The 72,089-nt window shown below is 39.1% G+C and overlaps 1 protein-coding gene and 1 non-coding gene across 3 annotated transcripts; one reads left to right on the top strand and one right to left on the bottom strand.

The window, feature by feature from the left end:
* Nucleotides 1–36,535: 36,535 nt before the first annotated feature.
* On the top strand, nt 36,536–36,666 carry LOC120099493 (small nucleolar RNA SNORA17). Its single transcript, XR_005498663.1, has one exon. It is a non-coding gene; the product is annotated as a small nucleolar RNA SNORA17 (small nucleolar RNA).
* An 8,241-nt stretch (nt 36,667–44,907) lies between these two features.
* Agtr2 (angiotensin II receptor, type 2) lies at nt 44,908–49,092 on the bottom strand. 2 transcript variants are annotated; one of them, NM_012494.4, is made up of 3 exons: nt 49,033–49,092; nt 48,815–48,875; nt 44,908–47,647 (listed from the first exon to the last, which is right to left on the bottom strand). In NM_012494.4, exon 3 carries the CDS (start codon nt 47,608–47,610, stop codon nt 46,519–46,521), a length of 1,092 nt encoding a protein of 363 aa, NP_036626.1. In that variant the 5' UTR covers nt 47,611–47,647; nt 48,815–48,875; nt 49,033–49,092; the 3' UTR covers nt 44,908–46,518. The 2 variants fall into 2 exon arrangements, with proteins under 2 accessions (NP_036626.1, XP_063135845.1); XM_063279775.1 differs by lacking the exon at nt 49,033–49,092 and adding an exon at nt 48,973–49,028.
* Nucleotides 49,093–72,089: the final 22,997 nt, after the last annotated feature.

The raw sequence follows: 72,089 nt of genomic DNA, 5'->3' as shown, positions 1-72,089 counted from the left end.
GCTCCTTTTCTTCTTGATTTGTAAGAATATTTTATATAGTCCAGATACAAGACACTTGTCATATTAATGTGGAAGGAGAAAACAAACTCCTTAAGATTGTCCCTCTGATCTCCACACATATACTATGACACCCATGCTCACTTATACACATCACACACACACACCCACACCAACTAATCAACCAACTATAAACATCAATCAAATCATATGTTAATGATTATCTATAAATTTGCTATATAATTACAAATTAGTGATGAATTAATTTTCGTTAATAAATAATTTAATTAAATAGCTAATTGGTTAGCTTTTAAAAGAAAACCCTCTAAGGAGATTCAGAAACCAGGAGTGAGGAAATCACCAGAAGCAATGATGAAGTAAGGATGGATTCATCAGGATGGCTGTAGTGAGCAAACTACTCTTTTTGCCTTCTACTTCATACTTTAACACAAGGTCAGGGCCATAAACTGCTGTCATTGTTTTAGATGAACATGGTGTCTCAGCTGCCCTGTCTGACAGAACATCTACCTCCCCAGTACAGTTTCTACCCTTTACGGTTTTCTGTACACCTCTTTCTTATTTTGTGGCCTTATTAACCTATTTTTTAAACTCCAGAAATGAAGCATTTCTAAAAGAGTTTCAAAATGCCCACGACTTTCAAAAAAAAAAGTTTCTCCTGCCAGACATCTTCAAGTTTCAGGACTTTCCCTGAGGAGCTCCTTATTTGAAGGGATAATGTGCATTTTTCTTAATGGACACTTTCCAGATCCCTAGAGAAAAGACAACACAGCAGCTGGCATTGCCTAGGAGAAGAAATTCCAGTTTAGATATGTAAGCTTTTCACTTATGCTCTTCTGTGGGAAAAAACAAACAAGTGTCAGGGAAGACAGTAAGCAAAGTAAAGAAATACCAGAAACGTGATTCCAGTCATTCGGGAAAAACGGTTATGTCACCCTCAAAAAATTATTTTTACTAATGAAAAGTTAAAGTGTATACACAGTTTTCCTTGTTGGTGAAGACCCAAAATGCAATATTTGTGATGTTCAAATTTCCCAAATCTACATAAAACATAAAAAATGTAAATTTAAACACCGACTTCTTGCCACCAACCACCAAACAGAGACATCTCTTGTGGCTAATAATAGAAAGCAATTGCTTCCTGATGACCTAGAAACACTAAATAACCTGACCTCTACTAATCTGTTCACAGCATCTGCCACCATCCAGCTCTTAGTTCACGGTTCAGCCTTCAGTGGTGACTAGGAGCCTCAGGCTGTTTCTCAAACTACTAAATAAAGCAGGGTTTAGGATCATCAAATACAAATCCTTTCTACAAGTAAAACCTCTAAGAAGGATATACTGGAATGAACTCTTCTTGATAACATACAATGAATAGGACTAAACACATAAAACTTAACTCCAGAGAAACAAACAACAACAAAACCACTAAGATGCCAAGTGCCTTTTCTTGGCTTTGTTTCATTTGTTTGGATTTTTCGTTAGATTTTGTTTGTTTGTTTGTTTGTTTGGTTGGTTGGTTGGTTGGTTGGTTGGTTGGTTGGTTGGTTGATTGGTTAGTTGGTTGGTTGGTTGGTTGGTTGTTCTTTGTTGTTGTTCCTGGTAGTTGAACATGGTAGAAAAACCCTCGACCACTGAGCAGTATTTTTCCATCTAAAACTTATTTTACTTAGTATCTCCAGAGCATACTTTTGCATGTCATGTCACATCTGAGCTAATATATCTTGCTACAGATGTATTAAAAAATGATCTGTATGTCTGCTTTTCATGATGAACCTCTAAAAATCTAGCAGTAACCCTGAATATGAACACTGTTTTCACAGGTGTCTAAAACACCTTCATTCTGACTGATTTTTATTTTCCTCTGAAAAATAGAGACACTTTGAGAGTAGCTTCACTATTTTCACAATAGGCTAGATAATGACAAGTAAGTTCAGTGGTTACCATTTGGAAATGGTATATTTCAACTCGAGAAGTACTGAACATAAAGGCCAAGAGCTCATTATACAAAATGGGAAATAGAAAGGACAGGTATCCAAGTGGGAATGTATAACTACATTAGTAATAATTCCATTAGGCAAAGTGCCATCCCTCCCTGTAGTCTGATTCTTTTTTTAGTAAAATTAGCATATTTGAATAAAGTGGCATTTAAAAGAACTTAAAAGGCATTAAAATGCTACACAAGGAACATTAATATAAATAGTAGGTAACATTAACTAGATGCCTTTCTGTTCTCTGCCCTATGCTAAACATTTCATCAACGTTATCGTAATCTCTCAGTAATCTTCACAGTAGGTGCCATTATCTTGATTTTATGATTGAGGTTAGGCAATTTGCCCTAGGCCATATAATTAATAAACAGCACAGGTGAAAAGTGAGCTTAAGATCTGTCTTATTTCAAAGCCCATGCTGCCAACTATTGTATTTATCGACACAGTATCACTTTCACTCTCTCTATAACTATCTGCCCGTGGGTTTATTTGGAAAACATTCAGATACAGCACACTGATATTTAAGCAAGAAAGATGTACTTGAAAAAATGAAAGTCAACTATGCTGGTATAGACCTGCAGCCCCAGCTACTCTGGAGTCTAAGGCAGAAGAATTGAAGATTAAGACATGCATGGTTGCAGAGTGAGTTCAAGGCCATCCTGAGCTTAGTAAGAACTTGTTCATTTTGGTTTTTTGAAAATTGCTTTCAAGGAAAGAATGAAAAAAGGCCTGGAGATGCAGCTTGGTCAACACTTGGCTAGAATGTACAAGACCATCAGTTCAACCCTCAATGACAGAGGAAGGGAAACAGAATAAATACCCCTTAACTGTGATTCAACTGCAACCTTACTTTTACTTCCATTTAAAGTTAGCATGATTTGTGTTTTATTTTTTCCCATAGCAAGAAGTGCCTTCCTATTGAAGGTCAAGCAGAAATATTCTGAAAATATCTACTTTAGTAAGTCACACCGAAAAATAGGCATATCTTAATGATAATAAATGAAGTAGTTCTTTCATATATCTTAAATATGGTTCAATGAAGTACTTAGAAGAGGGAACAAAAATATTCATAGGACGAAATAAGAAGAAAAAGTATGGAGCAGAGACTGAAGGAATGGCCATTCAGAGCCTGCCCCACCTGGGGATCCAGCCCATATACATAGAGCCACAAAACCCAGACAAGAAGTGCTTACTGACAGGAGCCTGATATAGCTATCTCCTGAGAGGCTTTGCAAGAGCATGACAAATACAGAGGTGAATGCTAGCAGCCAACCATTGAACTGAGAGCAGGGTCCCTATTGGAGGAGTTAGAGAAAGAATTGAAGGAGCTGAAGGGGTTTGCTATACCATAAGAACAATACCAACCAACTAGAGCTCCCAGGGACTAAACCACTACCCAAAGGTTACACATGTACAGACCCATGGCTCCAGCTTCGTATGTAGCAGAGGATGGCCTTGGTGGACATCAATGGGGGGAGAAGCCCTTGGTCCTGCCAAGGCTGGACCCCCTCCAGTGTAAGGGAATGTCAGGGCAGGGAGGTGAGAAGAGATGGGTGGATGGATGGGGGAACACCCTCAAAGAAGGAAGGGGAGGGGGATGGAATAGGGGGGTTATGGATGGGAAACTGGGAAAGGGGATAACATTTGCAATGTAAATAAAAATATACAATAATAAAAAATAGAAGTACAACTCCTATTTAAAGCCAATATGAGAGCTAATAATATGACCCTACCAGGTCTGGTAGCACAAACCTGTAATCTGAAGGCATAGGCAAGAGCAAGATCAGCCAGACCTCCATAGTGAGTTCCAAGACATCCAGGGCTTCAGGATGAGACAGTCTCACAAAAACAGAAGAAGGGAAGGTAGGGACTATCCATGTACTTTCAAAACAACTGCTTTAGTTAGTAGTGTCACGTATGCAAACACAGCTCAGGAGTTTCCTTCTCATTCAGTCAGGAATCTCTTCTGTTAACTTTGTCACAAAAGATGTTCACCCATAAGGAAGGGGGGGGAGGGGGATGTTTGCCTGGAAACCGGGAAAGGGAATAACACTCGAAATGTATATAAGAAATACTCAAGTTAATAAAAAAAAAAAAAAGATGTTCACCAGAAACTTAGCAATTCATCCAGATTTGCTTCATGTTCAGCAAGCAGTTGTATTTACTTGACAATTTTTTGGAAATGGAACATTTTTAATTGTAGAAAAAACTTGAACCTACAGTTGTTTTTAATGAGTATTTATTTACTCCTAAATTAGAGAAGTCCTACTTTTTCTCCAAGAATCACACATCAATCTGACAAATCCATTTCCATACCATTGACCCCAGGGCCTGGGCCCATGGAAGAAATTATTGCCTCATCCTCCCCATGTTTGTGTATAGTTCTTATGCAACAAGGTACAAATGGACTTGTTGGCATTTAATTGTTCTGTGATTACTTTCCCTGTAAACTAGAGACAAGAGAGAGTATGTTGCCAATATCAACATGCTACTCCAACCAACAAAATGTGTTATAGTAAATTACTGCCTTGGCTCACAAATGCTAGAACCTACGCATTCACTCTTAACACTCAACTTCAGCGGTTGGCTTCCTGAAAGGTTTCCCCTAACTCCAAATACTCCAAATTATTCAGAACTGCATGACCCAGGTTGGTCCCTCTGTGTCCAGGAGTAACAGGGCCCTAAGCTTGACTGCCTACATATTCATCGGTCCTCGTTACTTGATATTATAGCACTTGAGCTGTTCTATATCATGATAGAGAGACACAGAACCAGAATCCTAGATTAAAACTCACTCGCTTGAGTAGTATCAGGAAAATTAGAAACAGTCAAATCATAACAACATTCCTACAGATACTTGAGATGGAATAGATTTTCTAGAACAGATAAAGTGAGTTTTAATTTGGGGATGAGGTTCATTAAAGGGGAAAACAAGTACAGGTAAGTGTCTGAAGAAGGAAAAGGAAAGGCTTTTGTGTTTTGTGTTTTCCTTGTGCTTTGGCTTTGGCTTTGGTTTTTTTTTTTTTTTTTTTTTTTTTTTGGTGTAGAGGGACTATAGATAGGAGTCAGGCATATGCTTTTACCATTTTGGAAGACATACACTTCCTTGGGTGCTGCAAAAATCGCTAGCTCTATCTTGAAGAGAAAAAGCAGACACAAACAATTATTGAGATTAAACTATGTATACATGTGCAATGTGTTAAAATACAGTGGGTGAAACAAAGTATAATTGCACATAAATATTAAAGCGTAAACTTTGAATCTTAAAAAAAAGTCACATACACAAAAGGTAAGGCTAAATAGAACAGAGATGGCATCAGAGATGGCATTCAGTTGTACCAGCTTCTCCAAATAGAAGGGAAATTTTCAAGCAAAATAAGACTTTCCCAACCACTTTTAAGAGCTTATAGAGTGGGGATAATGGAAGTTGTATAAATTGCATGTGAATCCTAACTGCTACTATTTGTATGTATGTAAATAGTGTGGTGAGGTGAGAGTCAGCATAGCTCATGAAAAATTCATAGATCAGAGAAAAACAACAAGAAGCATTAGAGAAGCAGGAAAGGGCAAAGGTATGTATGTGACATGAAAACAAAGAAGGGGGCTGGAGAGATGGCTCAGCGGTTAAGAGCACCCGACTGCTCTTCCAGAGGTCATGAGTTCAATTCCCAGCAACCACATGGTGGCTCACAACCATCTGTAAAGAGATCCGATGCCCTCTTCTGGTGTATCTGAAGACAGCTACAGTGTATATATATATATATATATATATATATATATATATATATATATATAATAAAATAAATCTTTAAAAAAAAGAAAACAAAGAAGGGGACACTGAGTAAGGGGATGCAAGAAAAAAAGTGGGAGAAGAGAGGAAGGAAGAAAGGAACAAAACAAATTTTGTTTGAAATTGCCAAGTATTTGATACGCTAGTGAATAAATGAATAATATTAATAGAACCCCAATCAGGGACTTCAGGGGAGCCTACTTATCAAGATTGTGGGGGGTGGGGGGAACATCTTCTGTGTTCAAATAGTGGCTTTTCTGTGAGTACCTGCCACAATTTTATCTTTTATGTGAACCATACTACAAAGCCAGACTGAAGTGAAGAAAATCCCAATGTCTGTGGTTAGGAAATTGGCAGTGGATGGTGTCTTGAGAAGGTAAAAATGTCTCAACTACTATCTCCGGCTACAATCAGATAAGAGGAGGAAAAGGGGAACAGATACCTTGTTTCAAGCACATAACTTTAGTTATACCCAGGACAAAGCTAGAAGGGTGTCTCATCAATACCACAAACAAAAAGACTTCTGAGTGAACAGGGACTCCATTGTTCACCATTACACTAGACTTGGCTGCTTGCCGACACTAGCAATATGAATTACAGATGTGTTCAGTTAAAACAGAGAGGCCTAGGAGGTAGAGCAAAACAGCAGTGGTAGATGGATGAACATGTGTTCCACTACTGAAATACTGAATTCCATGCAGAAAGTAAGACACTAAGCAGCCACATTCTATTAAGTTTGTGGTTTGGAGTAAGAATTTTATCCCCTGAGCCTTTATCAGGTCTGCAAAAGAATGGATCTCAGCTCAAATGTACTGTTAGAAGAATCAGTTATGGTCCTCTGTGAAAACATTGCAAATAGAAATGTAATGTGCTTCTGTTTCTTCTAGAACCCAAGAAGTTGTACGCTCACCTCTTTCTAGAATAATAAAAGAAAAGGTATTTCTGATATGTCTTCTATTTCTTCTTCCCGCTCCTTACACACAACTCAGTATGTTCATGAAGACACACACACACACAGAGAGAGAGAGAGAGAGAGAGAGACAGAGAGACAGAGAGAGACAGAGAGAGACAGAGAGAGACAGAGACAGAGAGACAGAGAGACAGAGAGAGAGGCAGAGAGAGACAGACAGCAGACAGACGACAGACAGACAGAGACAGAAACTAAGAGAGAGTCATACAAAATACACCTACAGTGGAATTGTGGCTATACATACAAGCCACAATGTGCTTAAGTTTCGGTCTAGCCCTCTCTATTTACCTAGTGTCTTTTACTTGGCACTCTGTGTTCACACCATGACATGAAAGATAATTGGAGGCTTTTTACTCACTTAACTGGAGAACATGAATGCAAGAAAGAAATATGAAAATGTGTGAATACACTCTCTGGAGAAAGGCACATTTCCACAAAGAGATAGGCAAGAAGACATAGATCTCCCCCTGGTTTGGTCCCTTACTCTGTTTCTACTCTCCTAATTCCTTACATACTCCACATCCATGTATCACCTGGACAGAGGATCCAGAAGGTCCACCTGCACAGTGGATACATTCCTCCTCTCTCCAAAACACAGAAATAATTGCAAATATCAGGGGCAGTAGTATAAACAAAATTACATTTCATGTACATTACTTATAATGGTGTAAAATATTATTTTTAAATAACCATAATATCACAAACACAGTATGTTAACAAATAATCACTGAAAATTATAACCAGTTTGTATCTCTCCTATGTGTACTGTGCATTTTAACATGATATCATATGTTTTAAGTCACATACATCATTCATGTACCCAGTAGTGTGGTGTACAGAAACTAGCTGGTCAGTCAGTATTTGGTTCGTCCTCTCTTCCACAGGTAAGTGAGCACTAGTGTTATGGAGATTGTTCTCACTACATTGCATTGTATTTCCTTATATCCTCTGAGGTAGACTAGAAAACACTTGCTACCCAAAAACCAACTGTCAGTGTGTTGTAGATAAAATTTTTCTTTGAAATAAATACTTTTTATTTGGCGTTTTCTCCAATTTGTATGGATAGAGGCAGGCATGTCTTTATAAACATCAGAACTATAGCACACTATAATTACACGTTCCACATTGGGTAGGTGACTTTTTTTATTCTACCCTGAAGAGGGAGTATTAAATTAGAAGCTTTAAACGGGAATTCTTAGTTTTGTTAAGAGTTATATGACTGCAAAATGCTGTACAGATTAGCTAATTTTGTCTTGAAGAAAACTCAGTGTAGCTCCACAGAGAAACTCATCTCTAGGTATTCAGCAGAACATCTATTACAGGCAATGCCTATTTAATATGCTTTTTACCAATAGAAGTATAAATTTATTTCACAATTATTGGTTGAAGTTGCTAATGTATAATTGCAATGTTGAAGAAAAAAGAAAACTATTTTTAAAATCATTTTGTGTTTTCTGTTTTAGAAATTATTCTAGGAGTAGCCACCATCATGATTCAGGAAGGGGCCACTTTTAGAAGTACTTAGTTGAATGTAAATATCATATATATATATGAACTTTTTCATTATTTTAACACTAATTATTTACAATGAGTGGAATTTCATGGGCAAAAGCAGATAAAGAAAATTCTCGTGGTATATTTAATGTATATTTCAGTTAGTCTGGACTCTTGGATGAGACTAACATACAAAATACTTTTTTCAACATTGAGTATCAATGTCTTAGGCCCTGGGGATGTCAGATTTAAGTGAGGAGACTATAGTGGGAACAAGTCAGGAAAAGAAAAGCAGAAAACATTATGATGAATTTAAAATTTAGGATACAATAAAAAATAGGATCCCTAATAAACACTGAATTTCAGATAAATTATGAGTACCAATGTGAGTGAGTCATCATACAGGATTTGGGACATATATGTACTTTTATTTGCTATATCTGGCAATCCTAAGATTCATATATCTAATTTCTTCAATAGAAACATAGGAAAATTCAAAGAGAACAGTAAGAAGAGAGAAAAAACTTCCTATGTGTAGACTGATATGTTATCTATTGGTGGTGATTTAACTACTTTTTTTTGCAAGTAGGACCACAAAAAATGGAGGAGAACCATTGAGGTTAGAGACAAGAACTTCAGAAAAGAAAACAAAAAGCATTGCAGCTAAGAATTCAATATGATAGTTCCAGAAATAAAAAATGAAAAAGAGATAGATACCTGAAAATAGATACACAAATCTCACTACTTGTGTGGATAGTCAGGAGGAATTTATCACAACCTGGCAAGATTAGCCTCCAATAAACACTTCCTTGATATCTGCAATTGTTTTGAAGTAAAATCAGAGTTGCTGGCATGTTTTACTAGAGCAGAGTGGAGCTACAGATCCTTGCTAAGTTAACATACAAGGTGCTGCTGTAGTTTGGATCTGATGTGTCCTCAAAAGGTTGCTGCATTTAAAAGCTTGATCACCGTTTCTATTGTTAGTAGAAGGTGGTAGAACGTTTAAGATATGGGACCTGATGGAAGAAAATCCGGTCAGTGAGGAAGTATCCTGGAAGAAGACATTGCAACACTTTCATGTCTGTCCTTGTTTCCCAGCCACCATAAGGTGAACAGCCTCCTGCCCTGCCCTTGCCATCCACTCCCTGTGATCTACTGTGTCTTTACAAATCAAAGGCAACAAGGCCAGGTGGTCGTTGACTACCCAAAAATAAACACTTCCTGATGTAAGTCAATTTCTCTCAGATACTTATTACAACAGAAACCTTACAAATGCAGGTATTTAAGAAGAATTACATATGTCTTTGTGAAAGACTTAGATTAAAATACTAATTCCACTATCATACAATATACATTATGAGATGATGTTAAATGATAAAACAGTAAGAAGTTATAGATCTCTTAAATCCTAGATTCCTTAGTAGTCATATTTAATTAGTAATCCCAATGATTATATATGAGGCTGTACATGAAAGTACTTTTCGATAGCTGAGTAGTATTCCATTGTGTAGATGTACCACAATGGAATACTACTCAGCTATCAAAAACAACGAGTTTATGAAATTCGTAGGCAAATGGTTGGAACTGGAAAATATCATCCTGAGTGAACTAACCCAATCACAGAAAGACATACATGGTATGCACTCATTGATAAGTGGCTATTAGCCCAAATGCTTGAATTACCCTAGATCCCTAGAACAAACGAAACTCAAGACGGATGATCAAAATGTGAATGCTTCACTCCTTCTTTAAATGAGGAAAAAGAATACCCTTGGCAGGGAAGGGAGAGGCAAAGATTAAAACAGAGACTGAAGGAACACCCATTCAGAGCCTGTCCCACATTTGGCCCATACATATACAGCCACCCAATTGGACTAGATGGATGAAGCAAAGAAGTGCAGACCGACAGGAGCCGGATGTAGATCGCTCCTGAGAGACACAGCCAGAATACAGCAAATACAGAGGCGAATGCCAGCAGCAAACCACTGAACTGAGAATAGGTCCCCTATTGAAGGAATCAGAGAAAGAACTGGAAGAGCTTGAAGGGGCTCGAGACCCCAAAAGTACAACAATGCCAAGCAACCAGAGCTTCCAGGGACTAAGCCACTACCTAAAGACTATACATGGACTGACCCTGGACTCTGACCCCATAGGTAGCAATGAATATCCTAGTAAGAGCACCAGTGGAAGGGGAAGCCCTGGGTCCTGCTAAGACTGAACCCCCAGTGAACTAGTCTATGGGGGGAGGGCGGCAATGGTGGGAGGGTTGGGAGGGGAACACCCATAAGGAAGGGGAGGGGGGAGGGGGATGTTTGCCCGGAAACCGGGAAAGGGAATAACACTCGAAATGTATATAAGAAATACTCAAGTTAATAAAAAAAAAAAAAAAAAAGAAAGTACTTTTCATAGTGTGTTAATACACAATAAATTTCAATGAATCTTAATCACTCCCAATACCACTAAAGGGCAGGGAAATAATCTTCACTTTGTATGAATGCCTTTTGACTAGATCAAGAAACCCATCTCACAAAAGAGATGGTTACAATGAGAAAAGGAGAACATATTAAATGGACATGTATACCAGGACAACTATTGGAAGTCAAACCCAAAGAAATAAAGCATAATACACATATGATTTGGGTAAATAATGCATTTGTGAGGGAATGGTGGGACAAAGGCATATGTGGAGTTTGTTAGTAATTCTAGGGATGTTACTAGGAGATGTTATATGGGGAGGGAAGCAAAAAGCTTCTGGTAGGTAAGAGTTATTTCAGAGCTTGTTTACTCAGGTTTATTGCCAGCCCAATTACCAGTATCTGGTGAGCCAAGGTTATTTTCTGGCCTTGGTATGTTGAAGGACATCAACTCCCAAAGGACTCTTTATGGCTTTCTGCATGAAATCACAAATAGCCAAATACTTCACCGGAACTTGCATTTCCTCAAGTGATTCTTTTTTTAAATAAACAACATACTGATTTGACATATCATGAGATGCATGCGATTGACTCCTTCCCAACCACATCCTCTCCCTGTTCTGGGACACAAAATTTCTGGAATAATACCCAGCAGAAGTGACGATATCACATCACAGCTCACACTTAGACAGCCATGTTCTTGATACCAGGACAGGATAGGGCACCAGACTTATAAATCCCAGTATGGGAATTTAAAAATGTCTTTGCCAAGAAGTATGACAACAGAAACTTCTCCTTGTAGAACCGGCTGTAGAATTTTCGCATACTCATAACGAAACTTTTTCTTCCACTTGACAAAATGTCATTCGTTAAAATTGTGGCCACAGGGCTTACTAGCAGGGTTGACTTCTCGGTACTTAGTGAACTCATTTTCCCAAGAGGAAATCCCTAGAAGAGAGTGCAGGAAGCAGCCTAGTTCCCTGGTATCAGGGCTTCTTCTAACACATGAGTCATTGATAAACCATGACTAATAAAGACATGAACTCAGAGTAGACACTGTTTCAAGTGTTTCCTTACACTGAGTATTAATCATCATAATTCAGGAGATTGGGCTCAAAGATGATTTTTAAATCTTTTTATTTCATTACTTTATTTATTTTACATTCCAATTACAGCTTCCCCTCTATTCTTTCTTCCCAGTCCCTCCCTCTCACCTTACCTCCCCCTATCCTCCTCCTGTTCTTCTAAGAGAAGGGAAGGCCTCCAATGGACATCAGTTGGTCTCGGCTTTTTAACTTGCAATAGAACTAGATGTATCTTCTCCTATCGAGGCTAGACAAGGCAACCTAAGTAGGTGGAAAGGATCCAAAGGCAGGCAACAGAGTCAGAGACAGCCCTTGCTCCATTCGTTAGGTGACTCACATGAAGATCAGGCTGCAAATCTGTTACCCATGTGTATGGGGCTTAGCTCTGTCTCTTATATGCTCTTTGATTGGTAGTTCAGTCTCTGTGGCCTCTATGGGTACACATTATTTTATTCTGTAGATTTTCTTACAGAATCATTGAATGGGATCATTCATTAGCTGTGATGTAGCATATTTCTCCTCATATAAGCTGTGCATTTTTATTTTCCTTCAAGACATTGACATGCTTTTAACTTGTACTTTGTTTAACTCAACATTAATAAGCCTCCCTTGGGACCACTCTGGCTCTCTCAATCCCTCCTTGCCCCCTCTAACACAGGATTTTCCAAGATCTACTTAATGTTTGGCTGTGGGTCTCTGCAAGAGTTGCCATCAGTTGCTGGGTAAAGCCTCTCAGAGGACAGTTAAAATTTTTATCAAGAGAAAGATGATATAAATGAACTTTGAGTGGCTACAGTGGTCACCCTTAACTACTAACATATTATCCATGTTATTTTACATATGCTATGGCAACACTAGGCTATGAAAATTACATGACTATCAGACAGGGAAGAAGGGACGGAGGCAGAAGAGGCTGGAAGAAGAGAAATAGGAGGAGAAAGCAAAAGGAGGGGCGGAAGGAGGGAAGGTATGGTTTAAATCCTATGCTCGAATTTTTAAAATAAATTACTAAAAACATTATATGTTAGGTCTGTGTATGATTAAATCCCCAAATAAGTAGTTTGGGTACTAGTTCTAATAGGAATTCAGGACAGAAAAGATTTCCCATAGGAGTCTGAGCCTAAAATGTAAAGAATTGTGCCTGATATTTCAAAACTGGCTTTCCTCTGAAAATTGGGCTCTCTTAATGATTGGTGCAGTTTCCCGAACCACTGATTTGTCATCCACATTGAACATCATTTCTGGGATCATTCATTAGCTGTGATATCGCATATTTCTCCTCATATAAGCTGTGCAGTTTTATTTTCCTTCAAGACATTGACATAGTTTTAACTTGTACTTTTAATTGTTTAACTCAACATTAATAAGCCTCCCTTGAGACTTTTCTTGGCTCATAATCAATACCATCCTCTCAGCATTGCTAAAGTTCTACAAACATAGAAAAATCTTGCCAATGTATGTATTTAGTGGCAAGGTTATGTAACATGGATTTTATGAATTTGTGTGTTATTTAAAGCACATTTTCTTTTTGTTGTTGGTTTTTTTTGTTTTTTTTTTACATTTTATTTTTTTTATTAACTTGAGTATTTCTTATATACATTTCGAGTGTTATTCCCTTTCCCGGTATCCGGGCAAACCTCCCCCTCCCCCCTCCCCTTCATTATGGGTGTTCCCCTCCCCATCCTCCCCCCCCTTGCTGCCCTCCCCCCAACAATCACATTCACTGGGGATTCAGTCTTAGCAGGACCCAGGGCTTCCCCTTCCACTGGTGCTCTTACTAGGATATTCATTGCTAACTATGAGGTCAGAGTCCAGGGTCAGTCCATGTATAGTCTTTAGGTAGTGGCTTAGTCCCTGGAAGCTCTGGTTGATTGGCATTGTTGTACATATGGGGTCTCGAGCCCCTTCAAGCTCTTCCAGTTCTTTCTCTGATTCCTTCAATAGAGGACCTATTCTCAGTTCAGTGGTTTGCTGCTGGCATTCGCCTCTGTATTTGCTGTATTCTGGCTGTGTCTCTCAGGAGCGATCTACATCTGGCTCCTGTCGGTCTGCACTTCTTTGCTTCATCCATCTTGTCTAATTGGGTGGCTGTATATGTATGGGCCACATGTGGGGCAGGCTCTGAATGGGTGTTCCTTCAGTCTCTGTTTTAATCTTTGCCTCTCTCTTCCCTGCCAAGGGTATTCTTGTTCCCCTTTTAAAGAAGGAGTGAAGCATTCACATTTTGATCATCCTTCTTGAGTTTCATTTGTTCTAGGCATCTAGGGTAATTCAAGCATTTGGGCTAATAGCCACTTATCAATGAGTGCATACCATGTATGTCTTTCTGTGATTGGGTTAGCTCACTCAGGATGATGTTTTCCAGTTCCAACCATTTGCCTACGAATTTCATAAAGTCGTTGTTTTTGATAACTGAGTAATATTCCATTGTGTAGATGTACCACATTTTCTGTATCCATTCCTCTGTTGAAGGGCATCTGGGTTCTTTCCAGCTTCTGGCTATTATAAATAAGGCTGCAATGAACATAGCGGAGCACGTGTCTTTTTTATATGTTGGGGCATCTTTTGGGTATATGCCCAAGAGAGGTATAGCTGGATCCTCAGGCAGTTCAATGTCCAATTTTCTGAGGATCCTCCAGACTGATTTCCAGAATGGTTGTACCAGTCTGCAATCCCACCAACAATGGAGGAGTGTTCCTCTTTCTCTGCATCCTCGCCAGCATCTGTTGTCCCCTGAGTTTTTGATCTTAGCCATTCTCACTGGTGTGAGGTGAAATCTCAGGGTTGTTTTGATTTGCATTTCCCTTATGACTAAAGATGTTGAACATTTCTTTAGGTGTTTCTCAGCCATTAGGCATTCCTCAGCTGTGAATTCTTTGTTTAGCTCTGAACCCCATTTTTTAATAGGGTTATTTGTTTCCCTGCGGTCTAACTTCTTGAGTTCTTTGTATATTTTGGATATAAGGCCTCTATCTTTTCCCAATCTGTTGGTTGCCGTTTTGTCCTAACCACAGTGTCCTTTGCCTTACAGAAGCTTTGCAGTTTTATGAGATCCCATTTGTCGATTCTTGATCTTAGAGCGTAAGCCATTGGTGTTTTGTTTAGGAAATTTTTTCCAGTGCCCATGTGTTCCAGATGCTTCCCTAGTTTTTCTTCTATTAGTTTGAGTGTGTCTGGTTTGATGTGGAGGTCCTTGATCCACTTGGACTTAAGCTTTGTACAGGGTGATAAGCATGGATTGATCTGCATTCTTCTACATGTTGCCCTCCAGTTGAACCAGCACCATTTGCTGAAAATGCTATCTTTTTTCCATCGGATGGTTTTGGCTCCTTTGTCAAAAATCAAGTGACCATAGGTGTGTGGGTTCATTTCTGGGTCTTCAATTCTATTCCATTGGTCTATCTGTCTGTCTCTGTACCAATACCATGCAGTTTTTATCACTATTGCTCTGTAATACTGCTTGAGTTCAGGGATAGTGATTCCCCCTGAAGTCCTTTTATTGTTGAGGATAGCTTTAGCTATCCTGGGTTTTTTGTTATTCCAGATGAATTTGCAAATTGTTCTGTCTAACTCTTTGAAGAATTGGATTGGTATTTTGATGGGGATTGCATTGAATCTGTAGATTGCTTTTGGTAAAATGGCCATTTTTACTGTATTAATCCTGCCAATCCATGAGCATGGGAGATCTTTCCATCTTCTGAGGTCTTCTTCAATTTCCTTCTTCAGTGTCTTGAAGTTCTTATTGTACAGATCTTTTACTTGCTTGGTTAAAGTCACACCGAGGTACTTTATATTATTTGGGTCTATTATGAAGGGTGTCATTTCCCTAATTTCTTTCTCGGCTTGTTTCTCTTTTGTATAGAGGAAGGCAACTGATTTATTTGAGTTAATTTTATACCCACCCACTTTGCTGAAGTTGTTCATCAGTTAAAGCACATTTTCAATTTCAGTGTCCAGTTCATTAAAGAGAGATAAGATTTCTGCACAACACCTATCCCAGACTAAGATGCCAGCCACTAAGCTGCCATCTTGTGGCAAATGACACTCGCTGTTAAAAAAATAAAGAGAAAGCAAGAAAGCAAGGAAGAGGGAGAGAGAGAGAGAGAGAAAGAGAGAGAGAGAGAGAGGATTCAACATTTCATCAAGAATCATGATTTTCATGTTATTATTCCCTTAAAGGATGATTCTCTGTGTTTTTCACAAGTTAGTCAAATGTTTATCATTGTGAGAATTTAATATTACCTTATTTTCAGGCAAACTAGGAAGAAATGGTTCAGCGTGATTATCTCCAGCATTAAAGTCTCAGTATTGTCTACTTCCTTCTGGAAAAACACAAATTAAAGACAATAAAATGAAGTCTACCTTCAGATTTCTTCCCTTGAGCTCATTCATTCTTCCTAAAGTTGATGAAACACATGTTGAAGTCTTCCTTATTTGTCTGCGGAACAGCTTGTCTCTCACTCCTTACACTCCACTTTCCCTTGAGCAAGCTTACTTAGTCCAGTCTTAAGATTAAGATTCGTATTGGGGCTTGAAAGGTACCTCTGGCTGGAGAAAGAATGAAGGGAAATTTCCCTTTGAGAACAGTTCTGTTTGCCTATGTTACTGTGCAACCAATAAAGGCAGCTCCTGGAAATTTAATTGTGCATAGTCTGACTACATAAGTCTGTATCTCTAATCCTGTGTTCCCCCTTTACCAGATGTTTGAACTTCAGCAAGCCACTTAAAATTTTCATGACACCTTCCCTTCAAACTAAAAAGGATGAACATAGAAACATATATGTTGTAGTGTTTATAAGGATACTCAGTGATTTAACAGGAATATTTTGGTAGTGCTAGACAGAGCATAACGAGAGAGAGAGAGAGAGAGAGAGAGAGAGAGAGAGAGAGAGAGAGAGAGAGAGAGACCTGTGGGATAAAATAACTTACTACTTGCTATTGTTTTTTTTCCCCCTCTGTAATATTGAGTCCCCGTCCTGATGTTTGCATCTAAGTACTCCATCCTTTTGCCTTTTCTAAAGTGACTTAGCAAATGTTTATCGAGTCCTTAATATGTGATAGAAATAATCCTAGGTACTGAAACTACAAGAACGAAAGGACAATTTGTTTTGGATACCATGCAGTCCACGCAGAGAAGGTATTATTCAATAAAAGGTACATTTGTAAATAGCATAATTTTAGAAATTCAAAAGTATCTTCTGATAGTGTTTGGGAGAGACATGAACAAACATCTATTCTCCCCCAGATAGGAGAGTAAGGACAGATTAAAGTAATGATACACCGAAGTCCGACTCAGAGAACAAGTAGACTATATAGTAATTACTTAGAGGAGCAAAATTGACTCAGAAACAGCTAGTTCTATCACCAAGCATGGGTCACTGCTCCTGAAAGCTGGAAACCTGGAGCCCAATGCAGAATCTGTAGATAGCTCCACAAGTTAAAAAGAGTCTCTTCCAGACAGCTCAGCTGGTATCTGTTTCTTCTAGGCATTTTTGGCTTATCTGAAAGTATCTCTCTTCGGGCCTTCATTCTGCTTATGCATGCAGGAGGAATGGATTTAATGAAGCTGGTTTTGTGGATTTCCTGAAGATCTTGAGTGACTTATTTCCAGAGCTTAATGAGCTTCCTGGAAGATAAAATGTTTCGATTACCATTAGAATATTGTCTTAAGGGGTTTCCCTCCCTTTAATCTCAAAGGAAATTGGCACACAGCATAAAACAACAGAAATCGTAAGCACCTATAAACAAGAGTTGAATTTACAAAAGTAGAAGTATTAAAAAGAGGTATTTGGGCATGAGAGACATTAGGGAATAATAAGGTCACATCTCGGTTTTCTTTTCAATGATCATGTGTTGTTTCATCTTAAGAGCTAGGAAATCCTGTCCAGAGAAGGAATTATATTTACAAACAGAAACAAATGAAATGGCTACAAGAAACCTAAAGGAAATAATTGAAGACACTGCTAAGAACCCTAAGAACCCCCAATCACAGAACACAAAATTAAGTAATAGAAAACTGTGATTACCTCATACTAAGGCATTTCTACACAGCAGAAGAAACAATAGAATGAATGACAATTTACATAATGAAATAAAATATTTGCAATTCGTACATCTGAAAAGAATTGAAATTTAGAATATAAAAGGATCTCAGTAACATGAGCTAATGTCCACATAGAAGTGAATACATCACATATTTGTCTTTCTGGGTTGGGATACATCACTCAAAATGATTTTTTTTTCTTCTAGATCGTTCATTTTTCTGTGAATGTCATGATGTCATATTTTCCGTGGTTGAGTGTAATTTTTTTTGCTGATAATATACTCATTTTTTAAATTTTTATTGGATATTTTATTTATTTAGGTTTCAAATGTTATTCCTTTTTCTGATTTTCCCTCCACAAACCCCCTATCCTATCCCCCACCCCCTGCTGCTATGAGGGTGCTCCTGTACCCACTCACTCCCATCTCACTGTCCTGGCATTCCCGTACACTGGGGTATGAACACGTCGCAGAACCAAGGGCCTCCCCTCTCACTGATGCCAGAGAAGGTCGTTCTCTGCTACATATGCAGCTGGAGCCATGGGTCCCTCCATGTGTACTCTCTGATCGGTGGTTTAGTCCCTGGGAGTTCTGGGTGATCTCGATGGTTGATATTTTTGGTCTTAATGGGTTTTAAACCCCTTCAGCTCCTTCAGTTCTTTAACTAAGTCCTCCATTGGGGTCCCTATGCTCAGTCCAATGGTTGGCTATAAGCATCTGTATCTGTATTCATTAAGTTCTGTATATGGGATGTATTCCCAGGTAAGGCAGTCTCTGAATGGCTTTTTTTCAGTCTCACCTCCACACTAGAAGAGGGCATCTGGTCCCATTACAGATGGTTGTGAAACACTGTGTGGTTGCAGGGAATTGAATTCAGGAACTCTGGAATGAGCGGTTGGTGCTCTTAATGACTGAGCCATCTCTCCAGCCCATCATTGTTTTTATAGTTCAGTAGTACTCCGTTGTGTAAATGTAGCACATTTTCTGTATCCATTCCTCTGTTGAAAGGCATCTGGGTTCTTTCCAGCTTCTGCATATTATAAATAAGGCTGCTATGAGCATAGTGGAGCATGTGTCTTTGTTATATAACAGAGCATCTTTTGGGCAAGGTAGTACTATGTGCAATTTTCTGAGGAACCACGAGACTGATTTCCAGAGTGGTTGTACCAGCTTGCAATCCCACTAACAATGGAGGAGTGTTCCTCTTTCTCTACATCCTTAATCAAACATATCTGATATTCATAAATTAAAATACAGAAGAGAACAGAGATTATAGAAATTATTGTCTTGGTTCCTATCATTTAAAACAAAAATTTATTAATATTTAAGCAAAGTAAAAATGAAGAAATGCCATAAATATTCAACAGCATTGGTGAGGAAAGAATATTGATTTAACTATCTGTAATATCTAAGTGTTTGTTGCCTTAAAGGATTTTGGCTATAACTCCCAAAACAATTACAATTATTTTTGATAGGTGTAGCATCACAGAGAATTGAGTTCAAATCTAGTATTATCAATATTTTAACAATTAATGTTTATTATATTATTCAATTTCAGTAGATCAGTTCCATATGTAGACTGTATATGCATACAATTATGTTTTTTAATTTTTTATTATATATTTCTTTACTTACATTTCAGATGTTATTCCCCTTCCCAGTTTCCTGTCCATAAGCCCCCATTCCCTCCCCTCTCTCTCCCCCATACAGGTATTCCCCCTATATATCCCCCTTACTGCCCCCCATATTCCCCTGCACTGGGGGTCCAACCTTGGCAGGACCAAGGGCTTCCCCTTCCACTGGTGCCCCAATAAGGCTATTCTCTGCTACATATGCAATTGGAGCCCTAGGTCAGTCCATGTATAGTCTTTTGGTAGTGGTTTAGTCCCTGGAAGCTCTGGTTGGTCGGCATTGTTGTTTTTATGGGGTTGCAAGGTCCTTCAACTCTTTCAGTACTTCCTCTAATTCCCCACAAGGGGGTCTTGTTCTCAGTTCACTGGTTTGCTGCTAGCATTGACCTCTGTATTAGACACGCTCTGGCTATGTCTCTCAGGAGAGATCTATATCCGGTCCCTTTCAGCTTGCATTTTTTAGCTTCAATGTGGACCAGGCTCTGAATGGCCTTTCCTTGAGTCGCTGCTCTAAACTTTGCTTCCATATCCTCTTCTATGGATACTTTTTCCCTTTTTAAGAAGGTAACTTTAATTTTTTCCAACCTTATTTTTAATGATAGTTCTTAAAACTATCTTGACCTCACTTTTAGTCTACCACCCACCAGAGGTAGTGGGAAAGAAAGGATACACGGAACTGAACCTGTTTAGAAATTTGGCAAAGTAATCAAAGGAGGTAGAGGGAGTGAGGGATATGAGAGGGAGAGGGGAGGGGAAAGGATAAAAGGGAGGGTAGGATCAGATATGGGAAGAGACAGGAAGGAAGTCCAGAGGGCTAGGAGAATTAACAGAAATATGTAGCAGTAGGGGACGGGACATGTGGGGGAACCACTAGAAAGCCCCAGACACTAGGGAAGCAGGAGGATCCCAGGACCCAACAGGGATGACATTAGCTGAGGCAAGATAGAACCTGAAGAGACCACCTCCAGTAGATAGGCATGGCCTCCAGTTGAGGGATAGGGCCACACTCCCTTCTCAAATTTTTTAACCTAGAATTTTTCCTGTCTAAAGAAATGAGGGGACAAAAATGGAGCAGAGATCGAAGTAAAGGCCATCCAGAGACTGTCCCACCTGGGAATCCATCCCATCTGCAGACACTAAACCGAGACACTATTGCTGATGCCAAGAAGTGCTTGCTGACAAGAGCCTGGTATAGCTGCCCCCTGGAGGCTCTGCCAGCATCTGACCAATACAGATGTGGATGCTCACAGACAACCATCAGACTGAGCCCGGGAACCCCAATGGAGGAGTTAGAGAAAGGACTGAAGAAGCTGAAGGGGATTACAATCTCATAAAAAGAACAACATTATCAACTAACCGGAGCCCTCGGAGTTCCCAGAGACTAAATTACCAACCAAAGAGTACACATAGATGGGTCCATAGCTCCTGCTACATATCTAACAGTTAGTGGATTGCTTTATCAGGCATCAATGGAAGGGGAGGTCCTTGGTCCTGTGGAGGCTTGTTGCCCCAGCATAGGGAGATGCTCTAGCAGTCAGGTGAGGCAACAGTGGGTGAGTAGGTTAGGGAGCACCCTCTTAGAAGCAAAGAGGAGGAGGGATGTGATGAAGGGTTGTGGATGGGAGACCATGAAACAAGACATTTGAAATGTAAATAAATAAAATAAAATAATTGAAAAAAAGGTGGAAGAAAGAAAAGGTTCTTTGGAGCAACTCCAGTCTGTGTTGTCTGAAAATCAGCAGTTCAGTTCACAGAAGTCAGTAGCAGCAGCTTGATCCACTAGCAAACACTTCATGGAATTACCAACAGTGCAGTTCAGGAGCAACAGTGGTGGCACGACCTAACAGAGACCACCAGGCCTCAGTCAAATCTGTACACGTCAGCAGGAGCAACCAACAGGAACACCAGAAGAGTCTTGGCTGTGCTTCTCTCTCTCACACTGAAGCAAAAAGTCAGAGAAAATGCCAGACTAACAAGCACTGCATAGGTAGCTGTACCAGGGAGGCAAGCTCAGCCTGTTACTGTACATTGAGTCATTTTTATACCCTCCAAACATCATGTGTCCTTTATGGGTCTTTTTTCAGCATGGGTCCTGCCCCAGCCATGTGTCTGTCTCTGGTGATATCACTCTGCCAATAAGCACAAGTCTGAGAAAGCCTCAAGAAATTACAGCATACCACCAGAAGTTTTTCTCTCTATGGAATCCCGACAAATGGAGCACAACTAAGCAATGTCAGGCAAACCCAATACATACATGTCATTATCAAATAGTCCTTCATCGTGTATCCTTTCACATGGTTGCTTTAACAGAACAACCTTTCACTTGTGTCTACATCCTTTATGAGTCTGCCTTAGCCTTTCATCTATGACCACTTCAGGAAAAGTCCTTTAAGTATTTGCTCCAGCAAAACACCATCCAACACAACTGACTTTCCAGTCTTCAAGTTTCTACTTAAACTGAATAATAATTGTAAAAATACACCATGTTTTCTTAATCTATTCCTTGTTTAAGGGACATCCAGGTTGTTGCCAATTTCTGGTTATTAAGAAGAGATCAGTAAAGACCATGTTTGAGTGTTTTTGTGGAAGAATGGAACATCCTTTGGGTATATGCCTAAGAGTGGTATAACCAGATCTTGGCTTGATTCCCATCTTCCTGGTGAACTGCCATACTGATTTTCATAATGGCTGTTCAAGTTTTCACTCACACCAACTATGGATTAATGTTCCCCTTGCCCCACATTCTCTCCAGCATGGGTTGTCACTGGTTTTCTTGATCTAATCATTCTGGTAGGTGTATGATGAGGCCTCAAAGTAGTTTGAATTCAAATTTCCTAATGACAAATGATATTGAACATTTCTTTGTTTCTCAGTTTACTGAAAATTCTATTATATCTGTACCCCATTTTATTTCTTTCTCAGTCCGTTTGTCATTTGTATATAGGAAGGCTACTTACTTTTATGGGTTAATTTTGTATCCAGCTACTTCCCTGAAAGTGTTTGTCAGCTATAGGAATTTCCTGCTGGAATTTTTAAAATGACTTATGTATACTGTCGTCCTGTCTACAACTAAACATACTTTGGCTTCTTATTTTCCACATTTTATTCCCTTGATCTCCTATAGTTGCTTTATTGCTTATTGCTTTAGATAAGTCTTCAAACACTATATTGAATAGATATGGAGAGAGTAGACATGTTTTTCTCGTGGAATTGCTTTGGGTTTCTCTCCATTTAATTCGATGTTGTCATGGGCTTGCTGAAAAATGATTTTACTATGTTGAAGTATGTATGCCCCTTGTATCTCTAACCTCTCCAGGACTTTCATCATAAATGGGTGTTGAGTTTTGTCAAAGACTTTTTCAGCCTCTGATGAAATGACCATGTAGCTTTTTTGTCTTTCAGTTTGTTTATATCATGGACTACATTTACTGATTTATGTATGCTGAACATCCCTGCATTTCTGAAATGAAGCCTATTTGATCACAGTGGAAGAAGTTTTTGATGTGTTCTTGGGTTCGGCTTGCAAGTATTTTATTGAGTGTTTTTGCATGTATGTTCATAAGGGAGGCTGATCTGTAATTCTCTTTATCTGTTCGGTCTTCACGTGGTTTGGTTATCCAGGTAGCTATGGCCTTGTAAAATAAATTGGGCAATATTCTTTCTATTTCTGATGTGTGGAATAACTCAAAAAGTATTGGCATAAATTGTTCTTTGAACATCTGGTAGAGTTCTGCACTAAATCCATTGGCACTGGGCTTTGTAATTATTTTTTTAAATGAAGAAACAAGTATGAGATGACAAGGGTTCTTCACCCATAAGAGCTCTGTACATATCCTTGAGCTCAATGAAATTTCTATTCATAAGGAACTTTTGCCTGAAGTGTTAACACATATCATATATATATATATATATATATATGAAATTTGTTTGTTACATCTCTGTATATCCAAATGCTGTGTATTAATCATGTATACTCATAGAATACATAGGAAAATATCACAGCAAATCAAATTAATTTTACAATTAATATTATTTAAATTATAAAGACTTTTAAAATGGAAATATAATCTTACATAAAAGGGGTCACGAGAGGTGGCTAGAGTCCTTCACAAATCAGAACTGCATTTACATCCTTGAATTCCATGAGATTACTATTCATAAAAAACTATCCCTATTTCTTTTACCTAATTGTGTTTGCAGTTGGTTTCCAACTGAACAACTGAACTTTTTTCAATGCCTTAACTCTTCTAGCACTAAACCTGGGAATTTGCTTCCTCATACTTTCATCACTGACTCCCATCCTGATTTTCCTTGTATACCCCTGTACCATGAGCAGGCCTTCTACACCCTACATGTGCCAAGTCTCTGGATATATTTTTTTGAGAGCATTCTTCCATAGTATTTTCTGTTTTCTGCCATAGATACAGGATCTAAAAGATGAAACAGAAAAGGATCCATGTGTGTGCACTTCAGATTCTGAGAAGGAAATAGTCAAGTCAAAGGAATAGACCTTGCTGAAAGAAATAAAGAAGGACTGATCTGCAAGGAAATACAATGACCACTGAATGGTAGAATCAAGTTGTTGACAAAGTGAGGGATTAAGTTTTTAAAAAGAAAAAAAAAAACCTGCTTCTTAACAAGTGTACACAGTATAACCTCAGAGAACACGGTATTCAGATCAAGTTGGCAGGCAGCACAAAGGAAAGTGCAGTAGCTAATAACGAGACGTCAGTCCTAAGAATGTAGTCATATGAGCATGGTAATAAGTAGGAGGGAAAAAACTAGAATCAAGTATCCTTTCCATTAAATCCCTGTAGTTGTGTTGCAATACCACTCATTTGTCACAAATCAGAAGAAATCTGTGAGACTCAGTTGACAGAAGATGAAAAGCAAAGATTTCAGGTAAGAAATTACCCATGAATTGCATATCTGATGCAGAGAGGAGCTCAAAGCATAAAATCATTGGCTGATCTGCCTCTTCAACTACTGCTCTCCTATGGAAAAGGTTAGAAGTTTTAGATGTAGGACTATTCTCTAACAACTCAAGTGAGGCAAGAAAATCACTTCTTAGAGGCTCTAAACATTTCCCATTTGATGTCTTTGATTTCCAGTCATGGAAACTAATGCCCCCACAGAAAAGCAAAAGGATGTGGTTGCATAGGAATTCAAGCAGGTCACTGGGCACATTGTAGGCCAAGCTGCTAACTACATAATAAAATAGTTCAGAGTAACACCACTGAGAAATTGCATTTTAATGTTCCTAGCTTCTCTAACTAAAGAGACTATGAGTATTCTAAAACCAATATATGCCCTCAAACTAAAGCAAAGGCAGATGTTAGCTTTCAAAGACACAAATTAATGTTTATACTCATCTCCTCTCAAAGTTCTGTTGCTTCAGTCAGGCAAGAAAAGCTAGTCCTGGTATTAGTGGAGCTTTACATCTTCAGATTAAAAGACAAATGTACGCTTAAAATGCCTGAGTCACCAAGGTTTTGGACCAAGGGAAATCATTCTGCTTTTCAGAAAATAGAATGCTTCCCTTGATCTTTATGGAAAGGACTAAAATTACCGTGAAATGTAGTTTTGTTTTTTTATTACATCTAATCATATATATACACGTGTGTGTGCATGTGTGCGTGTGTGTGTGTATGTGTATGTGTGTGTGTGTGTGTGTGTGTGTGTGTGTGTGAGAGAGAGAGAGAGAGAGAGAGAGAGAGAGAGAGAGAGAGAGAGAGAATGCTTATATCATTGACATCCTCCATTTCCCTACAATTGTGGACATTTGGCACGGAAACAATGAAAGCACAAAATAAACTTGAAAGGCTGAATGGCAAATGTTTGGTAAACGATTGCTATAGAAATTTAAAAACTCTTTCTTTTGATCTTAGGGTCAATGATTTCAAAGATTCACTGCTTATTGGCTCTTCCTTGAAACGGATCATTAAGCATATAAAGGCTGCTTCCTTGACTTCAGCAATGTATTTCTTTCACACTTGTTCTGAAAATACCAGCAATGGGTAAATTGATACTGAAGGCTTCTAGACAGATGACACAGCAATGTAAATTCATTCCAGTCCACATTCACGAACACTGTTAGGAAATCCTATTACCTACTTCAATTCCTATTCCCCTGAGGCATTCCAAACCTTACCTGCTCTCTTCAGAACACCTAATCAGGGACAGCTACATTGCAGGGCCCAATACAAAATCTGAAGTCAAGAGTCACTATTTTAAAGGGGAAAAAGAATTTTCTCTCTTTCCAGTCTCTGACTCAACTTACAACAATTTTCCTCCTCTTTTATCTGAACTTATTCTAGGTGACAAATAAAAATGCTATGCTTTGATGGCATACAAAGGTATATTTTACTGTACCTATACATTGTAGAATGGCTAATTAAGCCGATTAATACATTCATGAATTTATATGTTTATTGAGTGGTATGAACACTAAAATCTATTCTTGTGGCCAGCATTGAGTATCTATCAATTCACCATGTGGTGTTATAGATCTTCTGAACTTATTCCTTGTGTTTAAATGAAATATGTCTGCTTTGTTCAACTTCTCACCAAACCTCAGTTCATCTGGCTCCTGACAACCAGCATTCTACTTTCTATTTCTTTTTTGAATTCCACATACAAAGATCAGTCTATATTTCTCTTCTCATGCTGGCCTGATTTCACTATGCATCCAGCTTCATCCACATTGTTACAAATTAAAGTATTGTCCTTTTAAATCTAAAAATGTTATACACTGTATAAATAGACACATTTTACTCATCCAGTCAACCAACCACTGATAAACGCTGATTTTTTTTCATTTTCATTAAGTTACTTTTTTTTTATTTCTCTGTTTCATTTCTTTAATGTTTAAAAATAAACACTTCTTTAGGAATACACTTTGCAAATATTTCTTTTACTGACTAGAGGCTTTCTTTTGTTATATAGAAGCTTTTGAGTTTGATACAGTCCCCATTGTCAGATGAAAACTATTTTTAGTATAGAATAGAGTTTATTTAGGTCATAGGGAGTGGAGATGAGAGGGTTGTAGAGACAAAGAAAGGGGGAGAGAGAGAGAGAGAGAGGGAGAATAAAGAGTAGAGGCCAGTCATGAACACAAGGAAAGAGAAGGGGGAGGGAATGGGACGACAAGGGGGAGAGAAAGAAGAGGGTAAGAGAGTAAGGGAGCAAGGGCGCCACATGAAAACTTGCAGGCATTATTTTTCTCCTTCAACCATGTGGTTCCTATGCACACAGCAAACCAAAAACTAAAATGCAGCTCTCACCTTTACAAGAATAAGAGTTAGTTTATTCTGGAGCCACATTTGAAGAACCATGTACCACGCACATAGATTTAAGTTACTACAAATTCTATGTTCTATGGTGGAAACTGTTTTGTGATGTTTTTATGGCTTTACAGAACAAAGAAAGTCATAAATCAATACAAGTTTAGAATGCATTGTGAGTTCATCAGAGAGGCAGGTACAGCAAGAGGGAAAAGCTAATTCTATAGGCCTCAGAGGTCAAGTAATAACATTATTGGTTTGTGAGGTGATAGAAGCTTGTGGTCTGCTAAGTTCATAGATGTTAGTTCTGATACAGAGAACAAGAAATGGCTATTCAAGAGGCTAAAGTTAGATCAGAAGTGGTAATCAACCCGAACACTTGTAACATTCCAACGTTTTCATATCACTGTAGTTTTAACTCATCAGTCTCTACAGGCAAGTTTCTTTCCAGGAATTCTTAATAATAATTGCAATGATCAAACTTAGACCATAAGGCTTGAGGGCTGGTGCCACTCTCATCAGCCTTTAAGTAATCTTATATAGTATTTAAAAGTGCAATTCATTATTCTGTATATATGTATATATTCATAGATTTCCCCTGTACACTTTGTTGAAGAGTGTTCAATAGGATACCTATTGAAATGAAAGTCAGTTATTATGTGTAGGTTTGTTTTGTGGTATTTATTCTACTACATTGTTCTCTTTTATGCTACCATTATACTGTTTTGAGTACTATAACTTTATAATAGGTTTTGAGGTATGAAAATGTGTGTCCTTTAGCTTGGTCCTCATTTCTTAGATTCTTTTGGATGTTTAAGGTTATTTGAAATTGCATATTGTGGTACTTTGAATGAAAATGGCCTCCATAACTCCGATGTTTGATTATTTTGTGCCCAATTGGTGGAACTGTGTGGGAAGTATTGGGTGGTATGGCTTTATTGGATGAAATGTATCACTGGGGGTGGATTTTGATGTTTCAAAGACTTCTGTCATCCCCAGTGCTTTTTCTCTGCCTCCTACTCAAAAATTAAGACGTGACCTCTCAGATATTCCTGCTGCCATGCCTTTGATCCACCATAATGAACTTTAAGCCTCTGAAACCATAAGTCCAATTAAATGCTTTTTTTTATAAGTTACCTTGACCATGTTATTTTCCACAGTGATAGAAAAATAACCAAGACACATTAATTTTCTATTTTTTTATTTCTAAAAAATCACCAATGAGATTTTATAAAGAGTTCATTGAATTTAATGATTATGTTGGTGGAAATGAATATAAATTTTAACAACATTAAGACAACCAACCTATAACAAGATGCATTTTCATTTTGTGTGTTCACATTCATCCTTATTAAATTCAGTAATATATTAAGCTGTTAGTGTACTAATGTTCTTACATCTTTGGTTCATTTTATTTCTAGGAATTTTTTCGCTGTAATGATCTTAATAAAAGAAGTTGTTTTCTGCATTTCATATTTAGATTGTTCCTTGTTAGCCTCAAGTACCAATACTAATTTTAAATGTTGATTGTATATTCTCTAAGTTTGAGGAAACGGTTTATTAGTAATAGTGTTTTTATGAAGTCTTTAGAGTTCTCAATATACATAACCATGTTGTATTCAAAACCTAATACTTTTATTCCTTACATTCCAATTTATGCAGCTTTTATTTTTAATTTCTTTATGTTGTATAATTATGTTGATTATTATCATTATTCCAGCACTATGTTGAATGTACAAAGCAAAACTTTTATCAGTGCCTTGTACCAGGTCTTTGAAGATAATTTTTCAATTTTTTAGCTATAGACTTTTTAACATACAAGTTTTGATGTTTATGTGTTTCTCATGGTGAGGCATTGTTGAGTTTTGTCAATTTTTTCTGCTGCTCTTGATATGTTCATATATTTTCCCTACATTCTGACAGTTCACTACATTGATTTATATATATGGGATACAAACAATTGCAATGCTGGGTAAACTGTGATTACGTGTTATATTCCTTTTGATGTACTAATTACTGGCAGTTAGTAAATTAAGATTGCTTGTCGTAGGCTAGGACTTTTGCATCAGCACTCACCAGGAATATTGGTGTGTGTATTACTTCTATTAGTATCTTTGTCTGGCCTTGCTATCAGTGTAGTGTTGGCTTTGTATGAGATTTCAAATAGTCTCTCCATTTCCACTGGTGGTTTTATGAGAATAGCCCCATTTGAATGTTTGATTGCCACTAGGTGGAACTGTTTGGGAAGGATTGGGGATATCACCTTGTTGGAGGAAGTGTGTCAGTGGGAGTGGGTTTGGGGTTTCAAAAGCTTATTCCAGACCAGCTCTCTTTTCCTTCTCCCCGATCATCAGGATGCAAAGCTCTCAGCCTCATGCCTGCCTGCCTGCCACCATGCTTCCTGCCATGATGATCATGAACTAACCCTCTGAAACTGTAAGCAAGGCCCCAATTAAATATCTTTTTCATAAGCATGACCTTGGTCATGGTGTCTCTTCACAATAATAGAACAATACCTAATACACCATAGTTTATAATGCTTTGGAAGAAGGGCTAGATCAGCAATGAAGAGCATTTAATCTCTTGCAGAGGATATGAGTTGTGATCCCAGCTACACAACCACATGTAACTCCAGCTTTAGAAGGATTCGACACCTTCTTCTACATTCCTTCACAAGCATACCATTAGGTCACCTTAATCTAGACCATCCCTTACTGAAACTGCCTTCTGAGTCATTCTACAACATATCCAGCTGAAAATCAAAATTAACCATCAAAATGTGTTACCTCATAACAGGTTTGCCCCACTGGGCCAGTGGACACATCTTGCTTGATCAACCTGTAGTGTGGCACACGGGATCTACGGTTAAGACCAAGCTTTCCCAGCCACCTGTATAGTACTTTCAAGTACTACAACTTCTAGGCAACAGGAAAAAAGCATCTAACCTAATTCTTGCAACCAGAGCATCTGATATCTTCATCAGTAGATTTAGCATCTAATTCTGGTAGGCATCTATGAACATAGGCAATTGTCTGTATTGTTTTTGGTGACATCAGGGAATTCCCTGATAAACAGCACATAAAGGGCAGGGGGAGCAAACTTGTGAAACTAGGATTCTAAAGTAATAACCTTTAGCTTTTGGAAGCAGCTTAGATGTAGTTTCTTTTATTGCCTCTCTTAGACATTCTCTTTCATTTGATACTCAAGCATTACCTACAACATGTTCTGTAGGGAAGGGAGCGGCGTGGTAAAGCAAAGATGGCGCCAACATCCAGCACCAGCTGAACGTAAACAATTTACTGCGCATGCGCAGGCTTGTCCCCTTGCTCCAGCAGCTGTATGGTAATGAGGTGATCCGGCGCCCTCCTGTAGTGAACAATAGTACTGCGCATGCACAGGTTTTGCACCTGGCTTCAGTCTGGCTGGGGCGGTACTATGCTAATGGGGTGGTTCATGCTGCGCCAATCCCTGGAGGACAAGTAACTGGGATGATAGTGGGGTGACACGTGCTCCGCCAATCCCTGAAAGATTATTAGCATACTGTTGTGTATATAAGGCAAGTGACTTTGCCGCTCATCGTCCCGGTGTCAACAATGAAGTGGTCCTGCAGTAAAAGCTATTGAGAAGAATCCAAACCTGTTGTGTCTTACTTGCCAGCCGAGGTGGGCACGACAACGTTCTAAGTTTAATACTTTCAAATCCTGTTTTTTTTTGTTTTTTGTTTTTTTGTTTTTTTTTTTATTAACTTGAGTATTTCTTATATACATTTCGTGTTATTCCCTTTCCCGGTTTCCGGGCAAACATCCCCCTCCCCCCTCCCCTTCTCTATGGGTGTTCCCCTCCCCATCCTCCCCCCCCTTGCCGCCCTCCCCCCAACAATCACATTCACTGGGGATTCAGTCTTAGCAGGACCCAGGGCTTCCCCTTCCACTGGTGCTCTTACTAGGATATTCATTGCTACCTATGGGGTCAGAGTCCAGGGTCAGTCCATGTATAGTCTTTAGGTAGTGGCTTAGTCCCTGGAAGCTCTGGTTGCTTGGCATTGTTGTACATATGGGGTCTCGAGCCCCTTCAAGCTCTTCCAGTTCTTTCTCTGATTCCTTCAACGGGGGTCCTATTCTCAATTCAGTGGTTTGCTGCTGGCATACGCCTCTGTGTTTGCTGTATTCTGGCTGTGTCTCTCGGGAGAGATCTACATCTGGCTCCTGTCGGCCTGCACTTCTTTGCTTCATCCATCTTGTCTAATTGGGTGGCTGTATATGTATGGGCCACATGTGGGGCAGGCTCTGAATGAGTGTTCCTTCTGTGTCTGTTTTAATCTTTGCCTCTCTATTCCCTGCCAAGGGTATTCTTGTTCCCCTTTTAGAGAAGGAGTGAAGCATTCACATTTTGATCTTCCATCTTGAGTTTCATTTGTTCTAGGTATCTAGGGTAATTCAAGCACTTGAGCTAATAGCCACTTATCAATGCGTGCATACCATGTGTGTTTTTCTGTGATTGGGTTACCTCACTCAGGATGATATTTTCCAGTTCCGACCATTTGCCTACGAATTTCATAAAGTCGTTGTTTTTGATAGCTGAGTAATATTCCATTGTGTAGATGTACCACATTTTCTGTATCCATTCCTCTGTTGAAGGGCATCTGGGTTCTTTCCAGCTTCTGGCTATTATAAATAAGGCTGCGATGAACATAGTGGAGCACGTGATTTTTTTATATGTTGGGGCATCTTTTGGGTATATGCCCAAGAGAGGTATAGCTGGATCATCAGGCAATTCAATGTCCAATTTTCTGAGGAACCTCCAGACTGATTTCCAGAATGGTTTTACCAGTCTGCAATCCCACCAACAATGGAGGAGTGTTCCTCTTTCTCCACATCCTTGCCAGCAACTGCTGTCACCTGAGTTTTTGATCTTAGCCATTCTGACAGGTGTGAGGTGAAATCTCAGGGTTGTTTTGATTTGCATTTCCCTTATGACTAAAGATGTTGAACATTTCTTTAGGTGTTTTTCAGCCATTCGGCATTCCTCAGCTGTGAATTCTTTGTTTAGCTCTGAACCCCATTTTTAATGGGGTTACTTGTCTCCCTGCAGTCTAACTTTGTGAGTCCTTTGTATATTTTTGGATATAAGGCCTCTTTCTGTTGTAGGATTGGTAAAGATCTTTTCCCAATCTGTTGGTTGCCGTTTTGTCCTAACCACAGTGTCCTTTGCCTTACAGAAGCTTTGCAGTTTTATGAGATCCCATTTGTCGATTCTTGATCTTAGAGCATAAGCCATTGGTGTTTTGTTCAGGAAATTTTTTCCAGTGCCCATGTGTTCCAGATGCTTCCCTAGTTTTTCTTCTATTAGTTTGAGTGTGTCTGGTTTGATGTGGAGGTCCTTGATCCACTTGGACTTAAGCTTTGTACAGGGTGATAAGCATGGATCGATCTGCATTCTTCTACATGTTGCCCTCCAGTTGAACCAGCACCATTTGCTGAAAATGCTATCTTTTTTCCATTGGATGGTTTTGGCTCCTTTGTCAAAAATCAAGTGACCATAGGTGTGTGGGTTCATTTCTGGGTCTTCAATTCTATTCCATTGGTCTATCTGTCTGTCTCTGTACCAATGCCATGCAGTTTTTATCACTATTGCTCTGTAATACTGCTTGAGTTCAGGGATAGTAATGATGGTTCTGAAATGCTTTAACCTTCTTTGTAACCCACCACCTACCGGAAGTAGTGGAAAAGAAAGGATATGGGGGAAGTGGACCTGTTTAGAAAGGTTCTTTGGAACAACTCCTGTCTGTGTTGCCTGGAAATCAGCTGTTCAATTCACAAGTTAGCAGCAGTGAGAGCTCACTCCATTCACAAACAGCTCACAGATACACTGGCAGACCAGTTAGGTAGAGTCGTGTTAGAAAGAGTGATGGCAATACCTAGCAGAGATAGCCAGGCCTCAGCCTCTGCACAAATCAGCAGGAAGGAACAACAGGAACTCTAGAAGTTCTTAGCTGTGCCTCTCTCAGGGAAGCAGAAATCAGCGAAGATCTGAGACCCACAAACATTGCACAGCTAGCTGTACCAGTCAGCCAAGCTCTGTCTCCGACACTCCACAGAGTTCTATTTAAACCCTCTAAGCACCACGTGTCCTTTACATGCCTTCAGCACAGCTCTTGCCTCAGCACATGTATCCAATCAGCTCAAGTCTTTGGAAGAAGCGGCAACAAACTACAGTACACCACAAGTTTTTTGGTTTTGTTGGGGGCTTTTGTTGTTGTTGTTGTGATGGTGGCGGTAGTGGTTTTGTTTTGGTTTCGTTTTTTATTTGTTTGGTTTTTTGGGGGCATTTCTGTCTATAGAGTCCTGACAAATGCAGCTCAACCACACAGTGTAAGGCAGACCAATACATGTGTGTCCTTAGCAAAGAATCTTTTATCATGTGTCCTTTCCCATGCTTGCTTTAGCAGAACATCCTCTGTCCTGTGTCGGCCTCAGTAAACAATTCCTTCACCAGTCTGCCTTAGCCTTTCACACTTGGGTCCACTTTAAGGAAACATTCTTTCATGTGTTTGCCCCAGCAAAACACCATCCAACTGAGTTTCCGAAGAACCCCTAATTTTCCATTTCAACATGTCTCTGATATTACCATGAATTCTTAGATATTTATATTCTTGCAATTTGTGGAGGTATATGATTGCGACATTCATCTCTAGGGAAATTTCTGAATAATTTTCTTCTAAGAACCTGGATTGGCAAGGTGATCACACTCCAAAATTAAATGATTGGCCCCTTATTTATGCTCTCTTTTCCCTACCATCTTTTGATCTGGATTTGTTCAGAGTTCTGAGGACAAATATCTGTAGTAGGTATGTCTGTCCCATTTTTGGTGATTACTGCATCTGTCATGCCTATGTAATTAACTCATTCATCAATTTCACAAGACACTGTCTTCCATCTAGTCCTCACTCGTCTTTTCTACCAGTGTCACCCTTTTTCATTTCCAGATTTATTTGATTTTATGCTTCTGTTCTGTTCTTTAATTTCACCAGGATTTAAGGAAAGCCTAGTAATAGATATGTTCAAGAAATTATGTAGAATGAAAAATTGTGTTGTCTGCCCTATTATATTGCTCTTAGATGAGAATTTCTCTCTTTTAGTTGTGATATACTGAAAGAATTTACATCCTGATGTAACTTCTTTTTTACCTTTAGTTACTTTTATTTTATTTTTGATTTTTATTGAGGCAGGGTTCCTTACTACACAGTCTGGCCTTGAACTGCCAATATTGCATCCAATCTTCCCCGATTTCTGAGTATCCTTTATCATATATTTAAAAATGTAATTTTCAGAACAGTACATGTATAAAATAGATTCTGTACATGGCAACCAATATTTCAGCTGAATAAAATTGAATTTTAAAAAATTATATTGTATCCCATATCACAAGAATATTTTTCTTAAAACTTGTTTCTCCTAAGTATGTGAGTGAGGTTTGTCCATCTGTCTGTCCCTGTACTTTATTATGTGTTTTATGCTGTATAACATCCCATGCTGAATCACTACCATCATGTTTTTTTATACAGTGGATTAATCAGTAAAGTGGAAAAATGGAGTTTATTTTCCATGGTAAGAATCAGAAGCAACTGGTTGAAGATTATCTGTTAAAAAGCATTGTCTAGAATTGGCAGGATAGCTTAATATATAAAGATGCTTACCACCAATCCTGATGGACTATGTTCCGGTTCCATCTGAAGGACGCAATGGTGGAAGGAAGTAACCAACACATGCAAGTTGTTCTTTAACCTCCCACACACACTGTGGCGCATTTGTACACACACACCGAGAGATACACGCCACACACAGGAATAGGCAAATAAAACGTAGTTAAAACATCATAGAATACTTTCTGACCTTTTTGACTAGAAAAACAAATTCATTTAGAAAATAGAGTAAGTTGAAGTCTAGATTATAGGTATTTGAAAAAAGTTTTCCATTTGTAATTTTTAGCAACATGCTCCTGAACTTTTTATCTGAGTAGACATTCATATATTCTTTCCAGTAAACATTATAGCAACTCAAGAAACCCTTTTGTTGAGGCCATTTTACATTGCAACAAAGAGTGAAGGACAATTTGTTTTATTCTACATTCTTGCCAGTACCTAATGTTGTCATTGTTTTGGATTTTGCTATTATAGTCTGTGTGAAGTGGTCTTTCATTTCAGTTTACACTTATCTAATGACATGGTATTGAACATTTTTGTTTTTGTGCTTTCTGAATATATTTTCTGGTAAAGTGTCCCCAACGTTAGCCCATTTTTGTAACTTTCTAATTAGAAGTGGCTTTACGTGTTTGAGAAGTGTTTGTTTACATCATTCGTTCAATTTCTAATGGAATTACTTGGCGTTTTTATTTTTAAGTGATCTTTCAGTTTTAAGTGTGTGTGTGTGTGTGTGTGTGTGTGTGTGTGTGTGTGTGTGTGTGTGTGTGTGTAATGGCAGATACAGGAGTCACAGACCATGTATGGAAGTCAGAGGACAACTTTCTGGAGTCAGTTCTCTCCTTCCACCTTTACTTCAGTTCTGGAGATCAAAGTCATATCAGTAGGTTTATTCTACAAGCACCTTTACCTGGTGAGCCATCTTACTCATCTATACTTTTAAATATTCACAACCTGTGAGAGGACTAGTTGCCAAATGTTTCCTCTTACCTTGTTTATTGTTTCATTTTGTTTCCATTGCTGTACAAAAGCATTTTAATTTGAAGTAATCCCTTTTTTTCTAATTTTTGTGGATTTTTTTAAACAATGAAACTTTTATTTCTTACAGAAGTACAAGGTCAAGCTGCCAGTAGATTCATTGTTTGTTTGGCGGCAGCTCACTTTCTGGTTCCTAGATAAATACTTTCTTGTTTTTATAATCTTTTAAAAGTAGAATATAGTTCTATTATTCCTCCTTCCTCCAACCCCATCCATGTCACCCAACGCTCCCTCTTGAATCCTTGGCCTTTTTGTCTTTATTATTGTGTATGAAATTTCTTTCTTCTACATTACCGTGTCTATTGGCATGGTATTGTTCGAGTCTTATTCATGCAGCCATGTTGTTGAGGCAATTTCTGATTTTTAAAAAAGCTGAGACTTTCGAGTGCTTCCCAGAAATGTCTTAACTATGCCGCACCTTGAAGTATTTCCTACATGTTTCCTTTAGTGTTTTCAGAGTTGTGGGTGTTGCATTAAGGCCTTTAGGTCATTTTCGGTTGTTTTAAATACAGTGAAATATGGGGCCACATTTCAATCTTCTATATGTGCCTATCATGTTTTACCAGCATCATTTAAGTCTATCCTTGCTTCAGTATATGATTTGATACCTAATGGCTACGAATGTGTGTGTTTATTACTGCTTTAATCCAAGTTCCCTACTGTGGCACAGACCTCAATCAATGTAATTTTCATGGTTTTAAAGTTGACATTTAGACTTTCTTTGTACACTTTAGAGCAGTCTTTTCTCAGAAATCTCTTTTGCCAGTATTTTCTTTGTGTCTGTAGTTTCCCTCATTGCCTAGCCAGTGTTCTTTAGAAGATTCTACTCTTAAAAGCAAAACCAGGACATATCTAAAAGATAAAATATAGTATTATAAAAAAAAATATAGTATTATAAGAAAATGTGAACACTAAGTAGGTTGGTGGTGGTGCGTGCCTTTAATCTCAGCACTCAGGTGACAGAGGCAGGTGAAAGTTTGTGAATTCTAAGCCAGCCTCATCTATTGAGTGAGTTCCAAGATAGCCAGAGCTATCGAGAGAAAACTTGTATTAAAAAATAAACAAACAAAATTCAGACAAACAAGTGCCCTGGAGGTTTTGCTGGTGTGACTGCTGTATCCCATGTGTGTCAGTAGGTGGCAGAGTAGAGAGAGGCTGTGTCTATGCTCAGTCTTTTGACCTATGAACATCTGAATGATTAGTAGACTAACATTCCTTGAAAATATCGAGCCTGTGACCCCTGGTCTGGTGCGAGGGGTCTTGGACAGGGAGCTAACCTGAGATGACCACCAGTCCAGTGCTACACAGTCCTGTGGGGACAAGCCATGCCAAAGATAACCCCTGCCGAGTGTCACAATGCATGAGTAAATCTTAGAACTCCTGAGACCACTCCTGAGGTGACCCCAAGCACTAGGGGACCCCAAGAAACATTAGAGGAGCAAGTAAGTGGTAGAGAAGTTGAAGAAAAAGAGAAACTGAAAAATGTGGGCACAAAAAGGAAGGCAGAACAGGAGACTAGAGGGTAGTGAGGAAGAGCTTCATGTGAATACCTAGCAATGCGACTTGGGACCATGGTGGGGTCCTGGCCTGTGCTGTCACTGGGGGTCAAGTCTGGGTCTACCATACTGCAGCAACAGTGGTCAGCTACAACCAAAGGCCAGGAGGACAGCCCTGGTCTGGGCTGCTGCTCAGGAACATGTTGATATCTGAAGGCTGTGCAGAACTGACCCCACCCCTCACCTGGACACCTTGGGAGAGCAGGCCCTGGGGGCGTGAGAGCAAGAGAGTTGATCCTGCCTCTAGTCAGCTGCAAGACTCAGGAAAGTGGTCCAACACATTGTGGGAGTTGTGAGTGAGCCTGCCTTGAGAGTATAAACATAGGAGAGCTGGCCCTGCCACTCATCTCCTGTGCAATGAGATGAGAGAGAAATACCCTCTTTGCCCCACCTTCACCCTTCACCCCTAACCCCTCACACCTCACCCCTCACACTTCACACTTCACACCTCACACCTCACCTTTGTGTCAGGTGGGAGAATTGGCCCTAGGATGATGAGAGCAGGAGAGTTGGTCTTTCCCCTCACCAGTTGTAATACCCAAGAGATTGGGCCCTGCACCATGCCTTGGCAGCATGGTGACCCTGGGGGTGGGGACATGGATAAGTTGACCCTAAGGGTATGAGTGTAGGACAGTTGGCCCTGACACTTGTCTGTAGTCCCTTGACATCAATAAGGAAGAGATGCATTCCTGTTTTTGCCACCTATGGCAGGCAGGAGGGGGATCCCAGGTCCTCAGAGCAGGAGAGCTGGCTCCACCCATCTCTTACTGTAGTACTCAGAAAAGCAGCCTGGGCCTGGCTGTGGCTGTTTCCGGTGAGACAAACATAAGCATGGAAGAGTTGGCTCTGCCACTTGTCTGTTGTGTGGTGGCATTGGTGAAGGGAGGTTTCCTCCCCTCCCTTTTGTCCTTGCCAATGACATCCTTCGAGCAGAAGAGTTGTCCCTACCCCTCTCACCTGCTGCAGCACTCAGGTGAGCGGGTCCACCCTAGACCTACTAGGCCTGCATGAACCAGAATCAACTTGTCTGTCCTGCAACAGTATAGGCAAGAGAGAGACCCTCTCCTAACCTTGACCCTCACCACCTGCATCAGACAGAAGAGTCGTCCCTGGGATCACAAAAGCAGGAGAACTGGCATCAGCTGCCGCACTCAGGAGAGTGGGTCTCGAACCTCACCTGGGCAGCCCAGTAGAACTAGCCCTGGTCATGGTGTTTGGTAAGGGCCTGAGTGCTGGAGCACCAGCCCAGCCTCTTGTCTGTTATTCGGAGTAGCAGAAGTCTGAGGCTTCATACCAGACTAACGAGTCACTGCGATGAACATTTACAAGCAAACAAGTGTAGAGAGAAACATATACTGTGGGACCCACTGTGACACACTACAGCTTCCATAACAAGATTATTTTTCTCTGCTGTGTGTTGGGGGAGGTTGCAAGGGTGGAGGCACATATGAGGGGAGGGAGAGGTGCTGGATTGGGACGCATGATATGAAAGTCAAAAAGAACCAATCTAAAGCTGAAAAAAGCCAAAAATAAATAAATGAATGAAGGATACAGGTATGGCGTACATTTGTTGTGTTTCTTGGGTTAATGCACAGATATGGTTATAGAGCTATACATAACACTTATGTAGATGGATAATGTATTGTTCAGGGCTTGCCAGAGAAAGAAATTTCTAAAATGATTAATGTACCCCTGAGAGAGAACAGTGAAAGTGTATTGCTGGATGTGTCAGCTGAAAGCAAACTGCTTCTGGTGAGGCTTACTTACAGTGATAGAGGAAAACATTTGCAAAATCATTAGCTTCCTACCACACACCCGAGGATGTGCTTAATTTTCTCAAACAATGAAACCACATCTTTTATAGCACCACAATTAGAGTCATCCTGTGGTTAATTTACAATAACTGACTCATATTGTCCAAGATCCATCTGTCTTTGGCACATACACTGAAATAAAAAGTTATATTAGAATGTGGCAGGAATCAGCACCCTTGGCACATTTCATATTCTTCCTGGTGGCACTAATCTCCCCAGTCACCATAGGAATGCAGTGACTCCCATACATCCTTTACATCATAACAACCTTTATTCCATGGATCAGAGAGCCAGTGGGAAAACTCTGCCAACAGCTGAGTATATCTTCTCTAATGATGCATTCTGAATCCATAACCACAGCATGAGTTCAGGGACTCAAGAGTCCACTGTGAGAACTTGACCTCCATAAACTTTAATTTGGATGGTAGATTACACTGAGACTTAAGGGCTTATGAAATTAGTTTCAGTTCAGAGCCAGCATTCAATAGTTTCCAAAAGGTCTGGCTATTTCCCTTTCCTCGATGCAGTTACCCTGGTAAAAGGCCATAGGTTGCTTTAGAGAAGGCTGGAGAAAGACTAATAGTACATGGTTTTGTCAATCTACTGAGATCCATCCAGTAAGGGACCCCATCCTTTCCTTCATTCAAATATTAGATCTAAAATGGTTCCATTCTAGGTTGCTTGGGGGATTGTAGCTGTTTTAATGCTTCTAATAAAGCGAGAATTTTGTAAGATCATCATGATCGTTACCATAGATGGCCTGAGTCCAACTGTTGCTTTGACTACACTCTCCACTACAGGTATTCATGCATGCTCACCTCAATTTTGACACTTGCAAGCTGCCATTTGATCAAAGCCTTTCTAGGATATAACAGTTTCCATTGAACTTGGATATCCTGGGTTAGTGACTTCTGTCTCTTTTCAAAGGTCTAGATGGCTCAGAACAGTGATTACAGGACTCTACAAACACAGGATTTCATGGACCTTTTCCCGTTATGAAACTCTAAGGTTCTTTCTGACCGCTCTTTCACAATATTCCTTGAGTCTTAGAAGGGGTGATAGATTTGTCCTATTGAGGGCTTAAGACTCAGCAGTTGATTATTATTAGGACATTGACCATCAGTGAGTCTTTACCTTAAACATTACTCACTGCAATAAGAAGCTCCTCAGACAGAGGCTGGAAAGAGCATCAATAGGTGGACATAGATTTAGAGCACAGTTTGAATGGACATCCATTTACAAAATAATAGTGGTAGGTTCCCCCCCTCAAGTTTATGGCAACCATAGCCTCAAACTCTTGTCTAGGTTTACATAATGAATCATGAGTTCCTTCCTGTAAATCAGACCACTAAATAGAAAGTGATTGGTTATCCCCATAATTGTCATGTAACTAAAGGCACATCTTGCCTGACTGATCATTTTTGTAACTTGAAGGATTCCCAACTGGGTCACCCAGCTGATGATTTGTCTCTCCCATTAGCCCGTATAGCAACTTTTGGTATTATGAAACTAACCAATAAGGAGGAAACATCCAGCTTATTTCAAGCTTGATTTCTCCATGTCCTATGATCAAAATACGTGAGTTCTCAGCAATAGAGTGTTGGAGTCAAGTTACAATGGACAAGCAAGAGCAATATCAATGGCCTGTACTGTTGGAGAAAGCCTTTAGGATCTTCTTTATTAACAGTTCCTAGGAAGATTTCCTGCACCTAATACTGGGATTTTCAGATAATAACCATTGACTTTTGGGATTCACATTTTCCATCTATGCAGGGCAACTCTGTTCAGACTCTGTTTTAGTAATTTTAATTACTTTATAAAGTAGCGAGTTTCTACATAGCTTCTTCGTGTTTTTAGTTTTGGCTATGCCCTACCCTCTACTTCCTCCTCTCCCCAATCTCCAACTTGCTTTCCATCTTACTCACTCTGGGCCACCTTTCAGCCCACCAACAAGACAAACTACTACATTTTGCTCCAAGATATATCGTGTAGGGTGTGAAAAACAAAAATTAAAGTTATTCAATTAAAAATAAACTCCCCAAGCTGGAGCAGATAATAGTTTCTGGTTAGGGAGCCATGTCAGTAAATTTTGCATAATACTGTTTTATATATCTTCTACCATTATCCTCCACCCTTAATCTCTATTTCCATATGCTTCTAGATTTCTGCTTGTACAGATTGCAAATTATGTAGTTATTTTAAGGGGTGGTGCATCTTCTCAGGGGTTGTAGTTTATACTTAACTTTAAGGGGACTGTTGAGACATATGTCTAGTTAAACATAGGTCTAGAAACAAACTGGGTAAGGGTGTGGATCCTGAAAGGCCTAAGTGTTGATTTGCTTGGCATCTGGCTAGCAAAGGGTTTTTTCAGTGTCCCCAAACCATGCAAGGTGTATTTTCTGTGATGAGCAGACGGAGTGCATACCACTAGAGATAAGGAATTTGCTATGGCTTGGGAGTAAGCAGACAACTTTCTTTGATATGATAAAAAGGCCTTCCACCAGCAAAAAAAGTTTATTAAAATTTCAGTGCTCGATACCCACAGTTTCTTTATGGTCTTCCCAAATATCTCCATTCCAACCAGTAAGATTCCATCATTCCCCAAGCAGTGCCATTTCTCTAGTAGCAGTTACATTTAATGGATAGTAATTCAACTTGAATTGTTATCTGTAATGGCATGCCAGGAGATAATGCATGAGAATTCTTGGCAATCTTAGCCCTTAGGCTATAAGAAACTATGAACTCTTAGAGGGCACATATAGATATTAACAGGCATCTTTTGGCCTTGGAATCTTAATCATTAAATGAATCCCTTTTACCACTTTTTGTCTACATACAGTGGAAACAACCAGCCCTACTTATATTCATTTACCAGCGGTGTTCAAAACTTACAGAGTCACAGAGCTGCTTGCTTACAATTGTTTGATCAGGATTATCCATAGATTATTGTCTAGAAATTGTCATTAGCATCTTTAAATGGAATCAACTTAGAATGCCAGATTCCTTACCACTGAACCAATCAGAAAAGCTCAACTATGAAATTCTCTCCCTCCAGCACCATCTTTAGTACCAAATTATGTACTAGTTTGCTTTAATAACGTCAATAAAACACCATAGATAAAACAATTGAAATGACAGAAAATTCTTCTCTCACTGTTTTGAAGGCTGGAATCACATGTGCTACTTAAGTGGGCAGGTGTAGGAATCTACACCAAACTACAGAGCCATCGAATCTCCTGTGGGTCAATTGCTAAACATTGTAACAGCAATAACTATATAGACCTAAGTATTAAAATGACTGTATTTTCCAGCACTTTCCATTATTGATCGATGGTAATCAGGTGTGATATCATGGATTGCTGAAAGTCCTGATGCTTTAGGATTTTATATAAGAAAAGGACTAAATGGGGGAAGAAAATCGTCTCGTAAAACAGACAAAAGTACAAGGTCAAAATATTTAAAATATTGAATCACCATTACACAGGTTGATGAAGACAAACTTGATATATAATAGACTAAAATGCATATATGTAGTATCTTATCTATAATAGTCTTCATGTTGTTAGTAGAGATCATCTACATGGCTCATTTTAAATAGCTAAAATTTTCAATACACACTGACTGTATACTAAGGAAAACATCCCAATTAGTTTTTGTCTTAACAAGAATTCTCTCATCCTGGAGTAGGGAGAGATTTCAAAAAGACAAATATCTCTTCCCAAAGACGCTTTTATAGGTGGGTTTATGCAAGCAAGCTTGACACTTCAGGTCCAAGGCACTGATGAGGTTTCAGTGATGGCTAATGCATTTCTGTTATGCTGCATAAATTATCAGTTCCTATACAGTTTATCCAGAAATCATCAGAATAACTGATTATATTTTAGTTTTCCTAACAATATTTTTTCCTCCATTCATCCTATGTGCTCCTTCATCTTGTCGCCTTTGTGGCCTCCTTTTGTTGAGAAGTGAGGACACCAGTTAGATACTAATGCTCTGACCCCTGTGACACATAGTCAGGCTAGAACAGGCTCACCTTCACATTTCACATTGTCCTCTCATTTGGAAGCAGACTCAAACGGATTAGGATTTTTCAAAGGATGTTATTTAATTTATTTGATTTAGGCCAACATGATGTGGAATTAATATTTCTTTCTCATCATAAGAAAAGATATTGTCAGCAAGCTGCAAGAGAGAAACATCTCTGATAGCCCCATCAAAGAGATAAACTTCGTTTCAGCATATTCGTTCCTCAAAATAAATGTTTGAGAATCCTGCCTTGCTGTATGTATAAGACACTGGTTATTCCATGTGGCTCTGAGAAGCCTCGGACAAGAGACTGGAGAACAAGAGAGAACCTTACCAAGCGACCTCCTCATTTCCTTCTAAGCACAAATACACCACGTGTCTAGAAACTCTTGACTCAGTTATGTTTGGAATGAAGTGTGAAAGACAACAATGAATGTCTCTCAAATACTTGTTTGGTAGCTTAGAACTGATATTTAAGGCACTAAATACTTCTCTGGGTTTTTCCACTTGATCTGTTTTACAGATCAGTTAGGACTGATCTCATTTTTTTATTACTTTTTTTTTTAAGTGGGATGGAGTCTAATCCACCTCATATTTTTTTTATTTATTTTATATGAGTACACTGTTGCTGTCTTCAGACACACCAGAAGAGGGCATCAGATCCCATTACAGATGGTTGTGAGCCACCATGTGGTTGCTGGGATTTGAACTCAGGACCTCTGGAAGAGCAGTCGGTGCTCTTAACCACTGAGCCATCTCTCCAGCCCTATTACTTTTATTTTTATACAGTCCAGTTGTTGCCCCCTTCCAGGTCCACACTCCCATAGTGCCTTCATCTTATCACTACTCCCTTGTTGTCTCTAAGAGGATGTTTCCATGCCAACCCACCCCCCCACCAGGCCTCCTCACTCCCTGGGACATCTAGTTCTCTGAGGGTTAGATGTTTCTTCTCTCACTGAGGCCATACCAGGCAGACCTGTGCTGTATACGTGTTAGGGACCTTGTATCAGCTCATGTATGCTGCCTGGTTGGTGTGAGCCTCACTTTCTTATTTGTAATGAGGTGGAGAATACCCGACTCCTTGGGAGAATGAGATGGGATGACACACCTGTCACAGCACTTGTCACAATGGTCCCTTCACAGGGGAAATCTTGATAAATGGCCTAATGGAAAGAATAAAAGTTTTCATATCGTCTCAAAAGGTCACCTGACATTTACATTTTCAAGGAGTCAAGAGGGTATTTGTACCCATAAACATACCCTCAATCAGAATTCACATAGTCCTGCATTATCTATTCAATTCTCAATTCTCAGAATAACTAGGAAAACAATGTCCCTCAGGGTTCACTACAGGTCTCCTATGGAAGCAGAAGCCAGTTTTTATTATTATTGTTGCTGTTGTTTTCAGCATCATTATAATAATAATAATAATGATAATGATGATGACAATAATAATAATAATAATAATAATAATAATAATTTGAAGTGTTCTTCTGCCTGCATGTATGTGTGTGCACCACATGCATGACTGGTGCCTATGGAGGCTGGAAGAGGGTGTTAGTCCCCTGGAACTGGAGTTACAGAGCCTTTTGAGGTGCCATGTGGGTGGTGATCATTGAAAGTGGATCTTGTGGAAGGGCAGCCAGTACTCTTAACTACGGAGTGATGCATCTCTCCAGCACCTGAAAACAGTCTTTAAAAATCCCAAAAAGGATTAAGAGAAGTCCCAGGGGGTAGAAAGGATTTAATAGTTATGATTGTAGTAGAGAAAATAACAGGAACTGAATGTTGGCAAGAAATAGTCTACATGCAAAAGCCCACGTTTCACTGCTGTGCCTTACAGCTTGCTTGGTTGACACCAAGTTTGTCATTTGAACCCCCAGGAGGTATCAGAATTCATTTCCGACATATGCTTTTCATATGCCTGTTTCGTATTGGCCCAAATGAGTCATAATGTAGGCTGTAACTGAGGAGTATGAGTGGGAATTTGCTGGGGGATGCTAAGAGAAGGCAGCAGTCTACCTGAAGACAGTTAAAAAATAATAATAAACACACATGGTCTCCCAATAATGATTTTATTTTTATGAGATGTTGTGTAAAATTACTTAAAACACAAAATCATAACTGATTATATATTTAGCTACTTGATCTTAGTAACACATAATATGAATACATGAAATCAGGGTTTTCCAAGGAAGGGGTATGAGAGGATTCTTCAACCAAAAAAGCCTGAAATCTGACAGAAATGTTAAGTTCCCAAAACTTTAAATCTACCTCAGAGGTCATTATCAGTCCAGAAAGGTCTCAGGCGACCTGGTATAATATGGGGCAGTAAGAGAATGGCATTTTGAACGTTTGAATTAATACTTATTGTGAAGTTTGAGTGAACTTTAGGTGACTCAGTTTCCGGGATTATATTCCTCTAATGTAAGAGATGTACTCGTGTTGAGAATGAGCTCTGTGGACCTGGGCTTGATTTAAATCACCTCCACAGACTCTTATATATTCTGGAACTGTGCCCAGAAATGCAGATTCAAAATACTCCCCAGGGGGCCTTTGTTCTGACAAGTTCCTTGTTGGACACCAAACTTGCCGTTTCTCTGGGTCTGTTTGCTCCCAAGAAGGCATCAAACTTCCATTCTGACATAACCTTTTCCTATGCCAGTGTGCAGTTTATTATAAAGCTAAAGAATTAAAGAATCCTCTCTTTTTCAGGGTCAAAAAGATATTTTGGGACGCAGCCCAGAACAAAAGCATGAATAATTAAACTCAAGTCACCATAGAATATATCAAAGCACCATGTTCAAAAGGTTAAAAATGTAAAAAGTGACCTTTATGTCATCTAATAATACAGTGTTTTGTTGTCGTGTTCAAAAATCATCAGAAGAGAATAGAAAACTTGAAACAATAGTCAAAATGGATGAAAAGTTTTCCAAGTGTATATTCAGTTTTGTGGTTAATAAAATACTTTTTCAGGGTAGTTCTGTTTTACTAAATAGCGTGCGCTCTATAACTTCAAGGATAAGCTAATAGAGAAGTGTGATTTAAACCACATTCTAGATCTACTCAGTGGTTTTAGATAGTAAGTAAAAAGCTATACTTGAGTGAAATGGAAAAGGAACACAACTTATAATTTCTTTAAAAGGAGAACCTATATATTTAGAGACTGAATAAGCCACTACCAACCCATGGCATATATAGAAGGGTATAGCATGCTAACCTTAGTGCCCACCTCTCATGCTCTATCATATGGTTGGAAAGTGTAAGAAGTTCAAATTGGCCCTTGTTCAAGAGAAAAAAATATCAGATGAAAATGGACATAAAACTCCACTAAGAAATGCCAGCATTTTCCAGGGAGAAATCCGAGACATCAAATCATCACTCATAATTTGTTTTTAATTATAAGTCGAGATAATTCCCCCAGATACTTCTAGATTATAGATAAAGCTCACATATGACAATCTCCTGCCAACGGACCAGAAAAAGAAGGCACTATCACTGAAAGCTGGTGGAGTATAAAGGTTTATAATTATACTTATTTCCTGTTCTGGGGGGAGTAAATAAAGATTAGAAAAAGCAAAGAATTATATTATACTGATGTCACTTAAAGATCATTTGTGTGGGCCTCCAAACCATTGCTAGGCTGATTACATGCATCCCACTAACAGATTTAAGACACAAAGGTGTCCATTTCTCTAAGAGAACTGCTTTTTCGGCAAGACATAGTCTCTCTCTTGCCTTGGAGCCAAGTAATGGGAACTCTAAACACACTACGGAGCTTCTGTTGGAAGCGGTTTCCAACGAAACAATACAGGAAGGGATTAACACAGCTGTTGGTGAATCCCAGGAGGATGGCAAAAGGAAGTGCCAGGTCAATGACTGCTATAACTTCACAGCTATTAATGATACCCATCCAGGTCAGAGCATCCAAGAAGGTCAGAACATGGAAGGGAAGCCAGCAAATGATGAATGCCAACACAACAGCAGCTGCCATCTTCAAGACTTGGTCACGGGTAATTCTGTTCTTCCCATAGCTATTGGTCTTCAGCAGATGTTTTCTGATTCCAAAGTAACACGTTGCTATGAATATTAAAGGAATGATAAAGCCAAGAATATTTTTCATTAAGGCAATCCCAGCAGACCACTGAGCATATTTCTCAGGTGGGAAAGCCATAATACAAGCATTCACACCTAAGTATTCAATGGTTCTGACATCTCGGAAATAAAATGTTGGCAATGAGGACAGACAAGCCATACACCAAACAAGGGGAACTACATAAGATGCTTGCCAGGGATTCCTTCTCTGAGACAGAAAAGGGTAGATAACCGATTGGTACCTATCAACACTCATGCACGTAATAAAAAAAATGCTTGCAAACATGTTCAGGGTCAGAAAAGAACCAAACACTTTGCACATCACAGGTCCAAAGAGCCAGTCATATCTATAAGAGTAATAGGTTGCCCAGAGAGGAAGGGTTGCCAAAAGGAGTAAGTCAGCCACAGCCAGATTGAAGATGTAAATGCTGGACACCTTTTTAGGGCCCTTTTGACAACAAAACAGTGAGACCACAACAATGTTAACAGCAAAACCAATCACAAAAATCATGTAGTAGAGAACAGGAATTGCTTCCAAATGCTTATCTGCCGGTTTGTGTGAGCAGTTAAATGCGGACTCATTGGTGCCAGTTGCGTTGAGATTATCAAAAGGAAGACTGCTGGTGATGTTTCTGCTGGTGGCAGCAAAACTGAAGTTGTCCTTCATATTGAACTGTCAGAGACTCCCAATCCTTACACTCTTTCTGGGGGAGAAAAAAGAGAATGCTTAAGGCACACCGAAAGCCTAGTGGAAATTTGAGTCATACGCATTTTGAAAATTTGTCAAAGGCCAAAATAATGTAAGTGGTTATAGAAAACAAAAAAGCACCATGCCTGGCTGGCATTTACTGGCTGAGAGTACTAATACATCTTGAGCAGGAAAAAAAACAGCATTTCCTCAGTAGCATTAGACTGAAAATTCTGAAGAAAACATCTTGTGTCTCTCTTCTCTCATCTTTGAAAAGTCAAGAGCCAAATGACTAGTATAAAAACTAATCAGGGTAGACGACATGAGACAAATAAGGAGCCCAAGGACAATGTGATAGTTAAAAAAAAACAAGACGATTTTTCCATCTGTGTGCTTTCTAGAAGTCTCACTGCTGCCCACTGCTTCATAGAGAAATGCTTTCTTGAAGTAACTTATTATATACAACTTGTTACAGCTATGGAAATTATAAGTAACATAAACCATAGGGAAAATAGGTAAGTGTACTGAGAGCTGAAAAAATAGGCAGAAGGCACATATTAGGCTAAAGAGTCAGGGTTGGGTTTTGCTAATTAAACCAACTATTTTTCCTTTGTTTTAATAAGAACAAGAAGAAATTACAGATAAGAATGTATTTCTTTACCTAAAAATTTTAATAATCAATACCGGTTTTCAATACAGATATTTAAATAAGAAACAAATCCATTTTCAGTTTAAATAGAAGATAAAGAAAACAAAAACAGCAAACCCGAGTCAGGGGCAGACAGACATAGCTTTGGTGGTTCAGTTAAATCAGAATTAGATGTTAGTGACTAATTATGATATAGTCTTGCCACTTTTTCTTTGCTATCTTTTCAGCGTAACAGAAATGAATAGTCATTACCTTCCAGAATTAACAACAGTGTTCAGGTGCGAAGCCTGTTATTTTCTTTAAACTAGCAACATTACTTAGAAACAAAAGAGAACTAAAGATAAACACAAAGAAAGCAAAACTCTTACACCAGATCATTTCAAAGTACATACAAGCACATATTCTATTTTAAATGTAACCTCCAGAGAACTTCCTAAGAAACGGCAAGCCACCGTTTCTGTCAAAGGCCCATTCTTTTCTATGACCTTCGAAATTAACATGCAACATGAAAAATAAATCCCACTAAAGACTTACTAGTTGCCAGTGTTTAAAGCAGTTATCATAAATCAGCTTACTGAGCTTCCCACACGCACTCCTGTAAGAGAAACAGCGGTTAAAGAATTAAGGCATTCTGCAAAAGGCAGTGTTAAAAACAGGAAAAAGAAAACATTCATACATGCACACATACAAACCTTTTTATTGCTGAATGTTCCCCTTCCCGAGTCAAGCATGTGTAAATTGTTCTGACTTACCTTAAAATGCAGGCTGAAGAAAGCTTTCAATTCTGTGCTCGCTCCATCCCCAGACTCTGGGATGTAACTGCACCAGACCTCTGGTTTCCTTCTTATATATTCGCTCTGTCCACTGGGGAGCCTTCAACCTACATAATTCTGGAGCTGACTTATGAACACTTGCCAGCTTTCCAGAGGGCTTTTTTTTCTGGCTGCAAAACATTAATCTGAAATTCTCATGTCTCCAATCATAACAGCTCATTCAAATAAATCTCAAACAAAAAAAAAATAAAGTTTCCACAAATGTGTTAGAGAATTTTAAACTCCGTGGCTTTCTTTAAGAGAAGAATATAATTTTTAGCAGAATTTTTTTCTATTTTTCTGATCCTGGCTTTCTAAAATCAGTTAAGGACTAGAAAGAGTACAAAGTTGGTTCACAAACATCTTTTACAGCTTTCAGTACATTTTAAATTTTTTAACATTGTTTATTAAAGAATGGTAGCAATTCTACTTGACGTCTGTGACTTTTAAGTTTTTACCTTACTTTGAACCATTTTGGTCAGTTGCCCTGCTGCTAGAAGGTTGAGGATAAGAAGGATAAAATTTTGTCACGACAAAAATAAAGTTCCATGTAGTGCCCTTTTTCATGTGACTGTCACAACTGTAGCTCAAATATACACCAGACAAGGTAAAGGATGATTATGCTGCTATTGTTATGACTGTTTTTCCTTTTCTGTGGAAGAACAATCCCCTTCATACCAGCCAGCAGCAGCAAAAAAAATAAAATAAAATAAAATAAAAATGGATGAGTCCATACGAGGTGATGGTACTGGACAGTACCAGCTGACAGCAGGTGCTCCGTGCCTAATGGTGTACTAAGTACTGTGTGCTCAGTAGATCAACAGAGAGCACCATAGCAAGTGGTAAGCAATGGCCTCTGAAGGCCAAACACTTGGCTTCACAAGCCACATCTCAGTTCTATGAATGGAGTCACATGACTTGCCTTCTTCTTGTCTCTGCTTTCTCATCTGAGAAATGGGGATATTAGTTACTCATATCATGAAGTTACTAAAAGCAAATGAATTATTATATTTAGAGTACTGAAAATGATGCCTAACACACAGCGCATGCCCTAAAAAGTATTAATATTATTGCCAATCTACGATTCAGGAAACACAGGGTGACAGATTTTAAATAAATTCCCAAGGGGCCCATAGCTGTTATGAGGACATGTGAATTTCAACAAAAGTAAACTCTTGCCAGGACTCATATGTTTTAATCTCTACCCTGCTTGCTGATCCTTTTGTTTCACCTTTTGTTCAGCAAAGAGGATACATACAGCATTTACAGACAGTCTTCGTTATGGACAGTTAACAAGCTATTGCAAAAGAGTCAAAGAAGAAGAAAGTTTGCTATGCAAGCAAAAGTGTTCTTTTTTTAATGTATTAGCAAAACAGAAAGCAGGGAAGAGAAATATAGAATCGTGAAATTTTCTGCAGTTAGTGCTGATAACCAAGCAACCCACAACACAACAAAGAGATGTGCAATTACAATGATTCCCCTGAATCCTATTCTTCAAGGAAGCAGGGCGTGGTACATTGGTAGTACCATTTTTTTTTTAACTTGAAGATTGACTTTAAAAGCTTTGGGTCATTTGAATAAATAATGCCTCCCAAGCTGCAAGCAGAGGAATACATATGTTTGTTCTTAGTATTTTCGTAGGTAAGTATGGGGTTCAGTAGAACAAGGAGAGAGAAGTGTACCAGAGTACAAAATTACAAATGTCTCAAGAAACAGCAGATGACTAGTGATATCTGTCTGTCCACTGATATTAAAGTAAATGCTACAAGACAAGAGCATATAGAAGCAATAAGTGTTGTTCATATTGTCTGAAAATTGCAGTAATCATAAAAGGATTAAGGACACCATTGTAGCGCTTCTTTTGATTAAATGAATTTGAACATTTGCAAAACTCACCTAACTCATACACCGGTTTGTAAAAATCTTAAATATGTCTGCCTCATGCTCTTGACAGATCCAGGTAGAAGCTCTGTTTAAATAATGGAAACCTGATGTCTGGGAAACAAAAGACTGGGCACATATGTTTATCGGCAGGAGATTTGAAAAGAGAATGAGTTTCAGTCTTTGTTTAAGCCTGGTTTCTGCCTTCATTTCAAATGTTTGTTTTTGCCACATACAGGGAATTTTCCAGGATAGAGCTTCTGAGCGGTCAGGTTTCTATCCTGTTCTAGTTCAAGCCCCCCTTTGTGTCCACTTGCAAAGAAAATGATCATGCAGTGAGCTATAAACTTTAGAGGGGGGAAAAAACCCTGCAGGCTGCCCTCCAAGAGACCCAGCCTTGAACACTCTTTAGAAGCAGGGGACCTTGTCTAGAGCTTTCATTCTTCACTACAGCAAGTTCTGACGTAAATAAACTTTAAAGAGGCACACACTTCCCGTGAGGTTAAAAAGACCTTTACTTTGTTTCTTCATAACTTTAAAATAAAAATGTCCACAGACCAAAGACAAAATTTGTAACTGCAAGGAATGAAGGGGGGAGAAAAAGGAAATAGCAATAATATTGACACCACTCAAAGCAAAAAAGAAAAAGTACAGCACATTATTGATTCAGCAACGAACTCCCAGTTAAGCCAACAATGTAAATACACTTGAGAGTCAAATAAATGTCAGTCATGGGAAGCAATACAACACGAGGAAAAAAACCATTCTCCCGGGGACTGGATTTTTTTATTTTTAACTTGAAGATTGACTTTAAAAGCTTTGGGTCATTTGAATAAATTATGCAGCTCTTAAGAACAAATTAATCTAAGCTAGCAGATTTAATAGTAAATCACATTTTTCTGAGAACCTATTCTTTCCTGTAAGATTACTTAACAGTACATTTGAAAGGACCGAAGTTTTCGGTTTAAGATAGATTTATTTTTCCTGTATGTGTATGAGTGCTTTGCTTTCGTAGACGGAAGTGCACTATGTGCATGCAGTGCCTGCAAAGGACAGAAGAAGGCATCAGATCCCCTAAAACCAGAGTTAACAAAAGTCGATGAGCTGCCACATGCATCCTGGGAACAAAACCAAGGTCCTCTGCAAGAGCAGCAAGTGCTCCTAACCGCTAAACCATCTCTTTAGCCCAAGGACCAGGGTTTAAAAAGTTCTTTTTTCTCCAATGATGAAAGATACAAAGTTCATGAGAAAAATTTATTCCCTTTCTCTACCTTCCTCCCTATATAGAGTACGCTTCTAAGGAGGAAAGTGGTGTATAAAATGTGCTGGGATACATGATCAGTATCAAGGTGAGGATTAGAGGAGCTGTTTTGTCTAAATATTTCAGATATTTTCCACGATCTCAGGCATCTCTGAGTTCCCCTCCAGACCAATTTTCCTTCACTTCTCCCAGATTTAATACACTCTCTCATCCATACACATATCCTCAGAAACATACTTCATACTAGTCTTCCTTCAGTTCATTTATCTATTCTCCAACTGCCACTTTCCCAGATCCGAAAGGGCCTGAAAGCAAGGAAGTTAATACAGCACTTAGAATCAGTGCATCCCTCCTCACATATCATTTCCGTGCCTCTATTTGGTCTCCAACACAAGGAGAATAGGGATACACAATGAAATCAGGGGGGGAAAACAGAAGGTCTTCTCTTCAAAATTAAATAATGGGAATAAAGATTGGTGTCTCATGGCCATAAATCTCAACATTCAGAAATCTGAGGCAGGAGGATTGCTGTGAGTCTGATGTGGACTTGAGCTACACTCTGACCTTTGGATCAGTCAAAGCAACTCTAAAAAGCTAATCACACATGCTGCTTGTATCTGGCTTGCACTTACTTTGGATGCCTTATGCATCAGAACTGATTGCCTCCTTTTGTTCTCCATGTTTATATTACTCATTTGTAAGAATATGCCAGAGTCTAGGAATTCCCTTCCTTACAGAGGTTTGTTTTGTTGTGCTTACACACGTAGTTTTGAGAAGTTGGCTTCTCACCCTATGAATGATGGATCACACAGGGTATTTAGAAGGTTGCAGGTGGCCTTCGGTAGAGAGGTGTGGCCTCATTCAGCCCATCTGTTAACCCATCAACTTCCCTTCCCAGATCTCATTTCTAGTTTGCATTTATTTCCATATGAAGGCTAGGTATCATTTCATACACATTTGCTTGACTGTTTCGCAGTAGGGCTATATGTGTTAGAGCTTTTCTTCTATTGTTCTACTTCAAGTGTTGAAAGTATTTTCCCATAACCTGTTTCAGTTTCAGGTTTTTATACTCAATGTGCAATTTTTATCTTTATATATGCTAACCTGGTTTTTAAATGTATCCATATATCAATAATAATAAAATATACTCCCCTTTGAAAACTAGTAGTTAAATCGACCATTTTGTATAAAGCAGACTTAAGGTAAATTGACAGACATATCACTTGTTCTGAATCTGCCTAGGCCTCACAAAAAGATTGAGTGAGAGAACTATTAAAGCAGTTATCAAGGTGGAGTCTACGTGATGAGATGAACGGATGACTGGCTGGCTTAATGTATCCCTGAGACCAGTTGCTTTCAGCTGAATTTAGTGTCAAAATCAGAAGGAAAGGGTCTATTTATCTTCTCCTGAAAGGCACCTGCAGGCCTAAGCATTAGATTCCAATCAAGATCTCACAGAAGGCACCCTATTTCCATCAAATGACATCTCAGATGCTATATAATTATACTGGTGGCAAAGTAAAGTAATTAATTAAAACTGTCTATCTTCTTTGCTTACATTAGCTGAGTTGACATTTTCCATAATCCATTTAGGATAGGACTAAATTGATTAGCTTAACTATAGTACCCAAATGGCCAATTGATTAAGTTAGCCAAACCAACCAGTTGTTTTGACAATATTTTAACAGCACTGTCAAGTATTAGGATGATTAAATTTTGTCAGACAGGATCTTTCAAAGTGTAGTGGAAAAACAAATCATCACACTTAGTTTGGTCCTTGGGCTTGAGGCCCATAAATCTAACTTTCTCAATGTATTGAGATCCTTGGTTTGTCCAATAGTATTAAAATCTTCACAAAACGGGTACCTTATAGCTAAGTTATTATTTTACAATTGAGATATCCCACCCTCTCAGTGACCCTAAGGTCAGCCTGCCAGCCCAAAACGAGCGAATGAATAATGTCCTGATTCCAAATGTCTCCTGTTTAGAACCAGCATGTACTGTATTAAGTCCTGGAGTTGAAAATAATAGTTTGCATATTTAGTGTTTAGTGTTCAGACTATGCAGTCTGGGAAAACTAGCTACAAATACAGGAATTCTTTGATGAATGAAGTCATCACACACACACACACACACACACACACACACACACAACTGAAACATCCAGGTATGGTAGTACAAGCATATAATTCCAGCATGCAGGAGTCTGAAACAGGAAGATCTCAAATTCAAAACATATGCAGAACATTCCCCTGAGGCACCCTTTCCATATTTTCTTAATATCAAGGAGTAAGAGAAAGCTGATGTCTCAGTGTACTTTATGTTGCTGTAATAAACGCCATCACAAAAACCAACCTGTTCATAAAAGGGATTGTTGCATCCTACATTTTACAGTTCTTCACCAACCAAAGTCAAGGCAGGAACCTAGAGAGAGGAACCAAAGCAGGGACCAGGGAGGAACTGGAAGAACTCTGCATTCTGCTCCCCACTGATTGCTCAGCTATTTTTCTTATACAGCCCTGGCACAACAGCCCAGTGATGGCACCACCTACAGTGGACTAGGCAATTAGCAATTAAACAATGCTCTCCACTGTATGCCCACACAGACAATCTGATACAAGTGATTCTACAGGTCAAGGTTCCCTCTTGCAGATGAGTCCAGGTTTCACTCAAGTTTACAGATGAAGCTAACCTTGGAATCTGCTTTGGTGACTATAAAATCATACCAGGCAACCTGGTGACCAGGAAGCATATATGTCTTACCTGAGCTGTGGAAAATTTTTGCATCAAACATCTTCCCATGAATGACAATGATGAGCTCCCCAAGCCATTTTCTCAACCAGTTTTGCCTCTTTCAGCTGTGTTCAGAGGCCATTTCATTGTGTTTATCCATTATTTTAAATGGTATTATTATCGATAAAGTTTATTGATATAGTCACATTTCTGCCCTATGATAGCCACCAGTCATTCAAGCTCTACTTTGATCAACTAGACAAATGCACACATTTAGAGAGAGGAGAGAGCAATCTCTCACCAAAAAGAGAGAAAAGGCAGCAACATAATGTTCTCTCCAAGACAGGCCATCAAATGATATAAAATGTTGACAAATAAAGGATGAGTATTTGGCTTTAAGGAGTTTGTTTGTCCCCACCTCTCCTTTAGGCCATTGAAGAATAGAGCTGCACATCTTTGAAAGTGTTTCGTTTACAGGAACATAAAACAATTTAGGATTAGATGGGAAAGAAAGATGGGAAACATTTGTAGGTGGGCTCTAAGATTTTTACTCCAAGGAAATGCAAATAGGAGGCTTATCAAGAGGAATTATGTTTATGTAAGAAAAATGTGGGAGAGGGGCTGGGGATTTAGCTCAGTGGTAGAGCGCTTACCTAGGAAGCGCAAGGCCCTGGGTTCGGTCCCCAGCTCCGGAAAAAAAAAAAGAACCAAAAAAAAAAAAAGATAAATGTGGGAGAGACCTCACCGCCTGGTCAGGTGGGCACTCCTGAGGCTGCAGAGCGGAAGAGACCACCAACACTGCCAACCCCTGCCCACATCCCTGGCCCAAGAGGAAACTGTATAAGGCCTCTGGGTTCCCGTAGGGGAGGGCCCAGGAGCGGCAGGACCCCTGCACCTGAGACACCGCCGGAACCTGAAGGAAACAGACCGGATAAACAGTTCTCTGCACCCAAATCCCGTGGGAGGGAGAGCTAAAACTACAGAGAGGCAGACACGCCTGGGAAATCAGAAGAGACTGCACTCTGCACACATCCAGACGCCAGACGAAAACAAGAAACGCCATCTGGAACCCTGGTGCATGGAGGCTCCCGGAAAGAGCGGCGCAGATCTTCTCGGTTGTTGCCACTGCGGAGAGGACTTGGGCAGTACCCCACGAGCACACTTGAGCCTCGGAACCTCAGGTAGGACCAACTTTTCCCCTGCAAGTGCCCTGCCTGGTGAACTCAAGACACAGGCCCACAGGAACAGCTGAAGACCTGTAGAGAGGAAAAACTACATGCCCGAAAGCAGAACACTCTGTCCCCATAACTGGCAGAAAGAAAACAGGAAAACAGGTCTACAGCACTCCTGACACACAAGCTTATAGGACAGTCTAGCCACTGTCAGAAATAGCAGAACAAAGTAACACTAGAGATAATCTGATGGCAGGAGGCAAGCGCAGGAACCCAAGCAACAGAAACCAAGACTACATGGCATCATCGGAGCCCAATTCTCCCACCAAAATGAACATGGAATATCCAAACATACCAGAAAAGCAAGATCTAGTTTCAAAATCATATTTGATCATGATGCTGGAGGACTTCAAGAAAGATGTGAAGAACTCCCTTAGAAAACAAGTAGAAGCCTACAGAGAGGAATCGCAAAAATGCCTGAAAGAATTCCAGGAAAACACAATCAAACAGTTGAAGGAATTAAAAATGGAAATAGAAGCAATCAAGAAAGAACACATGGAAACAACCCTGGATATAGAAAATCAAAAGAAGAGACAAGGAGCTGTAGATAGAAGCCTCACCAACAGAATACAAGAGATGGAAGAGAGAATCTCGGGAGCAAAAGATTCCCTAGAAATCATTGACTCAACTGTCAAAGATAATGTAAAGCAGAAAAAGCTACTGGTCCAAAACATACAGGAAATCCAGGACTCAATGAGAAGATCAAACCTAAGGATAATAGGTATAGAAGAGAGTGAAGACTCCCAGCTCAAAGGACCAGTAAATATCTTCAACAAAATCATAGAAGAAAACTTCCCTAACCTAAAAAAAGAGATACCCATAGGCATACAAGAAGCCTACAGAACTCCAAATAGATTGGACCAGAAAAGAAACACCACCCGTCACATAATAGTCAAAACACCAAACGCACAAAATAAAGAAAGAATATTAAAAGCAGTAAGGGAAAAAGGTCAAGTAACATATAAAGGCAGACCTATCAGAATCACATCAGACTTTTCGCCAGAAACTATGAAGGCCAGAAAATCCTGGACAGATGTCATACAGACCCTAAGAGAACACAAGTGCCAGCCCAGGTTACTGTATCCAGCAAAACTCTCAATTAACATAGATGGAGAAACCAAGATATTCCATGACAAAACCAAATTTACACAATATCTTTCTACAAATCCAGCATTACAAAGGATAATAAAGGGTAAAGCCCAACATAAGGAGGCAAGCTATACCCTAGAAGAAGCAAGAAACTAATCGTCTTGGCAACAAAACAAAGAGAAGGAAAGCACACAAACATAACCTCACATCCAAATATGAATATAACAGGAAGCAATAATCACTATTCCTTAATATCTCTCAACATCAATGGCCTCAACTCCCCAATAAAAAGACATAGATTAACAAACTGGATACGCAACGAGGACCCTGCATCCTGCTGCCTACAGGAAACACACCTCAGAGACAAAGACAGACACTACCTCAGAGTGAAAGGCTGGAAAAGAACTTTCCAAGCAAATGGTCAGAAGAAGCAAGCTGGAGTAGTCATTCTAATATCAAATAAAATCAATTTTCAATTAAAAGTCATCAAAAAAGATAAGGAAGGACACTTCATATTCATCAAAGGAAAAATCAACCAAGATGAACTCTCAATCCTAAATATCTATGCCCCAAATACAAGGGCACCTACATATGTAAAAGAAACCTTACTAAAGCTTAAAACACACATTGCACCTCACACAATAATAGTGGGAGATTTCAACACCCCACTCTCATCAATGGACAGATCATGGAAACAGAAATTACACAGAGACGTAGACAGATTAAGAGAAGTCATGAGCCAAATGGATTTAACAGATATTTATAGAACATTCTATCCTAAAGCAAAAGGATTTACCTTCTTCTCAGCTCCTCATGGTACTTTCTCCAAAATTGACCATATAGTTGGTCAAAAAAAGGGCCTCAACAGGTACAGAAAGATAGAAATAATCCCATGCGTGCTATCAGACCACCACGGCCTAAAACTGGTCTTCAATAACAATAAGGGAAGAATGCCCACATATACGTGGAAATTGAACAATGCTCTACTCAATGATAACCTAGTCAAGGAAGAAATAAAGAAAGAAATTAAAAACTTTTTAGAATTTAATGAAAATGAAGGTACAACATACACAAACTTATGGGACACAATGAAAGCTGTGCTAAGAGGAAAACTCATAGCACTGAGTGCCTGCAGAAAGAAACAGGAAAGAGCATATGTCAGCAGCTTGACAGTACACCTAAAAGCTCTAGAGCAAAAAGAAGCAAATACACCCAGGAGGAGTAGAAGGCAGGAAATAATCAAACTCAGAGCTGAAATCAACCAAGTAGAAACAAAAAGGACCATAGAAAGTATCAACAGAACCAAAAGTTGGTTCTTTGAGAAAATCAACAAGATAGATAAACCCTTAGCCAGACTAACGAGAGGACCCAGAGAGTGTGTCCAAATTAACAAAATCAGAAATGAAAAGGGAGACATAACTACAGATTCAGAGGAAATTCAAAAAATCATCAGATCTTACTATAAAAGCCTATATTCAACAAAACTTGAAAATCTACAGGAAATGGACAATTTCCTAGACAAATATCAGGTACCGAAGTTAAATCAGGAACAGATAAACCAGTTAAACAACCCCATAACTCCTAAGGAAATAGAAGCAGTCATTAAAGGTCTCCCAACCAAAAAGAGCCCAGGTCCAGACGGGTTTAGAGCAGAATTCTATCAAACCTTCATAGAAGACCTTATACCAATATTATCCAAACTATTCCACAAAATTGAAACAGATGGATCACTCCCGAATTCCTTCTATGAAGCCACAATTACTCTTATACCTAAACCACACAAAAACCCAACAAAGAAAGAGAACTTCAGACCAATTTCCCTTATTAATATCGACGCAAAAATACTCAACAAAATTCTGGCAAACCCAATCCAAGAGCACATCAAAACAATCATCCACCATGATCAAGTGGGCTTCATCCAAGGCATGCAGGGATGGTTTAATATACGGAAAACCATCAACGTGATTCATTATATAAACAAACTGAAAGAACAAAACCACATGATCATTTCATTAGATGCTGAGAAAGCATTTGACAAAATTCAAAACCCCTTCATGATAAAAGTCCTGGAAAGAATAGGAATTCAAGGCCCATACCTAAACATAGTAAAAGCCATATACAGCAAACCAGTTGCTAACATTAAACTAAATGGAGAGAAACTTGAAGCAATCCCACTAAAATCAGGGACTAGACAAGGCTGCCCACTCTCTCCCTACTTATTCAATATAGTTCTTGAAGTTCTAGCCAGAGCAATCAGACAACAAAAGGAGATCAAAGGGATACAGATCGGAAAAGAAGAAGTCAAAATATCACTATTTGCAGATGATATGATAGTTTATTTAAGTGATCCCAAAAGTTCCACCAGAGAACTACTAAAGCTGATAGACAACTTCAGCAAAGTGGCTGGGTATAAAATTAACTCAAATAAATCAGTAGCCTTCCTCTACACAAAAGAGAAACAAGCCGAGAAAGGAATTATGGAAACGACACCCTTCATAATAGACCCAAATAATATAAAGTACCTCAGTGTGACTTTCACCAAGCAAGTAAAAGATTTGTACAATAAGAACTTCAAGACACTGAATAAAGAAATTGAAGAAGACCTCAGAAGATGGAAAGATCTCCCATGCTCATGGATTGGCAGGATTAATATAGTAAAAATGGCCATTTTACCAAAAGCGATCTACAGATTCAATGCAATCCCCATCAAAATACCAATCCAATTCTTCAAAGAGTTAGACAGAACAATTTGCAAATTCATCTGGAATAACAAAAAACCCAGGATAGCTAAAGCTATCCTCAACAATAAAAGGACTTTAGGGGGAATCACTATCCCTGAACTCAAGCAGTATTACAGAGCAATAGTGATAAAAACTGCATGGTATTGGTACAGAGACAGACAGATAGACCAATGGAATAGAATTGAAGACCCAGAAATGAACCCACACACCTATGGTCACTTGATTTTTGACAAAGGGGCCAAAACCATCCAATGGAAAAAAGATAGCATTTTCAGCAAATGGTGCTGGTTCAACTGGAGGTCAACATGTAGAAGAATGCAGATCAATCCATGCTTATCACCCTGTACAAAGCTTAAGTCCAAGTGGATCAAGGACCTCCACATCAAACCTGATACACTCAAACTAATAGAAGAAAAACTAGGGAAGCATCTGGAACACATGGGCACTGGAAAAATTTCCTGAACAAAACACCAATGGCTTATGCTCTAAGATCAAGAATCGACAAATGGGATCTCATAAAACTGCAAAGCTTCTGTAAGGCAAAGGACACTGTGGTTAGGACAAAACGGCAACCAACAGATTGGGAAAAGATCTTTACCAATCCTACAACAGATAGAGGCCTTATATCCACAATATACAAAGAAATCAAGAAGTTAGACTGCAGGGAGACAAATAACCCTATTAAAAAATGGGGTTCAGAGCTAAACAAAGAATTCACAGCTGAGGAATGCCGAATGGCTGAGAAACACCTAAGAAATGTTCAACATCTTTAGTCATAAGGGAAATGCAAACAACCCTGAGATTTCACCTCACACCAGTGAGAATGGCTAAGATCAAAAACTCAGGTGACAGCAGATGCTGGCGAGGATGTGGAGAAAGAGGAACACTCCTCCATTGTTGGTGGGATTGCAGACTGGTACAACCATTCTGGAAATCAGTCTGGAGGTTCCTCAGAAAATTGGACATTGAACTGCCTGAGTATCCAGCTATACCTCTCTTGGGCATATACCCAAAAGATGCCCCAACATATAAAAAAGTCACGTGCTCTACTATGTTCATCGCAGCCTTATTTATAATAGCCAGAACCTGGAAAGAACCCAGATGCCCTTCAACAGAGGAATGGATACAGAAAATGTGGTACATCTACACAATGGAATATTACTCAGCTATCAAAAACAACGGCTTTATGAAATTCGTAGGCAAATGTTTGGAACTGGAAAATATCATCCTGAGTGAGCTAACCCAAACATAGAAAGACATACATGGTATGCACTCACTGATAAGTGGCTATTAGCCCAAATGCTTGAATTACCCTAGATGCCTAGAACAAATGAAACTCAAGACGGATGATCAAAATGTGAATGCTTCACTCCTTCTCTAAAAGGGGAACAAGAATACCCTTGGCAGGGAAGAGAGAGGCAAAGATTAAAACAGAGACTGAAGGAACTCCCATTCAGAGCCTGCCCCACATGTGGCCCATACATATACAGCCACCCAATTAGACAAGATGGATGAAGCAAAGAAGTGTAGACCGACAGGAGCCGGATGTAGATCTCTCCCGAGAGACACAGCCAGAATACAGCAAACACAGAGGCGTATGCCAGCAGCAAACCACTGAATTGAGAATAGGACCCCCGTTGAAGGAATCAGAGAAAGAACTGGAAGAGCTTGAAGGGGCTCGAGACTCCATATGTACAACAATGCCAAGCAACCAGAGCTTCCAGGGTCTAAGCCACTACCTAAAGACTATACATGGACTGACCCTGGACTCTGACCTCATAGGTAGCAATGAATATCCTAGTAAGAGCACCAGTGGAAGGGGAAGCCCTGGGTCCTGCTAAGACTGAACCCCCAGTGAACTAGACTGTTGGGGGGAGGGCGGCAATGGGGGGAGGGTTGGGAGGGGAACACCTATAAGGAAGGGGAGGGGGGAGGGGGATGTTTGCCCGGAAACGAAAGAATTATTATTAAGTATTAAATAAATTTTTAAAAATGTAAGATAACAATGATTAAAAAAAAAGAAAAATGTGGATTCAATAAAATTTGTAAAATCTGTAAGCAACAGCAGAATTTATAATGCACATAATATGCAACCTAACCATGAATAAAATAGCACATATTTAGATATCTATGAATGGATTTATTTATTTACACACCTATTTTATTCTGCTTTTATTGTATATTGACTACATAATTTAAATTGTTCTCTTCGGTTGTTATTTAGTTCTAACTTGACATATAATTTACATGTTATCTATCAACCTATTAAAATATGTAATCAAAGGGGTTAGCAATGTGGTTCAGTGGTTAAATGGTTAAATAGCCTGATGGCCTGAGTTGGATCCTCAGAATCTATGCATGGGACAAAAAAACTTGCCTCATGCAAGTTGTTTTCTATCCTCCGTGTGTGTGTGTGTGTGTGTGTGTGTGTGTACTTACCCCCTGCAACATACAACACACACAAACACACATGTAATAAAAATTCAATTTAAACTCTACAACTTAGAGTCCTACCTCTGTGTAGGGTCTCTATTCTCATGCTACTCACAGGTGCATAACTATCCTGGGGTGCAAGTACAGAATTACCAGCTATGGTATGGGTGATAAAGAAGTAAATCCCTATGTCTTGCAGCTTAAGGAAGTCTGAGATACCATGAGGAGTGGGTTCCTGAACCTAGAGGAACTGATTCAATTCTTCAATAAACTTCTGCAAAAGTACTGAAAACTATTTTCAATGATCACATTCTGAGGGTTATTTGTGAGGAACATATGGAGAATTCTGTGGCTGTGTTGTCCTCTAAAGGGAAAGTTACTTTCAAATCAGCTGCTTCCAATGTTGTCTCACCCATGTGAGTGACTATGTGCAGGAGAGCCATCAGGGTAGATCTAGACTTCATGACTCTGACACTGCAAACAAACCAACAGCAACCAAAAAGGGGACCAGAACAGCAAGTCAATGGTAGACTGAAGTAACTGATCCAGTATTCTGCCTTTCCAGAAAGTGTACAGAGCCTCAAGTTAAATGAGGAAACCAAGACTACTAAAGAAGTTCCTAGTAAAATGTTTAAAAGACTTTGGGAGCTCCAAGAAGTCCTGTGTCCCTCATTTAATAAAGTGAGACCCAGCTACAGGACATCTGAGATGATCTTGCAATCACAGCAGTGCTCACTTCAATGAGCAAGAGCTGGATATGGCCTTCTTGGGTATTAGACACTGTGGCTGCAGGAAAGAAGAATTTGAGACCTACTTAACAAACAGGATCAAGATGGAGATGCCAGGGTGACTCTTACAGAGTACTGCTTTGGCCTATTCATTCATGAACCAGTTTGTCTTCTAATAAGTTGGGCCTTGGTTTCATTACTAGGATCAACAGGAAAATAGCCGCGATACCACCACCACACAATTGTCCTGTACTTGTCTCTATGCCTCTTCTAATACATTAAGGACACTAGAAGCTTCACTTTTTTCAAGCAGATTATTGTTCCATGGACCTAGGAGTACATTCGGAATGCAGGGAAAACTTGCAGGGCACACATTCCACTATGAACCTTTCAAGCAGACCAAAGGGGTTGGGGATTTAGCTCAGCGGTAGAGCGCTTGCCTAGCGAGCGCAAGGCTCTGGGTTCGGTCCCCAGCCCCGGAAAAAAAAAAAAAAAAAAAAAGCAGACCGAGACTCTTACAATGAACTTCTGAAAAAGAATGTCTTCCAGAAACAGCAGGACTGGCACACATATGAATTCATAGAGGCTGTGACAAAATGCACAAGACCTTCACAAGTTAATTCAAACCAAGTCCCAACACTGAGAAGGAAAAGTGGGCAGAAAGTCCCACCCCTAACCAAGAAGCTATTCACAGTTGATAACCACTTAGAAACGGAATATCGCTGAACTCGAGTGAAGTGTCACTGTATATATGAACCACACTCAATACCCCCAATCAATAGGAAGTAGTCTGAGGATAACATCACTCCCTTTCTGACCAGTGACTTTATTCAGGGTTCTCTTTCCTTTTCTCTCTATCCTTTTGTCTCTCTTATCTGTTGTTAGGATGTTAAACAGATGGAAGAAAAAGGGCGAAGAAGGATGGAAGAAAGAAGGAGGCACGAAGTAACCAAAGACAAGCTCCAGACATCTAAGGGATACTAATAAATAATAATACTAATAATAATGTATCATAAGATGAAAACAAATTGGAATAGGAAAAAAAAGAATCCAAAAAAAGGCTCAAGAAACAGACATAGATTCAGAGACATAGTCATTCACACATTCAGGAATCTCATAAAGCATAAAACTGGAAGCTGTAATATATATGTCTGTATGTGTATATACACATATATGTGTGTGTATACATATATATGTGTGTGTGCATGATCTGTGTGATAAATATATATTTCACATTTATATAATATTATATATTTATATATAATAAAAATAAGCTCTGAGATGGCTTATTGAGTTCCTTTTCTGTTTCCTAAAAGTAGTTCGTAAGTAGTTTGTTTGTGAGACTCCCTTGGAGAAAACTAAATTTTCATTTCCAAATGGTTATCAATAAGATTATTTCTGGGATAGGGAGAGGGGCATGTATTTACTTTTCCTTTCAGCTCTAAGACTCCATCTAGTGAAGACCATGCAGGCCCTGTGCTTGCTGGCTCAGTCTCTGTGCCTTATATGACCTTTGCAAATGTTGATTTAGAGGACCTTGTTTCCTAGGTGTCCTCCACCCCCTCTGGCTCTTATACTCTTTCTGCCTCCTCTTCCACAGGATTCTCTGAGCCTTGTGTGGGGAGGAATTTGATGAAGACATCTGTTTAGGGTCGAGTGTTCATAAAAGGTATCTCTTATTCTTTGTATATGTCTGGCTATGGGTCTCTGTATTTGTTCCCATGTACTGCAGGAGGAAGGTTCTTTGAGGAGAGAGGGAGGAGGGGGGAGGGTGGGATGGAGAGAGAGAGGGAGAGAGAGAGAGAGAGAGAGAGAGAGAGAGAGAGAGAGAGAGAGAGAGAGATCTGGTAGGAGTGGGGAGATACAAAAGAAAATGATAAAAAAAAATTGTATGAAAAAAATACACCTGAAACTGTACTGCCACCGAGGGCAAGAGAGTAACTAGTGTAGAAAGAAGGACAAAATGAGGCAGGGACTAGAGCAAACTGCACTTCAGATTGCTGTCCTGTCTCTTTGCTCCAAGTACTTGATTTCTTTTTCACAAGCTGTTTCATAACCAAATGGAAGTCATTCATCTCTTCCCCAAGATGGGAAAGATAGTTCATTTAAGGTACTGAGGCTCTTGCAAAGGCTGAGATCTTAGTACCAAGGATGAGGGGCAGAAAGTTACTTGAAAATCTCAAGGTGAATTAAAATGTACAATTCAGTGAGTTTTAGCATTAACAGACTTGTACAACAATCAGTACGGAATAATTCTAAAACACTTTCATCACTTCTAAAAGAAAGTTGATACCCATCAGCAGTAACTCTTACCCAACCCCTTCTGAGTGCTATTCTTTTCTTTTAAGCTTTAACTAGAGAGCTATAACCTGTAAATTTCAAAGGAGATTGCCTAATAGAAAAGGAAACAAATCAACACAAATAAATGATCCCCAAGACACAATGTGGTGTTAACTGTTTACAACCCAGCTTTCTCAATTTTCAGTGCCAGGAATCTGTGACCGATGAATTACAATAAACTAAGCTACTCATTCAGTTAACATTTCCTACTGCTAGCACAAAGATTACTCGCCCTAATGATATATATATATATATATATATATATATATATATACATACATACATACATATACTATTATTTACTACTAAACCCTCAGTCAGGGTTCTTTGGCATGAGTGCAAAAAGTAAACATCATGCAAACTGTCTCTAGAGTTCGTTGCAACTTATGATCCCCCAGAGTTTTTGTAAAGAGGGGTTAATTTCATTTCCATGAACATGAAATCCCCAAGGAAATGTTAGGGGTTTGCTGATGCTGAAGAATGTGAACAAAATGGAGAAGAAGACATTAAACTCCAAGTTGAGAATTTAACAGAGTTCACAGATACTTTGCAGTAATTATGAGAGATGTCTGTCATCTCTATCTTTTAAGCGAGAAGAAGTGCAGTAATCGAAGCAGAAAGAGGTTTTAAAGTTCCTTGGGTCTGGAGAGATGGCTCAATGGTTAAGAGGACCGGCTTTTCTTGCACAGAGCCTGGGTTCAATTCCCAGCACCCACCTGGCAGCTTACAATCATCTGTAACTCTAGTTCAAAGGGATCAAATGCCTTCTGACCTCTGTGGGCACTGAATGAACATGGTTCACACACATGCATTCAGGCACTCAGATGTATGAACTAAAAATAAGTAAATAAAAATCTCAAAAGAAGTTACTCAATGATGAATAACTCAGAAACCAGTAAGTGGCCAAAATACCTAGAGTATGTAATGATAGAGTGCTCAGCCCCAAATAGCACAGGACAGAAATATCATGTCTCCCACATACCAGGAAACATAGAATACATACATATATGAAGCAGACAATGTAGGTATGATCAGCCAAAAAAGATGATCTATACAAGGCCCAGTTGTTAAACCCATGAACTCACTGAAATTGTGGTTATCTACGCAACACACATACAAGACTGGGCCTATCAATGTTTTATCACAAATGGTGGAGGGGCTTCTGTGGTCTCACCCTTCCCTGAGGGACTACTGGTGGTTAACAGTTGATGGGAAAGGGGGTGCCATTTTCTTAAGTTGTTCTTGCTCCGATCAATAACTTCTACCCAAGTTAGGAGAAGAAAGTCTAAATTAAAAAACTAACACATGAGTTTATGAGGTGACCTTAAATCTCTGCATTTATATGTGTGTGTGTCAGTATATTCATATACAAAATGACAAGAGAAAGTAAACCAAAGTAATAAGTGACTATTTCTGATTAAGCGTTTTGTCTTTAGAGTTCCATTTTCCTTTTCTCCTTTCCTTCTTACTTCCAGTGGATGGATACTTCTTTCTTATGTAGTAAATCTTCTGACAATTGCTAATTGTTTGGCCAATAAGTTAATTATCACTATTCTGAGTTTGTGTTCATGTTCAAGCAATAGATATGCTCTCTCTCTCTCTCTCTCTCTCTCTCTCTCTCTCTCTCTCTCTCTCCCCCTCTCTCTCCCCCTCTCTCAGAAGCATGCTATATTAAGAGAAGCATTCAGCTTCATGAAAGAAAAGCATAAAGAAACATTGAAGGAATTACAGAGTTTGCCAGTCATCTGAGCCAAATATGGTCAATACTGGACAAGCCTTCATTGCGCCCATGTGGGATGCTGTTGACATTATCCACGTCTTTGAAGCCTGAGGTTTGTTCAAGCATGTGTTCTTTCAACAATCTTATTCTCAAGGCCTACCACATACTAGGTCTTGAATCAAGTGCTGACAAAGTAAAGATAAAATTTTCCCTTTAATAACCATGAGCTTAGAGGGTAATATATTTCAAAGAACAAAATTTTCATAACAATTTCCTTCTCATTTTGGCATCATAAATATGAGAAGGTCTTAGGGGTGTTATTAGGACAAGAGAGTTAATGGAAAGGAAACAATACAGGGGTCACCTCTGGAGTGTTTTCAGCTAGTAAAGGAAAGGAGACTGAAAGCAGACTTGTTCTGAATCTACAGTACACTGCTGGCCATTGAGAAGCTTGTGCTGGGAAAATATTCTACTTTGTCACTACATGCTCTCTCTCTCTCTCTCTCTCTCTCTCTCTCTCTCTCTCTCTCTCCCTCCCTCCCTCCCTCCCTCTCTCTCTTCCAACTTGCTTAATGGTTCCCTTCCTCTCCCTCTATTTCATCTTTCCACAAGCCTTTGTAACATTTGTCCTTGTTACTGTTTTTGTAGATCTTATGCGATGGATTGAAATAACAAATGTGTTTTCCACATATTCAAAGTGCTGGTGTACCATGGTTATCATTGGTCTCAAGGACCAAGTACCAGACAGTTCAAATGATTAGATGAACAGCACATGGATCAGGTGGACATATCAAGGAAATAATGTGGCTGGTTGTCATAAGGAGGGAAGAGGGAAGAAGGCAAGTGTATTGTGGCTTATAGAAACTTAAAGGTTGTTATTACTACAAATGGACCTATGGAGCCAGCTCTTTATATGTTCACAAATTAAAAATAAAATGAATAAAGTGTATTTTGAAACATATCAAATTTAACTTAAAGGGTCTTGAATACATCTATTTTCATCCACATTATTTAGTCACACACCATAGTGATTTAAAACTTAAGTCCTCTTCTAACTTAGGGTAAATATTGCTGTGATGAAACATCATAACCAAAAGAAACTTGGAAATGAAAGTGGTTATTTATAAACTGAATCATAGTCAGTTGAGGGAAGCCAAGGCAGGAACTTATACAGGGCAGGAACCTGGAGACAAGAGCTATTGTAGAGGTCATGGCAGAGTGCTGCTTACTGGCTTGCTCAGCCTGCTTTCTTGTAGAGCCCAGGACCACCAGCTCAAGGATGTCCCTGTTAACAATGGGCTGGACCTTTCCTCATCAATCACTGATTAAGAAAATGCTCTACAGGCTTGCCAATGGAACATAATCCAGAGACCAAGCATCCAAGCATCTCCAACCAACAAATTGTCAACAAAGGTGTTAAGAACACACACCGGAGAAAGAGTCATCTTTTCAATAAATGGCATCTGGAAAATGGTATAGCCACACTCAGAAGAATGAAGTTAGATCTCTGTTACTACGTGTGAATTAAATGCCCAAATGCAAGAAGCAAAAGCATTATTCAAAAGAAGACTTGCATGTGACCAACAAATATATGAAAAAATATCCAACCACAATCAATCATCGGGAAAACGGAAATCCAAAACAAAATGAGAGAGCACCTCACCACCTCAGTAAAAATGGGGTCATTAGAAAATGGGATCGGGGTGTTAACAAGGATGTGGTAAATTGGGAGCCCTCACACACTGTTGGTAGGAATCCAGTTTTGTAAACGCTATTATGGAAAATTATGGATGCTCCTTTAAAAATAATAAATATAGCCATCAAATCCAGTGGTTTCACTACTGGGCTTATGTCCAAAGGGAGTAAAATGAGAACGTGAAAGAGCTCTCTGCACTAGAGTATTCATTCAGCACCATTCACAGTCAAGAATGGAAAAAAGTAGCTATCAACTGATAAATGGAGACAGAAAATGCGCTACATATATACTATGAAACACATTTTCAGCCAGCAAAAAGACTTAGTGTCTCAATTGTAATTATATGGGTGAACTGGAGATAATTATATTAAATGAAATAAACCAGATGGAGCAGGACACAAATCACATGGTTTTGTTAATGTGAAAATCTACAAAGATTGATCTCACAGATGTTCAGAATGACCGTGGGGAAACACTGATAAGTGGATTCTAAGGTACAAATAGATTGTGCAGTAAGTTCTGGTGTGCTGTTACACTGTAACCGGAGATAAGAATAGTGAGCTGTACATTTTAAAGGCGTGCAAAAGAAAGGATTTGAACATTTTCATCATAAAGAAGTGTTAAATGTTTAAGATGGCTGTATGTTTTACCTGATTTAAACATGACATAATGTATATATGTCATTCTGCTGCTATCATACACACAGACAAACACACAAACATATACACACAATGTTTGCATGTATCATTTTCTACAAATTTTAAAGTCCTTGGAGTTGTTACCTTACTGTGTAGCTATTTCGTGCAACCCCTGGTTAACTGTACCTTGTTTGTTGACATGCTGTCAGTATGAAACTTTACGTTGCATCTCCTTCAAGCTATTTGCAGCCAACATTTCAAAGACATCAGAAACTTTCGTGCTCTGAGTTCTAGGTAGACAGTATTTAGTTACAGGACTTTTTCCTTTCACAAAATTATTTCAGAATTCGTATGTGAGGATGGCGAACTCACACTTCATAACATTACCGGTCACAACTCCATCTGCGGAGACATATTTCAGGGTGTGAACTACATCCAGAGACATAACGTCCTGCTTTCCTGACCATTGCATGATATCCAACAAAAATCTCCGTTTTTCATCTGCAGGGATGATACGGACTGGTTGGAGAACAAGCCTATGGTCTTTGGAAAGATGAGGCATGGTATGAGCATTGTGAACACTGGAGAGAGCTTTGGATCCAGTAATGGCAAGACCAATAAGATTGCCATTACTGAGCATGGGCAGCTTGAAAATATTTCATCAGCTATTCGAACCAGCATGGCATTACTTCTGTTGCATAGGAGAAACCAATGCAACAACCTTCCGAAACCAATCTAGTTGTATTGACTTTAGTAGTTCAACACAATTCTTTTTGGTTCCATATTTTCCTAATTCACTTCCCAGTCCAGCTGGATTTTAGAGTTGTTCATGATTATGAATAAAATCTAAATTTAAAAGGAGAATTGAAAAACAAGTCAAGGAGACAGACAAATTAGGTTCAATCCTTGTTCCACAATTTGTTACATTGATAAGTTATTTCACTTACTGTTTCAGTTTCATTGGCAAACTTATTAAAGAGATTGTCTGAGACAATACATACAAAGAATTTAGCACAATGCCTAGAATAACATATAGTCAATTAATATTTACCATTTTAATTAAATCACTCAAAAACAAATAAATGAGTCATGTACTATATTATTCTGTGTCGTCACTTTATATCAAAGCAAAATACATGTAGTGGGGATTTTATTTAATTTTATGTTTATGAATGCTTTTGCCTGCGTGGATATAGTTACATAGCTGGTGCTATGGAGGCATCAGATTCCCCTGGAACAGGAGTTAGAATAGTTGTAAGCCACAATGTCGGTGCTAGGAATGGAACCCAAATCCTCTGAAAGAGCAACAAGCATTCTAAACAATTGAACCATCTCTCCAACACAAGATAATGTATAGTTTTGCGCAATACATTGAAAACATAAATAAAATATTTTCGGGGGACCAAGTGGTTCATGATCTAACTTCTTCAATTTTAAAATAAAAAGAATCATGGTGTTTCCTCATAGGTAATTATGAACATTTTGTGAAAATATGGTCATATAAAGTACTGGGGGTTGGGGATTTAGCTCAGTGGTAGAGCGCTTGCCTAGCAAGCGCAAGGCCCTGGGTTCGGTCCCCAGCTCTGGGAAAAAAAAAAAAGAAAGAGACAGTACTAAGTAAATAATTGTATTCGTGCACACTGTTGCTATTATGGCTGCAGTTGTAACTCTTACCCTGGTATGGGAACATATGTGTATTTTTGTAGAACTCTATTTCCTCTTTCTCTCTAAACATTCTGCACCCAAACCCATCCATGGCTAGAGAACCTGAGCCACACTTTGATTAGCACTGTCACATGACCAAGCCCATGAGACCACATGATCAATTCCTTCAGAGCCTTCCACAGGAAGATGATCAAATTCAGACTTCTGAAAGATAGAGTCAAAAATTCTGCACTGCTCCTTCCAAGGGACTGCTTCCAGTGAAAACAATCAAGGTGGGCCTTCTCTCCTGGTCCACTTGCCTCAAGGGACAAGGGCCTATTTGGGAAAATAACAAAATATCACATATGCAAGCAAATAAACAAAATAATATGTGGCACAGACCTCGTGTTTTTCTGGTTTAACTTTATCGTTATTATATTTTTTGGTTCAAAATAATGACACCTTTTACAGTAAATGTTATCACTGAGCTCTGTGTACTAATATTTTAAAGTATATTTAAAGTCATATAATTGAGTGTAATCTGAAGCTCACTTCAACCAAATAACTCTCAAGTTGTGTGGCACACAGCTTTCCTTGCACTGTGCAACTTTTAGAGCATTTTATCCCCCTCCCGAGTACAATAATAAAATTACATTGTAATTATTATACTGCCAGATGGTATTATTAAAATTGTATATTATGAACAACTTGCCACAATTCCTAAATGTTCATATTGAGAAAAATTATTCAGCATTCTGCAAGACACAATCTATGAAAATAAAATTTTGAGACAGAATCTCCTGTATTTCAGGGTGGCTTTGAAATCACTATATAGTTAACAATGACCTTGAACTTTGGAGA

Source organism: Rattus norvegicus, chromosome X (assembly GCF_036323735.1).
Source record: "Rattus norvegicus strain BN/NHsdMcwi chromosome X, GRCr8, whole genome shotgun sequence".
NCBI lineage: Eukaryota > Metazoa > Chordata > Mammalia > Rodentia > Muridae > Rattus > Rattus norvegicus.
This window is presented reverse-complemented; position numbering and strand designations above follow the sequence as displayed.

Coding starts and splice junctions, on each gene's coding strand:
- Agtr2 (NM_012494.4), bottom strand. CDS start 47,610: ATGAAGGACAACTTCAGTTTTGCTGCCACCAGCAGAAACATCACCAGC.